Source organism: Chironomus tepperi, unplaced genomic scaffold (genome assembly GCF_022539635.2).
Source record: "Chironomus tepperi strain 1889 unplaced genomic scaffold, CSIRO-AGI_Ctep_v1 contig_373, whole genome shotgun sequence".
In the NCBI taxonomy this organism is placed as follows: domain Eukaryota; kingdom Metazoa; phylum Arthropoda; class Insecta; order Diptera; family Chironomidae; genus Chironomus; species Chironomus tepperi.
In genome coordinates, this window is record NW_027226495.1 from 10,987 (window position 1) to 69,578 (window position 58,592).

The 58,592-nt window shown below is 31.5% G+C and overlaps 2 protein-coding genes and 1 non-coding gene across 4 annotated transcripts; 1 reads left to right on the forward strand and 2 right to left on the reverse strand.

The window, feature by feature from the left end:
- Nucleotides 1-12,657: 12,657 nt before the first annotated feature.
- LOC139095671 (uncharacterized) lies at nucleotides 12,658-13,967 on the reverse strand (the record flags this gene model as incomplete). Its single annotated transcript, XM_070647108.1, has 1 exon — nucleotides 12,658-13,967. A coding segment is annotated over exon 1 (880 nt), but the record flags the coding sequence as incomplete, so codon positions are not given.
- Nucleotides 13,968-23,078: 9,111 nt separating this feature from the next.
- Nucleotides 23,079-53,775, forward strand: LOC139095675 (homeobox protein B-H1-like). Of its 2 annotated transcripts, XR_011544890.1 has the most exons (4): nucleotides 23,079-24,202; nucleotides 50,262-50,440; nucleotides 52,913-53,069; nucleotides 53,304-53,442. XR_011544890.1 is itself a non-coding variant. In XM_070647116.1 (3 exons), exons 1-3 carry the CDS (start codon nucleotides 23,368-23,370, stop codon nucleotides 53,487-53,489), a joined length of 1,200 nt encoding a protein of 399 aa, XP_070503217.1. In that variant the 5' UTR covers nucleotides 23,079-23,367; the 3' UTR covers nucleotides 53,490-53,775. The 2 variants fall into 2 exon arrangements, 1 of the variants encoding a protein (XP_070503217.1); XM_070647116.1 differs by lacking the exon at nucleotides 52,913-53,069 and having other exon boundaries at nucleotides 53,304-53,775.
- Nucleotides 49,135-49,207, reverse strand: TRNAA-AGC (transfer RNA alanine (anticodon AGC)). The gene has a single exon. It is a non-coding gene; the product is annotated as a tRNA-Ala (tRNA).
- Nucleotides 53,776-58,592: the final 4,817 nt, after the last annotated feature.

Consider the following 58,592-nt stretch of genomic DNA (forward strand, 5'->3'; position numbering starts at 1 on the left):
AAAAAATGATAGAGTTATTACAAATAACACATCCGACTTGATGGTATTATTTTCCAATTCTTTTCTGCTTCCTCCTCACTCTCACACTTTACCTTCTACCTTTTTTTTTATTCTTAATAATGCTCAATGTGTGTATGATCGCCCCTGTTATGCGTGCGTTTAAAATATTATAGAAACAACATTTTTTTTTTTGTGTGTGCTGCTGCTGATGGTGCCGCTGCTTCTCACTTTTCATGTTCTGTTTTTCGCACAACGGGTATTGTCGGATTGAAAATGAACAGGGAGAGAGAATGATTGTTACTGTTGCATAAAATTTAATTGTTTTTTTTTTTTTTTACATTTATTTTGTGGTTCTTGTATATTTGTTTTCATTGTGTTGTTCAGCTTTGCGAGACGAGAAATATTATTAAAAAATCTTGTAGAATTTTTTATCGACTGAATTATGGTTGAATTGTGATTATGGAATGATTCTATGTTAATTCGCAGAGCTCATGGTCGATTTAATTTAACTAGGTACCAATTAGGTTAATTAAGGGCAGAGATTGAAGTTGAATCGAGTTTGGTTAAGTTAACTTAAGTCGAGTCGATTCAAAATGAGTCAACTTGAGTAAAGTCAATTCAACTTGAGTCGAGCTAATTCAATTGAGTCGAGTTATTTGAGTCAGTTTAAGTCAATTTAAGCTCAACTTGAGTCGAATTAAGTCAATTTGAAGCGATCAGAGTCAAATTGAGTTGAGATAAGTCAACTTGAGTCAAGATAAGTCATCTTGAGTCGAGTTAAGTCAACTTGAGTCGAGGTAAGTCAACTTGAGTCGAGGTAAGTCAACTTGAGTCGAGTTAAGTCAACTTGAGTCGAGTTAAGTCAACTTGAGTCGAGTTAAGTCAACTTGAGTCGAGTTAAGTCAACTTGAGTCGAGTTAAGTCAACTTGAGTCGAGTTAAGTCAACTTGAGTCGAGTTAAGTCAACTTGAGTCGAGTTAATCAACTTGAGTCGAGTTAAGTCAACTTGAGTCGAGTTAAGTCAACTTGAGTACTAAGTCAACTTGAGTCGAACTAAGTCAACTTGAGTGGAGAACGATCAAATTGAGTCAACTTGAGCTAAGTTAATTTTAGTTGAGTTAAGTCAACTTGAATCGAGTTAAGTCAACTTGAGTCGAGTTAAGTCAACCTGAGTCGAGTTTAGTCAATTTGAATTAGAGTTAAGTCAACTTGAGTCGAATTAAGTCAACTTGAGTCGAGTCGAGTCAACTTGAGTCTTAACTTTGAACCTCAAATTTATAAAATTCAATTTTTTTGATTTTTAAAACCCCAAAAACCAGCAAAATCAGCAAACAAAAAAGGTACCAAAAAATACAGAAGTATTCACATTCTTCATTAAGAAGTTACAGCTCAGATATAAATACATTCTTAAAATCTCATATGGGATATATTTTGTCGGCGGTATCGTTTGAAATTCAATCCAATTAGCTTGATATACCGACACCTTAAGGTAAAAATTACTGTGTGCTCTTTCTTTTCCTTTCTCTCTCTCATTTTTACTTCACATTTCCACTTTAAACTTTTTTTACAATTCTTTGTTTTCGCACGCACATAAATGTACACGGTATGGTGTGTGTATGTGTGTACGGTGCGGTAGACACACACGTTGATCATTTCACAGGGCTTCTAAATTGAAAAATTTAATTCTCTTTTTTGTGTCTTGTGCGGCTTGTTTCTTGTGTCATATCCAAATCGACAGGATATTTTGTTAACAATTAAGATCATAATTAATAATATTTAAAGAACAAAAATTCAAATGAGACATGTTGGAGTGCTAGGAATTAACATATTAAGCCGATTCCGATTCTTTTTTGACGTTGACTTGTAATTAAAAAGGTCCTAAGCTACAACAACAACAAATAACATATGCTGCTTTGCGGTTATGCGGCAAATGATAAAAGAAATTGCGAACGATGTTGTTGTTAGACTTTTGCCTGACATTGTGAAATGAAATGAGCTTGGATTTCTCTTGTTACCATGTATGTTGAATTAATGTAGTCATTAATGTAGTTTTTGATTCCCCCCAGTGAAGCACAATTGGAATTGTGGGATGAATTGCTAATTTATTCATAAATTGGATTAATATATTTATTAAAGAGTTGATTTTTAAATTAATATTTGTGTTTCTGGAATCAGTGGTGGAGGTTTAAGGTAGAGTAGATTAAAATATGTTTAATACGGTTCTTAAAAGAGGTAAATCATAATGAAGACATAAAGCAGAGGTCTTAATGGCTTTTTTGATTAAAACTATTACTTGCAATGTTTGTCGGAATAAAGCCATTTAGTAAGCATTACTGATGCTTAAATAGTCGACCTTTGAGTTTAAGTTCTACTTAAATCTAGTTTGGTATAATATTGTGACTCTGAATTAGCATTTAAGTGGTTAAGTCCAAGATTCTTAAACTAATTGAAACACATTTCACTTAAATAGTTAACTAATAGAATAGAAAATAATGTAGGGTTTGCTTAAAGCAACGGCACTGCGATCGATGGTTTGATGTACCATCCCAAATTCTCTACAAAATGAAAAAATCTATGTCCTTGATAAAGTATAGTTAACTAACGTACATGGCACATTTCCTGACTTAGAACCGAAATGACTAAGTATGACTTGAGAAGCTCTGGTTCAGGAAATGTCTGAGCTGAGTTCTCAGTCGTACTCTAGTCAGAGTATCGTTCGTAGTCGAGAGTAGATTGCATGGGTAAAGCCGAGAATTTCATAAAGTTTCAACTGAAGAAGGCAAAAATCTTAGAAATTTGAATGTTTTTACAAGATTGGAGCGATTATTGCTTAATTATAGTAAGGATCCCGAGTAACATATGCCTTATTTGGAAACCACACGTAGTTTGTCCATTAGGACTCCATTAAGGTTGCATATCGAGTCATTCACATGGTTTTTGTTGCTCGAGCATTATTCTTTAAGTCACTAACCGAGCAGTACAATGGACATAAAAATGAGTCGAAATCAGCCGTCACGATTAGTTGCTGATTATCGCCCTGTCTGACCGTTAATACGACGAGTAAGGGTGTCCTAGCGAACACGTTGTACTGTTCGGAATAATCCTCAAACTATAGTGAAAATCAACTTTTTTTTTGCAGAAATTTCCGCCAACACAACTTCCTCTGGGTCACAAAACAACACAAAACTCCCAATTCATCATCGACAGCAGCTGAGGACAGCAAACGAACAAGAAGAAACAAAAGACCGAATGAAAGATACAAATTAAACGAGAAAACTTGTGAATAATCATAAAGAATGTTAATATGCTCATAACTAATGTGATTTCATTGAAAAACAACAAAGAGCCAACAACAGCGATATATTGAGAAGTGGTACATGCAGCCAATGATTTTGTGTGGTTGAGAATAAGAACTGGTGAGAAGAAATTTTTTTTAATATTTTTGTGTGTAAGCCGATAAATGAAATGCATTTAATAATTTTATAAACAGCTTAAGAAAAATATGTTAACACACAAATGGACATAAAGCGGCATTTGGTTGGTAAAAGCGACAGAATCACTCTCGCTTGGTCTAAAAAAAAGTAAGGAATAAAAGAAGAAAACCGGCTTGTTTTCATTATGGACAAATTATTTACATTTAACAGCTCGTCATAATCATCAGTGAGTATAAAAGACGGAAGAAATATTGACGGCAATACAGAGAGCCTATTGATCAATCTCATTGTGGCTACAATCATCTCGTTTGTCGATTCTTCTTCTCCTTAAGTCTTTCTTTTTTCTTTCTCTCTTTTCTTCTTCCTTTTCAACCTATTGATGTTGATGATTCGATTCAGTCAGTGTAAGGCTACATTATAACTTACTGTAACTAATATGCGTATGGATTCTCTTTTCTTTACTTCTGACTTTAGTTTTTTGCTTAGCAAATATTTGGTGATTGAGGAGGTTTGGTGTCTTTTTGTCTGGTGGATGGAAGGATTTGACTGGGAATTGACTGATTTGTTGTTAATGGAGATTTTTAAGGGATTGTCGATATGTTTCTGTAGTTGATGATTGTTGTGCTAATTAAGGTGCAATTTTCCATGCTTTTTGAGGATCTAAGGGCAATTTATAGGATTATATCCTTGATGTTGTCCCTGCAAAGCAGAGTTTCTTAAGAAATCTCTTAAATTGTAACATTTACGGAATTGCGTACCTCAAATGACTCTAAGACAGTGATGTACATCCTTATTGTAGCACTGTACGCTCCAGTCGTAGAACAATTTTCCAGATATACCACTGTGTCGAGGCACACAGGTTGCCCATTACTGACCTAAGTCATCAAAGCTACCTCATCTTCAATATCAGAAATTGGAGCAGACTTAACCTTATTCAGACATGTTTTGCATTAGGAGCGTAGCCAGACACTCTTTCCTTAAAACTCCATTGATGCAGACATCAAGCCTAGGGTTCGCCCAGATGCGTAGGCCCTATTTTGAAAAATTGTATTTTAACATTTTGTTAGAAAATCCTTGCAGGCCTGCCGTTTTTTTGCATCTATGCGCATCTGATTTTGGCAAACTCTACAAAATACCACAATTCATCAAAATCACAAAGAATTCCATTTATTTCCTCAAAATGCGCCTTATTCACCTCAACTCCACTACCAAAACTTTCAAACTTCCCATTATAATTTGTGTAGGACTTTCAGGAATTCGAATCATGAGCGTATATAATTGTTGGCATTGTTGAGTGTGATCATCATCATTGTTGAAAGATGGCATATCTAGTTAAGCATTTTACATTCTATTCTTTAAAAATAACTAACTAGATGCATGGAAATGACTTTTTTTGGGCTGTTCCTGATCACAATGTTCACAACAACAAAAAATTTTATATTGTTGAAATATCTTCTTACTATTCATGCGTAACAAATAAAAATAACGATCTTATTACGTCAATTCATCGACATCATCCTGCCCCGATGTCTGTGTATCATGATAGTAAGGTTGATTCGATCCGCTCCTTTTACAATCATTCCGCGCTCCTCAATTACCAATTACTGATCATCGTTAATATTAAAGACGATTAAAAATCAAAGAGAATCTTGTTATTTATTCATCAATTGATTGTGCGCTCTTTTTATTCATCTTTCTTTCGGCCTTTACCACGTCCACGTATAATATCCGCTCCTTTTGATATTCCGAAATTCAATTTTGTATACGTTTTGTGTGTGTCGATTCGAAAGATGAATAAAAACAGAAGTAATTTGAGGCAATAAAATATGAATATCATTCTCAAAATTGAGAGAATATCTGCAGACATTCATTAATATGCTGTTTGCTGCTGCTGATGCTGATGCTCCTTCATATCATTATTACACTCTTTTTCTTGTTTTTTTCCTCCATCGTTCCATCTCTATGAAGATGAATAAAATGTTGAAATTATATATCCGCTTCTTGATTTCTTGGGATATGTGCATTTTTGGATGATGATTCAATTGTTTTTTGTTGGAGATTTGATATTAACGATTTGATCTGGTTTGGGGAAGAATTAAAGTGTAACAGACAAAGAGAGGTCATTTATGATGGATTAGTAATTATTTTTGATGCACGAAGTTGAATTGAATTTGGTGTTCATTAGAATGAGCATTTAGATTTTTAAATTGCTGGGTTTGCATCTTTAAATGCTTTGTTTGAAACAATAGACATATAAAGTCATGACTCAGGTATACAGTCGTTTTAGACAGAAGAAGTCTCAAGCAGTATGTTTCAACCAACTCCAATAGGAACAACACGATGCGCCATTTAATTTTTCACGGTAAGCCAAATAATGCGATGAAGCTGCGTTTTGGCGACTTCCTTTGTTTCTCTGGATACGAATTAGAGCGTAGTTAGAAATTCTTTAAAATCTCAAAAATCCAGTAAATTGAAGAATTTTGTCACAATAAGGGTGGAATTTGACCACAAAATATCTACATAAATCAAAGATTTCTATGGATACGCCTCTGTCGTCAACATTATGACATAAATATGTATGCTCTAGCTATTGTCAGTAACATAAGCATATGCTCACTGATCATCTTACTCAGAACTCGGTGTTGATTCAGATTTTGTTGAAAAAGTCGATTCGACTCTATTCAAAATTCAACTTGTTTTCGAGTCTGATGTTACTATACTAATAAGAATGCACTTTATGGACCGTATTAGGGTGTGTTGTACATCTCAAAATCTATTTCCATATTATATTAAGGTTTCATCAACAGGAACTTCAAATCATGTAAAACGCACCCTTACTACTCAAATTCATCTAGTTTCACCATTTTAATAGGCTAAAATGCTGCCATTATTAGTCTATAACAAGTTTCTAACTCTTCTTTTCCGAAAACAAAACCGCGAACAATCATTCGCCATTTCTAAAACATTCCACACTCATGTTATACATCCACAATATTGTACAAATCGTTAACATTTTCTCAAAATATAAAAAAACATCATTTGAGTTAATTTTCTACAAAACAAATTGCGTCTGAAATATATATGTTCAGCTTCAATCATTCCTTCATACTCTACCGCAACCAGCAGCCCTTAAGCTACAAGCAAAAAAATATTTACCAGCTCAATTTAAATTCCATTTTAAACGTAATTGGACATCATTAACATTTAAACTCCCACTATGCGCATAAGATCACATAAAAACATGTAACTGTAGCTGGCTTCTTCTTGGTTCATCATTATCAATCTCATTATTATACTGTGAACTCTTAAATCATATTCCAAAAAGTACTGAATAAGAATGATGAATGGTCAAGGAAGTAAAGTGAAAAGAAATATAATAAAAAAAAAATTATGCCAAAAAAGGAAGAATATAAATTGATAAAAATCAATCATAAGTCAAAATGAGCAGACCCCGTTGCACACATGAAGTTGTATACATGCCGAAAAAAAGAGATATAATTTATTCATAAATTATGATAATTGAGCGGAGAGCTTCTGTTAGAAGTAGCATTAAATAAATTACATCTTTTTTTCGTTATTATTAACTTCGTTGTTGTTTTTGAACAATTCCGCGATATCAGCTCCGGACGTGCGAGAGGGCAATAAATAAAGGAGTGGTACTTGGCCCCAACAGAAATTAAAGTTCACGAAATGGACAGTGTAATGAGGATGGGAAGGGAAATTGGAATAATTTATGGTTTTTGATGGTTTTGGAGCGCTTTTGTCCATTTTATGAACAAAAAAAAAATTAAAAATTTTCAAATTTTTAAATTTTCTAAAATTTTCATTTTTTTAAAATATTTTAAATTTATTTGAATTTTTCAAATTTTTTGAAATTTTAAATTTTTACACAATGTTTTTTTTAATTTTCATTCAAATTTTTAAATTTTTCAAACTTTCGAATTTTTTCAATTTGCAAATTTTCGAATTTTTTTGATTTTTAAGTTCAAATTTTATCAAATTTTCAAACTTTCAAAATTTTTCAATTTTCTTTTTTTTAAATTTTCAAATTTTCAAATTTTTTTTTAAATTTTCAAATTTTTTCAAGTTTTTTGAATTTTTAAATTTTTTCAATTTTCTGAATTTTTAATCTTCAAATTTTGTTAATTTTTTAAATTTTTTGAATTTTCAAATTTTCAAATTTTTAGAATTTTCAAATTTTCAAATTTTTTAATTTTTAAGTTTTCAAATTTCAAATTTTTGAATTTTTAAATTTTCCAAAAATTTTCAAAATTTTTTAAACATTCAAATTTTTGAATTTTCAAATTTTCAAATTTTTTGAAAAATTTTCAAATTTTTTTAATTACATAATTTTTAAAAATTTTAAAAAGTTCAAATTCAATTTTTTTTTAAATTTTTACGATTTTTAAATTTGCAATTTTTGATTATAATTTAAGATTTTTAAACTATAATTGTAATTTGAATTTCAATTTTGAATTTGAATTTGAAAATTGAATAATTTTAAACCAGAGTTCGAAATCGACTCGGATTTTGTATAGAAAAGTTGCCTCAACTTGACTCGACTTCATATAAAATTCGTGTCGACTACGAGCTCTGCCTAAAACTTTTCACAAAAACTTAACAATTCCAAATTAAATAAAATTTGCAAGCTTGGACAAACTGCTCCCAAACCAACTCAACCCAACCTCAATATTCGTTATCAACTATCAACTTTATATGAAAACTGAAATAAAAAAAGTTATTCAAATATAGCGACATTGCAATGTGTTACGAATTTGATAGCTTCAATTAGCATCATTACGACTATCACCAGCCTCAGGCACTTCCTGATGACACCTCTTATTATGTCGCTTGTTCCTTCTCACCACAGAACACAGAAAATGTTTTCATCGTTACCGCAACTATATTTATACATGCTAACATAAAAGAACTATATTACGCCACACAGTGTCACTTGAAAAAAAAAACAGTCACAAAAATATCCACTCAACCTTAATTAGCACCTGTTTTTTTGTGCATATTTTCATTCCTCTGACAAATCGATAGTCGTCAAGTTGCATAAAAAAAGTTTTTCCTTTTTTTATCGATTTTTTTCAATACCATCATACTGCCAATTACGTCTAGTATAGCCTATCATCGCGACATTAGCTATTTTGCATGTCTTACTTCAATTGTATTTTAAATCAGTGCTAGTTTATGACGTGCAGGGAAGAAAAATGAGACGTTTTACATTGTATTGGACTTGATATTTGTGTGCTGTTATGTGAAATTTTTTATTTTATTTTATTTTAAATATATTTAAAATGTGCAACACGAATGCATTATTTTGATGTGCATGTATGTTGTACAGAAATGCTTTATTTTCATATTCTTATTTGAAGTAGAAATTGCTGTTATTTTTGAGAAAACAGGAGTTTTAGCGCATTTTTTTACGACTTAATCGTGAAGTTTGTTTAAGTTTTGGGTGATTATTTAAAATAAATTAATTAATAGAAAATGGTCGAGAAGAGTCACGCAGATGAATGAAAAATTAATTAAAATAGGGTTAATTTTCATATTAATTGCATTCACGAAGGCTTATTACACTACCGAAATGGCACATGGTGTAGAAAAATGGCGGATAACTATAAACGAGACCAGTGTGGCTCTGCCTCAATTGAATCATTGTCTAATTCGGATTATAGGTTCCGTGAATAGCACAATTCGGTTAACTGGTCAAAAATACAGCACAAGTTTTGCGTGACTTACATGATCTAAGATTGGAATCAAATCTGACTCTAATTCAGGTTCTCATCAGCCTGGGGTCGGATTTTTGATCAGTTAACTGACATGTGTTATTCAGGCTGACGATCAATTTTAGATAAATCGCGTATCCAAAGAGGAAGAACAGGGTTTTGGCCAACCCTCCATATTGACAAGTCTCTTAGATACACACCCGGAATGCAAACTGCGCATAAATGTTCGAAAACGAATTTTTGGTTTCAGGCTAGTGTCAAGTTAGCGTTTTGCCTAATATTCGATTTTTTTGCACCTTGTGCCTTCTGGGACTCCTGATGAGCGAGTCAACATCCTTTATTTCTTAAATGTTGTTTGTCTTTAAAATGAGTGATTTTTCTTGAAACTTAAATCTCGACCTGTTTCAACAAAACACCGTTCAAAGTGCAATTGTGAGCTCTGGGTAGCACTAAGGTAGAACCAGGAGTAGAACTTAGAAGATGGAATGAATTGCCAGTCTTCATATGAAACAATATTTGCTACAAATGGAAGATGCTTCATAGTATCTGAAAAATGCCAGAGTCACATCGACCAGGTACCAGATTTTGGATCGATTAACAAGCTTGTGCTGTTCGGGCAACTGCAAAATATTTAAAAATACCCAATTATCACAAAAGACATTTAAAATCCTCACAAACGAAAAATTTCTCTACACTCAACCCTCCTAACCCAAAATGAACATTCCAAAATTTGCACATTTATGCAAAAATTAAAATTTTAAATCATTTCATGTTATGCCGGCACATTTCAAAGCTATCCAAACCGCGCGCATTGATTGTTTTTTTCTTTCCTCTGATGTGATTATTGTTGTTGTTACTAAGGTGCAAGAAAAAAAAAATACATTCATAAGTCGCACACTCACACACAGTTCTGAATGCACTTTACGTCTCCTTCAACTTGGACGGAATAAATTTTTTTTGTTAGCAGAACGGAAAGAAGGAAAAGGTAGAAGAAAATTAATAGAAAAAAAAAAATATTTAGCACTCATAGTTGCGCACACCTTTAAACGCCAACTGACTGTAGAATGCGAGCAATACATCAATCATTTTGCAAATTTGCTTGCTCATTCAACATTTTTGTTAAACAAAAGGAGATTTTTTTTAATTAATTACTGTAGACTTGCTGTATAGTGATGATTAATTCTGGGGTAAATATTTCTAAATGCTCACCTTTAAGTCACATTCAGCATATTTTTAATAAACAGAAAAAATATGGATTATTGAAATTGAATTTAAATTGTTTTGTAGGGAAAGTTAATACTTCAAGTTAATTCATTCAGCCCTTTCTATTAATGACTGTAAAAAGCATGTATGTTTTTCGATATAAATAAGGAAATGTACATATTTGATTATGTTTACATGGAATTTAATTGCAATACAGAGATAATTTTATGTTGAGTGGAAGTAAGTGATGTTTTGAGAGGAAAAACATAGAAAAGGTTTATTTATGGTTGATTAGTTATGGAACTAAAATGAAAGCTTGACTCGGATTTTGTATAGAAAAGTCAACTTGAGTCGACTCGATTCCATGCAAAATTCAAGTCGATTTTGAGCTCTGAGTCAAAAATTTATTGTTCTTTTACATAAAAACAACGATTTACAACGATTTTTACATAAAAATGTGTAAAATCATTGTAAAAATGAGGAATTTACTGAAAAATTAAGAATTTTTAAAAGGTTGTTCAATGGTCATCCACCAACATGGATAATATATGTATGGCTCCAAAATGTGGCATGAAGAGAGCTTTGAGCTTCGGACTTTATTCGGAATTCAGTTCGGAATTCAGTTTAGTTTTAGATAGATTTTTATTTGACTAGCCATATGTCTTGTTCTAGGCATGCCTAATGCCAGATATTTTGGACTTAATTCAAACAAATTACAAATTTCAGTCAAAGTTTTCATTCTTGATACGAAAGGTGGCAGGTCTTTGGAAGAACAAGCTCCAAAAGACCATTTATTAGCATGAAGTTCCCACTAAGCATGATGCTGTTACTAAGGTAACTTCTAGATAGTTTAGATGCCATTGCATTCAAATCTTGGATCTAAATATCTGCTTTTAGTCAAAAAACTTACTTACTTCCGGACGAAGCGCAGGGCCCATTGCCGCATTTAGAATTAGTCGAAAGCTCGATCTGTCTTTAGATAACTTCTGCCAGTTTCTGCATCGTTGCTCACACAGCAATCCCATGAGTTTTTGGTCTACCTCGAGATCTCTTTCCATCCAGAAAGTTACCAGTTGTCAATTTAAGTATTGAAGCACTATTTGGCCAGCCCATTTTAAACGATTTATTCGCAGAACTGTAACAATATCGGTCTCCTGAAATAACTCATAAAGTTCATTATTATGTCTAGCTTCTGAATTCATCCCCATCTTTGATAGGCCATAAATCGTTCTCAATACACTCGAAAACACCAGATTGCATCTTCATCTGCCGCCGTTGTGTTCAGGTCTCAGATCCATATAATTACCAACTTTCAACGTTTTATAAATATTTTTTGGTGCCTCTCGATAAACTTCTGGAAGTTAACAGGTGCCTAAGAGACTTGTACGCACCAATCCCGACTGTATCCGCTTCCGCACTTCCAAACTCAGATCCGATGTCGAATTGATCAAGGATGATGCTCACCATTTCGAAACGCTTTCCATTCACGCATGCCAATAAGCTGCTTGGTTCTTGCTAAGCAGCAACCAGTAATATTTTGGTTTTTTCCTCGTTTACATGCAGTCCCAACTTAAGTGCTTTCGTTCTAGCTTGGAGTACGTTCTGTGATGGATCAAATATTCATCCGACAATATCGATGTCGTCTGCATGCTAGTAGTTGCGACGATTTGGAGTATATTGTGCCAGTTAATTGAATTTTAAAAAACTAACTTAAAAACTCAGTGGAACCAATTTACAATAATTGATCTATTTAAACCCAGCACAATTTAATCAAAAAATTGTCACTTTCCCAACAACAAAAATTTCTCTAATTTTCACTCAATAAACTCTAACTTTTACTACAACAACATAATAAATTCTCATCTCAACATCCACATAAATAAGTAACATCATCACTTTATGCATGAACATTAGTTTCATCTGAATGATTTGCATTTTATTGTAGGCATACAGCTTGCATTAAGCTAGCTCATACCGTCATTAAGACTTGAAAATCCCTTTCAAATGTACTATGAAAGAAGTATCAGAGCCGAACAAATAACTATTTAGTTACTCACTTTTATATATTTAATTGCATTAAAGTTGAACCGCTTTGTAATTATTACAAATTAGTGGATTTAAGTCTTAAGTAAGGAAATTATTTAATGAAATAATTGCAGGCTTTATACTCGCTTAACTATTGCAACATTGTAGAAACTTGCAGTCAATTTGATTTTTATATTTATTTTTAAAATAATCATTAATTGAGCATGTCTTAATTGAACTTAGTATTACAAAGTTCTTACCTTCCTCATTTGCCTCATCAAAATTTTTATTTGATAGCTGAAATAGCGCATCCAGCGGTGCACTTCCATTTGGCGATTTATTTCCATTTCTATTGACATTATTGTTATTATTCGAACTAGGATGTTGTTGACTTGGATGTGAACGTCCTGAAGTGTCTGATGATCGTCCAATATCTGGTGAACAGCAATCTCCACTTGCCACTGAACTTGATCGATCACTTCCACTTTCTGATGGAATTATATCGATATTCATATGCCTTAACAGCTGTGCCTGTGCATGAAAATGTTCTTGCAATTGCTGATGATATTCCATAGCAAGTCGTTGCTCATAATGAAGCAAGGCAGGCGGAAGAAGTGGACGAATTGAAATTGGATGTTGTAAATGATCCCATGGCCGTACAATTCTTGCCACTTGCTGATGATGATGCAAATGATTGAGACCATTGACAATTGTAGCAGCTGTGACTGCCGCTTGTGTTGCCTGTGTCGATGAGGAATTATTTTTATTGCTACTATCACGTCCTAAAATATCAGCTATGCTAAAACTCTTTACACCCTCAATACCCGTCGTTGTTGTTGTTGTTGTCGGTGCTGTTGATGATGGTGACTTTAAAGAGGAAGTACGACTAGCATCACTACTGCAATGATTATTATTATCTACATCATTTGTATGATCATTGATCATTTTGAGACGTTTTAATGGCTGAAAATATTCATTCGATCCAATTTTATTATTACGTCTTTCACATTCAGAGGGCGGTGGTGACGGTGAACCTACTGATATTTCAGAACCCACCGGACTCGGATCACGACTTCTACTACACATAATTGCCAACATTCTATTTTTATAATTAAATTTTGTACTTTTTTCAGGTCTCATAAAATTTTCATAATTTTTATTTTTTTGCAACACAAAAAATTTTTGCCGTCGCTAAATTGTATTAAAAATTTGCACATTAAATTTTAATATTTATATCCATTAGTCTATATATCCACTAAATAATTCATAATAACTAATTCATCATTCAAAAAATTAATTATTCCTTCATGTCACATTAATTAATGTAAAATATTCTTAATTCATATTGAGATTTATTTACTCGGTTTCTATGTCACTCAGTAACTTTCACGATTAAATTCTCAATATACACACAAAATAATATTTATCGTTGACAGTTTGATTGCTGTTAATTGGAATTGATTCTATTTTTGTGCCTCACATACTAAATTTTGTCATTCTGTCTCCCATGTTAAGCAATATACAATAATAAAAAAACACTTTTTTTACGTGGCAGCGACGAACCGCGCGATAAAACACAAACGTGAAGACTGAAAGCGTCGAATGGAAAAAAAAATTTTCTGTACGTCTGTATGATAGCGAACTACACAAACAGTTAAGTTAGTAGGAATAAAAAAGGGGTAACAAATACATACAAGGAACCGCCTCGTGATGTAAATTTATAAGCAAACAGCCATGAATAGCCAATGAGGGAATGCCGCAAAAGCTCCCTGACACTTAGTCAGCATAATGTCGGATATTTTATGAAAATTTTACTTCTTCTTCTTGCCTTTTGTCTTTACTCTCACAAAAAATTTGCTTTCTCACTCACTCAACACGCTAGTCAACGTTACTGTTCAGCTTACTCTATTCTAATGTAATAATATTATATATATTCACACATGTGTGAATGAAAAGAAGTTCATTGTTGCTGATGATGGCTATGAATAATAATAATTTAAGAGCATTATAGCACATTTGAGTGTAATGTCGTTTCTCATTTCTTAAATTAATTAATTCCGCTTCTTTCCATTTTTTTTTCTTTTTTCTTTACTCAACAGAAGATTGAAGATTCTTTTTTTTTTGGGTTTGAAAATGTACGGTTCTGGTATTTTCTAATTCTCTCTAAAATTATAAAATTTTAATTCATCAGTACGAATGTGTGATTCTTAATTTCTTTCATTCGTGATTGCTGGGTTGTAAAATGGGAAAAGATGATGAATTTTTGTTTTTGGACGTAGCGTGGATTATTGGATGTGGAAATATTTAGAATTTTGAAATTTAAATTTTTAAAATTTTAAAAATTTTTTCAATATTTTAAGAATCCTTTCAAATTTAAAAAATTCTTTCAAATTTCAATTTTTTTTTCAAATTTTAAAAATTCTTTCAAATTTTAAAAAATTCTTTCAAATTTTGAAAATTCTTTCAAATTTCTAAAGATTCTTTCAAATCTTAAAATTCTTTCAAGCTTTGAAAACTTCTTTCCAATTTTAAAGATTTTTTCAAATTTCAAAAAATCCTTCAAATATTAAAAATTGTTTCAAAATTTAAAAATTCTTTCAAATTTTAAAAATTCATTCAAAATTCAAAAATTCTTTCAAATTTCAAAAATTCTTTCAAATTTTAAAAATTCTTTCAAATTTAAAAAATTCTTTCAAATTTAAAAATTCTTTCAAATTTTAAAAAATTCTTTCAAATTTTGAAAATCTTTTAAAATTTTAAAAATTCTTTCAAATTCTTTCAAATTCTTTCAAATTTAAAAATTCTTTCAAATTTGAAAAATTTTTCCAAATTTTAAAAATTCTTCAAATTTCAAAAATTTTTTCAAATTTCAAAAATTCTTTCATTCTAAATTTTCTTCTAAATTTTAAAAATTCTCTCAAATTTTAAAATTCTTTCAAATTTAAAAAACCACAAACCATTTAAATGCGCTAAACATTTTCCTTTCAAATAATTTCAATTCTATTTTCCATGAATTTTCAACAAACTGTGCTGATACACTACAATAGACTCCAAATCGCACATCTCAAAATAGATTTCTATCAATCAATTAATCCATCCAAAGAAAAATATCTAACTGCTAAACGTGGTGAGTGAAGAAAATTTCGTGATTGAGTCAGAAATATTTAATTAGATTTTATTGTAATTTAATGGAATGATTTCTCTATATAAAGAATATTTTTATACGGAATAATTTGAAGGTAGCAGTTCTAGTAATCAATTAACGTGAAGCATGTTTGAAATTTACAGTTTCGCACAATTTTATTAATATTCTAGTAATAAAATTCAAAATTGGAAATTGAAATATAAAAAAAAAGTTTAATAGATTATGCAAATTACAGTTTGTACGAGGATCTCTTTTCGGGGCTTATTATTAGCAGCTGTAATTTTACGGATGACTGAACTATAAAATTTTTAAAAGTCATTTGTCTCTAAATACACATTTTAAGATGCTTCATTTCGTAGATTTCTAATACGTAATTCAAAAATTTTTACGACTTTAAGATGAATCTTAATAAATTTTATGCGACTTAACATTATCACTTCCTGAGGTTATAAAACTTTTTAGATTTGAAATTATATGGTTTTTGTATAAATTTTTTCAATTTATTTTCCTACACAAAAATTTATTTGGAATTTGGTTAAGGTTATGCTGAGGATTAGATGGTTGGAGTTGTTAAAATGGAGAATTTTTTAAAATTAAGCAACAGTGATGATTAGTCTAATGTCACGTGCATTGTGTGAATCCTTGGGTTATCAACAGTCAAAGTTGGCAGAACTTCAATGTAGAGGTGCCTCGACTGGAATTCAGACTAGACTAATACTTACTTACTTACTTAGGCGCACGGGGCGCATTGCTGCATTTAGAATTCGTCAAAAGCTGGATCTGTCTTTAGATAACTTCTGTCAGTTTCTAATTTCCAGCACTTTTGCATCGTTGCTCACACAGTAGTTCCATGACTAATATAGTAGATGAATTGAAATGTAAATGCACCCTACTCTCAGTTGAGATTCCTTAAAAGTGGAATCTATGCGCTTGTTGGATTGTTTGCAGTCATCACTCTCAAAAAGTCCTGTCAATTCTATCCACAACAATTCATAAAGTCATTGAGAGATCAGGTTTTGATAAGAATCGAACCTATGTCCTCACATAGAGAGAAGTTCGGTCTTTTAACTTACCTCACCTCTCGACTACATAGGCAAAAGTTTCATACTGGCAGAATCGTCTGTAAATGGTTTAGTACCCCCGGTTCCAATACGTTGCCTTCTTAGACATATTAACTGACCCAATCTAGCTGAATGTGTGATCTATTCTAACAAATTGCTGATTATTTGTTTGATTTGGTCACACAATCAGCTAGATTAGGTCAGTTAATATGTTGAAAATGTCACAGTTCATTTGATATTGGATATTTATTGATGGGAGCAAGCTATAGCGCTGGCTATATGTGATATATTTCAACATATTTAAAGGATTTTGAATATTAGACTCAAAATTTTGTAGTGAAGTTAATATACAGTTATGATGAAGTGTAGGTTAGGATTTAACACATAACACAGACCCTATTGACATAAATCATCTTCAGTTAGTCCTTATTTCCCAAATATTCTTATATATTCATTAATAAACAGATCATAAATTATATTAATTCTGATTAATTCATTCCAAAATGTCAGATCAAATAACTCACTTAATTATCATCAATTCATACCCCCCAACCCGATCAACTAATCGATATCATTCCACAAAACAAATTTTTTATCAATTAATTCCACCAAAAATAAACAAAAAAATTCTAAATTTTTCCACTCAAAACTTCGTTGACATTTAAACATTATAAATTATATTACGTAAAGTATGAAGATCACACAACGACTGTGAATATTTCAAATTATTTGGCTATCAAATTAGTAAATCTTGATAAATAGGCAAAACATGAACGCTGCTAACTTGACTAATGAACAGCTAAAAAAATAATTTACGGACAATTTGTTAAAAAACAGCAATTCATCACTTTAAAATCCTCACATGGTCACACGTGTGTCTGTATATGTGCATTTTATGAATATTTTAAAAATGACACATAATATTTGAATGAACCCCAGTCATAATAATTTTTCATACATAACAAAACTGAGAGAAATATGAAGAAAAATAAAAATAATATTTTTTACAACCTCATAAACATTTCAACAATTTGGTAAATATTTTATTTCATTTCTTTTTTTTTTCTTCATTTTCCATTCACTCGTCAATGACAATATAACATTTTTGTGTTTAATTGAGACATTTCGGTAAGTGAGAAAAGTTTACTTTTATTGATTTTTTGAATGGAGATTTAAGACGCAGATTTGGATTGGTTAGGGTTTATCCAAAACTGTAGACCTGCAGACTTAGACGAGCTTTAATGGACAGCCGAAAACTTCAGGTCTGAGCATCTAGAATGCAGGAATTGCAGGTTTGTGATTCTTGGTCGGACTATAAGACAAATGGTACATGGTTTTAGGTTTGAAAATTGTGTTTCAATGTTGTTTAGTTAGTGGAACAAGGAGTAGGTTGAAAAATGGTGCTAAGGCTTTGAATAAAGGGGTCGACCGAAGCACATGCTACATTGTTGTGAAAATATATGAAAAATACTATCGTAATAATTCTAATAATGGCAATTACAATCCAAATAATCGATCCAAAATCGAGCTCTAGGCCGACGTGAGTGACTGGCATCTGGAATTCGGTTTAAAGTTCTAGAGTTAAGCTAGACTGGGACCACATTTCTGATCAATTAATCGATGTTATTCTGGAAGTTTCCTAATTTCAAAAAATTAGTGCAATAGCAATTGTTATGAGTCTTAAAATTCAGACCCTGTCTCTACTCGATGTTAAAAACTCATGATTTGGCATGACACCGGATTCATTAGGCTCTGGCATCAAATCAGACCCACGTTTCTGAGCCTGGCTTTTTCCTTGAGGATTCCACCCAAGCGTGGAAGAATAAGTTTGTGTTTCCATCCCACTTAAAACAGCTTCCCTAGTGTTTCGCTTTCGTAGCGTATGACTTATCCAGCCATACTTTCGACTTATAGCTCAATATTATACAAGTGTTTAAAAATAACCAGTAAAAATGGCTCATCATACAAAGAATCACTCTATTAAATCAAAAATTTAATTTTTTTCTTTCATTTTCTACATACAAATGCGTCTCTTATTTTTTACTCAAAATCAGTCTTGTAACAAAAATAAAAATTTTTTTAAAGAAAAACTTTAAAATTTCAATGAAATTTTGTATTGAAATTTGTAATTTTGTACTTCATGAAAAATTACATTAATTCCCAAATCACCCACAGACCAAATTTTGTGGGTGATTTGAAACACACGTGATTTCAGAAACACCACGTACAAATGTATGTGGTGATTAAAATCACACGTGTGATTTTATCCACCACTTGGAAATACATGTGGTGTTTATGAAATTCACTACATTCCAGAACCACCACATACATTTTCAAGTGGTGTTTCTAGAAACCCGTGATTTTCATTTTCGGTGGTTATGGGAAAATTTGCGTGGGTGTTCTGGCCTGTGGGTGATTTAAAGCTTCATCCTCTAAGAACCGATTTTAGGTCTATTAATCGATTTCCTTATCAGGCAAAGAGACCGATTCTAAGGAGAATAGTGGTACTTCTGTACCATAAAATTATGCTTATTGTCTGTTAGGGTATGTGCAACGGAATTTATCTCATCTCTCTTCATTTTCTCAAAATTTTCCTCCTCAAAAATATTAAAATTTTTCAAAAAACAAAACTTCACTCATCACATCATGCACAGCACAGCTCACGAGAAATAAGAAAATTTTGTGTATATGTGGTGAAAACACATCGAGTGTTAATAGGGAAGTAAATACATATTATTTTTGGATTAATTTAATGCGTTAACAACCGTCATTATTTAAGTGACAATAATTTTTTTTCTTTCATTTTCTACATACAAATGCGTAAATAAATGTCAACTTTCTAATTTTTTTTGTGCTTTGTGATGCAATTGCGATGACAATTTAAATTTGCTTGGAGGAAATGTTATGGAAAACTGTTTTTGAATTGGAAAGGAAAAGTTTTAAATTGAATGTTTATTTGGTTAAGGTTGATGATTTTTTGGGGGTTTAGTTAAGATTTTGGGATGAATTGGATGATAAATTAGAAGAGATTCTTGATAGAGTGGAAGTTATAGAGCTGATAAAGGTAATTGGGTATAGAATTCATCTTTGATTCATGCCATTGTCCCTTATTGAAGATGACAACTTCCTTACTTACTCGCATGATAAGCTTACACTTGAATCTATGTCTACATTAATTTTGTTACGGAAGGAGGAAGAGAACAAAGACCCAAATTCTCTTTAAGACAAATTCCACCAGTATTTAATGTCAAGCACATTTACATAATCACAGTTAAAAAAATCCAAAAATTTATGAAATTCATTAACACATTAACACAAACCCCGGAAGACACATTGCTTAGAATAGAAGAAAAATCTGAAGCCATGAAGGCATAAGTCTCGATCTCAATGAATTTTCTTCTAGGTCAGAGTCATGTCGACCTGAAGTCAGATATTCAAGAATTCCTAGGCATGACTCTAGCCTAAAATCCGATTCGGAAAAATCCGTCCTCAAGCGGGAGCTGGCTTTGATTTTTTGCCGTTTATATGCCGTGTGCGAAGCTGGCCTACCCGCTGGAACTTCCAGATGCTAAGGTTTGCAGACAAAATATAGATTCTGGTCACTAATAATTCTAAGACATGCCTATATTTCTACTTCTTAGATTAAATAAGCTATTATTGACAAAGAAAAACGAAGAGCGTTGAATATTGTTGTAAAATGTTCACTAACTCCTAACTCATCTGTAAAGTCCGCTAAGTTAAGCATTATAATTTGAGTATTAACCAATGACAAATCACCTAACAAAAATCCCAAAAAACAATCTAAAAATAAATTACAAATCCACCACGAAAAAAATAAAACATATTTCCAATTATATTCAGAGTGTTAATTCCCCATCCCCAGGTGTATATTATATCAACCTCAATCACATGGATTGACGCACCAAACAACTTAGCAATTTTTATTCCATCATTTTCATTGCAAACCAGACATGCTAATGATGGCACAAAATATAAAATAAATATACAATATACAAAAAAAAGTATAAAGAGTATCGACTGAGATAATGATATAGACAATGGCAATAAGGTGATACAGAAAAATTAGGTGTCGTTGTGGTCTTTGTTGTTTTGCCGATGGAAAGAACAATGGGTGCTTGATATTTATGTAATACAGACATATAATTTATGAATTTTTATATATATATGTTGTTCCTAACTTCAACATCGTGTGTGACAATCAATATGGATGTGCTTTGATATTTTGGAGTCAGTAATTGATATGGCATGTGTATAAGGTTGACGAGATTCATCGTTGATCCCAAAAATGGTAATCTTGACTCGTTTGTTCAAACCATAATGAGACATAAATCTACTCAAGAATATATATAAATTATTTATGTGTCGAATAACAACAATCATAAAAAAAATTGCTTGCCATTCCTTATTCTCGTCATTTTTTTTGGCTGCAACAATGTGCAGCGACTCATTTTCAATTAATCATGGTTTTTGTGGCATTTTTATGTGCATGAGCATTGAACAGTATATTTATGTGCCAGTGCCTATGTTTAACAAAGTGTGAAGAGACGAGTTATTTCTTTTTTTTTGAAGCAATGGATGTACGACAGTGAATGAAAGGCATCGAGAACAATAAAGAAAATTTATATATATATTTGAATGTTGTCAATAAATAATGTCACATGTGTGTATGCACAGTGTTGACAATTTATTTATTTTGTAATATGTTATGTGTCATCGTGGAGCTGTTTCATGCTGGTCTTTAAATGGTGTGGAATATATTTATCAAATTTTTTTTTGATGTTTTAATGATGAGAACAGTTTAATTATTTGTTTTGGTTGTTGTGGAAGGATTATGTGTAGTTAAATGACTGGGAATGTGATGGAAATACTTAAAATTATAAGATAAATTGAGAAGAATATTGAAAATGAGCTTGAATTTGAATACAATTTGAATGAAGTCAAATCGACTTTAGCAGATTTTTCCATCTTAAGTACTAGTAGACTTCAATTTCTTGTGCATTGCAACCAGTTAAAATGAACAAGCTTTCTTACTTATTTAGCTGGTTTTACAAATAAATTGATATCCAAGGCTTAAATTAGATGTCAGGTTGAGGCTAACTTTAACATCAGCAATCGAAATATCAGAGTAGACTCAAATCTTATGTGGAGTCAGATTTTATATCGACTTTTCATACAAAATCTGAATATTAAAATTTGAGTAGACTATTCAAATTAAGAATAACATTATATGCACAATTTCAAAAAAGGTCTAGTTCATCCACTCGGGATCAGATCAACAATTAGTCGACCATATGGGCAATTTAATATTTGACATTTGTGGAACTTGACATAAATCATCTAGTTTGATCCTAGACATGCTATAGATTAATAACAGCTTGTAAAACTCGAGACAATTTTGAAAAAATGTTGAAAAATTATCTAAAAAATGACAAAATTCAAATTTTTCAATACAATTCTCTAGTCACACTCTCAAAAGCCTCAAAAATTACTAATCCGATTCTAGTTTGATAAACAATATAATAAAAATATAACAAATTAATCATTTTCTAATGAAAAGAACCTTTAAAGCTATTGAAAATTCACATATTCACAGAATTCATAAAACTAAACCAAAATCACTCGAAAATTAATTTTTTAGACCTGATTTACATAATTCTCGTTATCTTGTTTCACAAAAGATGTTATAATCCTCCCGGCAGCAAACTGCGAAAAGTTCGTTAATTTTACAACCAAATATCTCTCAAACATCTGAACACCATCCATCAATCCTCAAAAAAAAAAAAAGAATTACAACAATACAAATAATTTCCTAAAAAAATGAGCAACAAACTCCATTTAGCAAAAGTTAAGAACAAGAAGACAAGCTGAAAAAAAAAAAATTATTAATGTTGATGTACGCACAACAAAATACATCGAAGCAAATGAGCACAGATAGACATGAATATGAATAATGTTAATAATAGTCTAATAATGTATCTAGATGAGAAATGAGAAATAATTACATTACTAAACAAACGAATATCATGGCAGGTAATTTGTAAAAGCAATAAAAATAAATGACGGGAAAGGAGTGAGCGAGTCGAGTTGAGTCGAGTGAGATGGATAGACGAACAAAAAAAATTAATTAATTATAAAATGAAAAATAATGTTATAAAAAACCTTAAGTAGTTTCTGCTTATAATGCCCAAGCAAGTCGTTCATTACATTCACACAACTACACATTCACATCTACAGTCATCAACACCAACAATGCTTAATAAAATTTTTATCCGACATTATGTTTTCATGTCAGCGAGCTTTTTCTGTACGCATGCTGATTGGCTGTTGATTTTGTAGTGTCTGTGATGTATAATGATAGGCGTTAACCTTATTTTCTGCTTTATTTCTCTTGTTTCTCACTTTACACATTCTTTCCTCGTTGAAACGAGATTTAGTCTTCTTGACTGTGTGATAACATTCGGTTCGATGACTTTGTGTTGATTTCGGGACATGGATTTTTGGTTCATATAGTGTCGATATTAGTTTTTTTGGTGTTTTAAATGCAATTATTGCAAATTGTGAATAATTAAAAAATTGACCACATTAAAGTGACTGATAAGGAAAATAGAGAAAAATGTGAAAAAAAAGAAACAAAAAAAAAGTTCATTATTAAGCACGGAGTTTATTGTCAATTAAAATAAAATTACTTATTTGTTTAGTGAAATAAAAAAAAAAAATATTTAAAAATAATAAAATAGAAAATCATGCAGACAAGAACATTTTCAAGTCGTGATCCGAGTCCGGTGGGTTCTGAAATATCAGTAGGTTCACCGTCACCACCGCCCTCTGAATGTGAAAGACGTAATAATAAAATTGGATCGAATGAATATTTTCAGCCATTAAAACGTCTCAAAATGATCAATGATCATACAAATGATGTAGATAATAATAATCATTGCAGTAGTGATGCTAGTCGTACTTCCTCTTTAAAGTCACCATCATCAACAGCACCGACAACAACAACAACAACAACGACGGGTATTGAGGGTGTAAAGAGTTTTAGCATAGCTGATATTTTAGGACGTGATAGTAGCAATAAAAATAATTCCTCATCGACACAGGCAACACAAGCGGCAGTCACAGCTGCTACAATTGTCAATGGTCTCAATCATTTGCATCATCATCAGCAAGTGGCAAGAATTGTACGGCCATGGGATCATTTACAACATCCAATTTCAATTCGTCCACTTCTTCCGCCTGCCTTGCTTCATTATGAGCAACGACTTGCTATGGAATATCATCAGCAATTGCAAGAACATTTTCATGCACAGGCACAGCTATTAAGGCATATGAATATTGATATAATTCCATCAGAAAGTGGAAGTGATCGATCAAGTTCTGTGGCAAGTGGAGATTGCTGTTCACCCGACATTGGACGATCATCAGACACTTCAGGACGTTCACATCCAAGTCAACAACATCCTAGTTCGAATAATAACAATAATGTCAATAGAAATGGAAATAAATCGCCAAATGGAAGTGCACCACTTGATGCGCTATTTCAGCTATCAAATAAAAATTTTGATGAGGCAACTGGAGGTGAGTGTGATTAGCAATTCCATAGAATTATAATAAATTGCAACCATAATCGGTACCGATCCTATTTATGCATGTCATAATGTCATAAATTCTTAGTATAAAAATGTGAAAGAAAAGTGCAGCAAAAATGTCGAAAAAAACTACAAATAAGTGGAAATGAATCAGAGTGCTTAGTGCTGCGGCTGTTTAGCATGAAAAATAATAAAATCATTTTAGCGTCGTTGCAAGGCTCACCTCATTAAAATCGAATACCGTCTATAATATTTTGCCACATTTTACGGCATTAATTATCAATTTTTGCAGTCACACTGACAGACATCTCTACTTCTCGCTCATCGGTTCCAATTATATTGAAACACAGGCTTGGATTTTTTTTCATATTTTTTTTTGTCTCTCTCGTCCGCTCTCGAACTTAATAAAAATTCAATAACTGTGACGCTCTTACAAGCTTGTTTATGTGATGAGGAATAAAATCATTGAGACCATAGGATCGATAAATCATAACAGAAATTAACAGAATGAGCGAGAACGGTGCTCATAATTTTCAATAAATAATTTTTGCTTTGCATAATGTTTCGCTATTTAACATATATATATTTTTTTATATTTCATTCCTTAATTTATGCACGAGAGCAGTAAATTATTCATTAATGGGCATTCAACCTACCCAACTATCTTCTACCTACCAAGCTCATATTACGTTAATTAAATATTCAATATCTCGACAGTTTTCGTTATGTTATTACACGTATAATAATAATAATAATGCTGTATGCAACTACATGTGACTTGCATGTAGTGAGCGAATTTGGATGGAAAGTGAGGATGTAGATTTTAAGTAGATTGGGTATGGTGCTGGAACGGCAAAGATTAAGACGTGTTTAACTATAAAAATTGTTGGATTTTGGGTCTTGGTTCAATACAACAGTAAAGCTATGCAATGAGCATTGAATAGAATATAAGGTTTAAGGTAGCATTATGCGACGCACTCTAGCAGCCCTCGGTAGCTCAGTTAGTAAGAGCACTTGACATGTAAATAAGAGGTCGTGGGTTTTTGCGAAATTGACATTAAGTTATGAGCTGGGAAGTAGCTAGAAGAGATTTTTAATCCAAATATAAAATTCAGGACCGAACCAGGGTTGTTGACTCCAAAAAACTAATTTTGGGAAAATTTCACGCTAAATTCGTCCATTTCAAGTCCTACTTGGGCTATTTTAAAGGCAAATGTACTTTTTCCTTTGAAAACCGCATACTTCTTACTAACTTCCATGGCTAGGGTGCATGTGGACCTGTTGCCATGCAGAGAGAATGTCCCCGACTCTATTCGTCGAGAACTTCTGCCAGTTCTTGATGTTGAGTGAGAAATTGCTTAATTTATCAAAAATTCGGCTCCTAACAGCCGTGACTCTGACTTGATGCCTAATTCTGTGTAAATCCGGTACCACACTATGATCACACTTGCCAAAACATCCACAAAACCCCTCAAAACCCAGAAAATTCATCCAAAAATGCGCCTTATCCCCTCATCACCTCCAAACCACCTCAAATCTCATCAACCAGCTTTTATTACGCCTTTATTTAGAGTGTGCGCAACTTAAGTCTTTTACGAGACCTATGAAAACTATCATAATATTTCATGACAACACTGCTTGCTACCTCACAATGTTTGAATTATTTTGCAGCTCATAATTTTTTCATTAACTTTCCATTTTGCTTCTCATTTTGCTGTGCTGTTTGCATTTCTCATATTTCTTTTACCCATTTTATTTTATTATTGCCGTAATTGGAAATTAAACATTTTTAGTGTAAATAAATTGAATTAAATTATTTTTTTTTTTATAAATAAAATTGTGTTCATACAAATTGGATGTAGACATGAATGGATGTAGAAACAAGTTTATGGATAAAATTGGAATTAAGAAGATTTTGATTACTTGTTCAGTTGGGTAATTTGTAGTTGAATTACATAATGAAATAATTGGAAACAGATTTTTGAGTTTTTGAGTTCAGCAGCAGAAATTACTTAAAAAGTGATGTTGCAAAAAATGGCTGGTAAAAATTAAGTTTTTTTTATGAGATTCTGTAATACAGTTTTAATGAAAATTTATGATAATGAGGCTCAGTAAATTGAATGGAATTGTCATCGGTGACTTTTGAATTGTTTTGAGTTTCTTGTGTCCAAAAATTTACAAATGTTAATTTTAAGGAAGCTTATAGCATGTTGAATTTGATTTCACAAGATTTGACTTAATTTCATTGATTTTTGTTCCTTGGGATTCATAACTATACATGCATAAATAGATTTATTAAGGAAGATTTTCAGAATTTTGCGAAAACGACATTCAGTTAGGGGTTTGAAGGAAGCCAGGACGAGGTATAAAGGATATGTCTCTGGTTAAGGATCTATCTGTTTGTTTATCGACCCAAAATCAGTCTCATTTACAGCCAACATGCTACATAATATTTGTTTTGAAAATATGCAAGCTGAAGTACTGAAGTATTTTTGCAAGCTGAAGTATTTTTGACAAAAATTGGACATGTTGTAACTCGGCAAGGAAGCCTTGACGAAATTCGGGAATGGGTTGACGAAACTTGACGATATTATGACTAAATTATAGACAACTTTTTATTTCGATTTGCGATATCATGCCGACGTAATTCAGCCACACATTAACCAATCTGGACATTCTAGAGTTTAATGATCATTTTAATATTGAGGCTACAAAAGAGGGACTCATGATCCAATTATGAGATGCTTCCCTAGATGCTTCCTTGTTCCATTCGATTCTGTAAAATATCATGTATTACTTGGAAGCAAGCTGTCGATAGAGATAGTATTGCGTTTTGTATCGGAGGTTGTTGATGACATACCAAAACTACGCTATTTGGACATTGTGGGCTATATCAAGGACATAGGCATTTGTAGAGAATTTGGGATGTTTAACATCGTAGTTATGCAAACCCTAAATTATATTCTATTATTGGCATCAGAAATAGGCAAGTGTAAGCCAACGATAGAGCCAGCTTCAGGCGACTCCTGTGGTAGATCATGAATCACAACTTATCGAATTAAGTATGTAAGTAATAGATACATACATCATGCCTTAAACAATAATTCAGCAACATTTGAATGATATTTGCAACATTTTAAGCACAATGCTTGTATAAATTACTCTATCCAGCAATTCCAGCAATTCCATCGTTATGCCATATCCACAAATTGCATACTACAACGTGCAACTTCAATTATGAGTAGAGAGAAGCTACAAAGTAGCAAAAAAATGCCACTTATGCTACTGGATATAATTCAGCAAGAAAAGTCTATCCATCTAATGTTCAGATAGCAATCAAGTGTATATGAAAAGATCACAAGATTCATCTTATTGTCTTCTTTTATATAAAAGAGCGTATTGAATGTCTAAATGTTTTTGCTACTCCTTCCACTTCTTTCCATTCCTCATTGTACTCATAATTTTCTGTTCCATCTTCTTCATTCTGACTGTTTATTCAATTATTATTATTACTATATACTTTTTTATTCATAACTTTACAATAAATGATGATACTTGAAATTGTACATTGCGTCCCATCTGAACAACAGATGGCTATTCAATAATAAACAACTTAACAAAATAATAAGTAATTGTTTGGAATGTCACAAGCATACACAATTGCCTGATTGCTAAGTGGGTGTTCCTTTTTAACACCATTTGAATGGAATTTGAAAGATGCATTTGCACATCTCGCATTCCTAAATAAAAATGCATCAAAAATTAAATTCCAAACCGAAAAACAATCTCTACAAGATGGAATAATAAGAATAAGAAGAAGAAATTCCACATAAAAAAGAAATCAACTAAAATCACTCGTTTTTATTATGAAAAAATACAGAATAAGTTTCATCATCATATGAGAGTGTATTATTGGAAGATGTGAGTGTAAAAGGAATCTCGAGACAACAAAGAATGCCGCTCATGGCCTTAAGGTGTCGGTATATCAAGCTAATTGGAAGACCATTCAAAAGAAACCGACTCATCCATAACAAGAAATTAAGAATGTATTTATATCTCTTACATGTAACTTCTTTAAAGAAGAAGAAACTTCTGTATTTTTTTTTTCTTCTTTTCTTTTCTTCTTCTGTGTCTTGCTTTTTCACCTTTTTGGATGGTGTATATAGCGAGATATCGAACGAGTGAGAGATTGGATTAATTTTGATGTTTTGACACGTTATTAGGATTGATTTTGGAAGTTGGTTGATTATTGGAGATTGTTGCAGAAATTTCAATGTTTTTGGACTATTTTGAAGCAAATGTTGCGAATTAATTTTGCAATTTTGATTTTCTGACGTTTTATTTCATTATTGAAAATTGAGACAGGACACTACTCAGGGAGATTTTTGCGTGTCATATTCATTATAAGGCAATTTTCATTTTCAACATTTTTTGGACTTAAATCTGAAAATATTCCCTAAATTTTCACTAAAAGGATTCAAAAATGGTTAGGACACCACTAAAAGGTGTGGTCAAACTACGTCGACATGATGTTACCAAGAAAATTGAAGAGTTTACAATAGTTAAGTGTCCTTAAATTAAACCCAAATTTTGCCATTTCTTCTTTATCAAGTTACAAAAAATCCAAAGTTAGGCTAGAATAAAATTGAATATAATCAAGAATCCGACGGAACTCGATGCCAGGTCCTACGATTTTCGATCACTTGAACCTACCCTCAAGCTAACGGTTTTTTTTTTTTAAATTTATGGCAAATTGCCCTTTAAAGTGCCAAATTATACATTCTTTATATCCCCTATGCTACTGCACTAACAATGGTATTCCGTTGATTGGCGATTCCACGAGTTCCATTCCATCAGACACTGTATGATCGATCACCATGTTAACAATAATGTCTGATTCTGGAATATAGCAAAGAGTTGAATTGATATTGAAATAGATGATCTATTGCATCATCTCAAATCTTCTATAAAATGTCATATTCAATTTATGAAGTCAATGAATGTTCAAAAATGCTAAATATACAAGGTCCTAACTAGCACAAGCTTTTGTTCGAAATCCGACAAAAATCGAAAAGACTCTGGCATGTCAGTTTTCAAACCAAATCGAGTACCAAGCCAGAGTCATGTCGTCCTGGGATCGGATTTTTGATTGATTAACGATTTTATGCTATTCAATGGTTTTAGAGCACTAGGAGCTGCATTAATAAATTAATAAAAATCAATTTCCCACTAAAACATCAATCAAATTCCAAAATTTTAAACAATCAAAAATTTGCACACTTTTTTTTTTCAAAAAAGTAACAATCCAATGACAACAAGCCCATATAGTCCCCCCATTTGATCTATAATAAAAAAAATCACACACAACAAAAAAAAAAATCAACATTTTTATTGAATAGAGAAAGAAAAAGATCGAAAGGTAACAAGCAACATGAACATAAGTTATTTAATTCTTTAAATTTTCAACGCACGTATAAAAATTCCAGAGCTGTGTTATTTGTAATATCTCTATCACTGCGGATCAATTGTGTTGTTACCTGATGCTGCTTGTTTGGCAGGTTATTTCATTCCTTTCAGTCTCTTCATTCTCACATTTATATATTTTATTGTATCACAGCATATAGTTGAGTGATTGAGGTGATTTTTATGATACTGTATATAATATATCGAATTGAATCGAAGCAATCTGGGAGGCCGTAAGCGTTCGTATCTAATCATCAATATATACACTGCGTTGAACAATTAAGGCAGGTCTCATTTAAAAAAAAATTTTGTGTATAATTTTGTGGTGTAAAAAAAAAATATTTTTTAATCTCTCCTTTTGTGAGAGGAAGACGGGAAAGAAGAAGAAGAATTTTCGGCATTTTTTGATTCATCTGTTAATTTGTTCCTAATGTTCTTAACCGGAGAGTACGGAGAGAGGATTTTCTCATTCACATTATTTAATATTTTATTATATCATTTTCATAATAAAAGTTTTTGGATAATTTGTGATGTAATTTATGCAAAATGGAATGAGATTAAATATTTTTTTATGTACATATTAACTCACATACGCGTATGTGATGAGAATATACAAATGAGAATCATAACTAAAAAAAAATTTTTAATTCGGCAATTTAAATATAATTTATGGTTGTGTTTTTGGCTTTTGTAGATCTTCACGGTGAATATTAAGTGAGAATATAAAAGAATTATCAAGATTTTTTTTTTGCTTGCCGTTGTGCTAAATATCAGGATTTCTCGAGAATTTTTTTCTTGATTATTGTTTGAAATACATTGATGTTAATTAGTTTGTTAATTAAAAGTCGGCTGAGGCTTTGGGATGCAGTGGGAAAGTTTTTGAATTGAGTTGAAATTTGAATTCTTAATTTTGTTGAAATTGAATTGGAGTTTTGAGGAATTTTGAATTTTTAAATGTCTACAAACATCTTTTACTCACTCTTGAGAATTTCGCAACTCAAAAAGGTGAAAAATCCGGTATTTAGCTGGTTCAGTTTCAGGTTAGCTTTAGCTTAATTTTGCTTCAGATTATACCTTTTTGGTTTTTCTAAGCCGTGTCTTTTTCGAGACTGCTAGTCTTAACCATAAAAAGGTCACAACAAATCGTTGTATAAATTGTTCACTTTTCCAGACTTTTTGGAACGAATCCCAAAATCTTATAAAAAGTCATCAAAAAGTTTACTCAAATTATCATAAGTCTCTTATCAACAATTGAATTTGCCAAAATATGCTTTGCAACATATTACAGAAGTGACTCTGGTTAAAATGGTTCAATTGTCTGGATTTGATCAAAATGACCATTTGGGAACCTTTTGAAATAGAGTATCGGTAATAGATCAGGTTGTTGCAGACTTAGCAAACTCAAACCAAGTGGGCCGGATTTTGTCAAATTTACTAAGCCAGAACTTTGTCAAACTGGTTTTAGATTCTGGGATAACCTGGCCGTTACCGTTGGAGAGACGAAATTGTCTTTCCCAGAGCTCAAAATTGATTGGATTTAAATCGATGCATGTCGACTCGAATCGTTTTAAATCGATTTTTTATTGATATCGGCACTGTAGTTGAGTCTAATCATTTTTCAAAATTAAGATCACTCGATTTCAAGATCTGATCTTAACACAAAACATAAGTGACCTCTTTAACTCCCCAAATGCCTCAGGCTCCATTTTACTAGCTCCAAAACTCTCTCAAAATCTCAAAATCAATTACCTTATCAAAAATCAGTTTCATACCCACTTCAATCTTCATTCTCTTTACAATAACCCAAAAAAACTCTCAAAATTTACTCAGTAAAACAACCTCCGTTACCTTAATTAAAAACTCATTCATCACCCTCTTTTCACCTATTCTAATATCCTAAAAAACGATGAGATAAAAGAATGGAAAAATTGAATCAAAAAAACGTCAAATGATGCCCGTGAGAAAAATATGAATGAATAATTTTTGTTTCAATTTTAATAATTATTATTTTTTTTTTTTTCGGTGAGTTAGAATCAATTTCACAAGAAATGATTGTAAGAAGGCACATAAAGAAGACCCTGGCGCGATGAAGATTAAAGATGAAAAGATACAATTGTAACAAGACAATTAATTTCTTTTCAAAATTCAATTAACAGGTCTCTACGGTGTAAGGTTAAAGAATAAGCAACTCAACATAAAAATAGAGCAGTGGTGGACAACCTGTGTGGTGCGGAACAGACGTGTTCCGACAAAATGCCATAAACTGAATGGAGTGTGCTGTTTCATTCGATGCTAGCCAGGAAGGTGTACCACAAGCTGCAAAAGGTTGTCCATCCCTGAAATAGACACTCTTTTTTGGGAGAAAGATGAAGAAGACGGAACGAGAAAAAAAAAATTATTAAAATTGAAACAGAAGTCAAAGTCAATTGTAATAATAAGCCATTATTTTCTAATTCTTATCTTCATCGCATTTGGCGCTTTTCATAAACCTCGAGAGACTCTTTTCATCTATTCCACAAAAGACGAAATTCGTTCATGAAATAAATCTCGTTAGATTTTAAAGAGAATGAAGAAAGAAACTAAAGGAGATACCAATTAGATAGTATTAAACTCACTCGTTAGTCATAACGTTGAAGGTCCATAGTTTAGGCTTTTTATTAATTTTTAATAAGCTGTCGGCATCATTTCGTTTGATTACCATTGCAAGCCTTTTTTTTTATTGTTTTGTGCCGCTTTATAAAGCAACTTATACTTTTTTTTTTGGCTTTTATTTCGTGTGTCTTGTATGAGGTGTTAGGGGATTTAGTGAGAGTTTTTGTCGACATTTGTCGGAATTGGCGTGTTTTTGAGGTGTTGGGTGAGAGTTGAGTGAGGAATTGTTCATTTTAAGTTGTTTTTATGGAAGTTGAAGGATGGGGTTAATGTGATTCTTTCAATTTTGATAGCCTTGACACATTTTTACAGGAAAATGTCAGGAAAAATGGAAGTTGTTACAAAAAATTACATAAAATTCGCTAAAAAGTATTATTTACACCCAAAATTGTAGCAGACCTTAACAGGCAATGAGCATGCTATCAAGAATTTAATCAAGAGCTTAATTAAGAGATAGAGCTGAGCATGCAAGCGAACGAACTCTCAGCTTAATTTGCTGTTAAGAGCATATTCTTTGCCTGTTTGGGGACAGCGGGGAAGGGCTGGTAGGACTAGGGAGGTTGGACTCCACTGGACTCAAAATGGCTTCTTAAGTCCAACTTCACATTTTTTCTAAAATGGAGTTCTGTCGACTCTAAACCAAGTTTATTCGTACATTGCTGGCTTTATCAGGGTTTATTGGGACAATTGGGACAATGGGTTGGTTCAACAGATCATCATTTGCTGTGTCTTTATATTAGAATTCGACTAAGAACTCTGCATTTTAAATACGCAGTCCTGCAGGTTTCGACTATACCGTATAGTTCGTCTAAGACTTCAGGTATGCAATTTTGGACAGAACCTGTTTTATATTGATCAACCAACTTACTTACTTACATGTTTCCTTGTCAAGGGCGCAGGTGGGTCCATTGCCGCGCGGAAGGAACGTCTAGAGTCGGCTCTATCCTTCGAGAATCCTAATTTGTCATCAACAAACTGTTATCTATTTTCCAGACTTCGAACTCGACTCTATTCAAAACTCGAGTATCCTCCGAACTCTTCAATATTCTATTCCATTCACAAAATAGTCATTGAACCTAATTAACTCAATCAAAAACATCCAACAGCCTCTCCTTTCCTATTCCGACCGAAAACAAAAATTCACCAATACCCCTAACCCAAATATTCGCATTAACTCACCAACAATAATACCAACATGCACAGAACTGTTTTTAAAAAATGATTATTATTAAGAGTCAGCACTCTCTTGAGTGTGTTAAATTTTTCGCAATTGTAACTCAAAGAGAAGATTACAATACAAGACTCAATAATTACAACACTCTAGCCTGTCATTTTCAAAATCATCGGCAAAACATCAATATTTTCATTTTTTTTATAATTTATTTCGACACTTTAAGAGTTGTACGAGCTGAAATGAGAGGGAAATTTTTTTCAATTATGTGAAATGAGATCGGAAGAAGAAGTTAGGTTGTGGATGTGGATGAATAGAGAGGAAATTCTTAAAGATTGTGATTAAGAGTGAGGATTGTTGGCAATTTTTTGATAAATATTTGCCATTGTGATGTGATTGAGAGCGGATGTAAGGAGAATTGTAAAGGAAATTTGGTGTCGGATGGAGTCAGAGGATGGATTTGATGGTGTACTCAAGGGTATGGAGATGATCAAATGGTCAAAGGCGGTTTTGTGTTCAATACTGTGTCATCAAATCGTACCCTTTGTCTGGTATTTTAATTATATCAGATAAACCTGTTCTAAAGGAGTTCAGGTCCTTGTGCTTAGACCAGGGACATATTGATTAAACCCCCAAACCCTCTTACCTACTCGTTCTATCCCTCTCAATTTCTGGATACGTCCCTAGATCCTAGCCTAGACATGCATAGGTACATGCACAATTGTCTGTCCAATCTGTTGCTTTTGATAGTATATCGATAGGCAACAACTCAGGTAGAAGGATCAGACCCCTACCTGGACCCCATCCTAAATTAAAAATTGTCTTCAATTGTCTAAAGACAGAGACTTTTGAGCTTCACAAAATGTGTCTATCCACAAAAAAATCCTAATCACCAAAAACATCAAATTATTCCCACAAAGAATCATCAAAAGGAATTCCTTTCCCCTCTTTTGTTGTCTACTTCACACAAACAAACAATAATCAGAATCCTAGGAATGATGACTAATAAGAAAATTGTTAAGCGGCAAAGTTCCTTTCAGAATGAGAAAAAATATAATATATGAAATAAAAAAAATAAGAGACAGCCGTCCACAGAAGGTAATAATTACTGTGAAAGATTGCTTCTTTTTGATTTCTTTTTTTTTCTGGTTTTCTCGATATTTGGATATATGATGAGATCGGTGCGGTTAATATTTTTTATGTGTGAATCATTCTTGACTTGATACAAAGTTGATTCAACTAAGTCTGTCGGTGGGCATCTTTTAGTCGAGTTAGGGGGACGTTTGGGAGTTATGGAACGGTTAGTGATGGAACGGGTTGATGGGGGCCAAGGAGGAGGAGGTGATAGAGGAGTTCATGATTTTTCTACAAATCATTATGGTAGGATCAGGGGTAGGTGGGTTAAAAAAGTCATTTTTAGCACTACTCGACCGTCACAAATGATTTATGACAGCCAATTGGTAGCCATATGTCGTCAATGTGGCAATTTATATGGTAATTCCAATAAAAATTGACATTTGGATGCCATGTGTCCACCATTTTGCTGCCTTGAATAACTTGTGCCGATCGGGTTACTACCAGAGAAGGAACCTGTTGACAGATACAGTATTGGATATAATTACTTACTTACTTCCTTGGCTGGTTTGCACGTCGGTCCATTGCCATGCGGAGAGAACGACTTAATCTGGCTCAATCCATTGAGAAATTCTGCCAGTTCGAAATTTTAAGGACTTAGGCGTCTTTTTCATCCATAAATTAAATCTTGAAATTCTTTGGAAGTATTGGAAATTTTAAAATAAGACAATGCGGATGCCAGTCTTAGAATCAGTTTCAGATGGCATCTGAGCAAAGCCATTGATCTGTACGCCAGCTTAGAAGTAAGGAAGTTACTTAGTTAGCGTTACATAACTCCTAAACGTTCCCATTAATGGTTATTTTCCTTTTCCTTGTTTTCGTGTTCCTCCAAACTTTTTTTTTCATATTTTATGACAAAATATAATTCACAAAACCAGCTTCAGCCTAACGTGGCTCATAAAAATCAGTCAAATTGAATTTTATCGCTTTTTGATTTGATTTATTAGACACAATTTTTTGAGTAAATGAGCTTTTTTTATATTTTTGGCGATATGGTGCTGGTTACAATGTCTGAATTGCCATGCCGTCTCTATTGTGTACTCTTTCATTTCTTTATGCTTCTACATTATTTTCTCAAAAAAACTGCGAATAAACATTAATTAATTTACGTGAGTTTGTGTGAGTGAATATTGGATGTTTTGTGGTAATTATTCAACACAGCAATTGAACCCGCGGCAATAGTAAATTGGTTTTAACCATTTAACGCACATGCAATTTCGTAATTAGACCAATGTTCAATTACCGAATATAATGTTGCTTACTTCTTGTAATTAATTAGTGCTTACATTTTGATGGACACTAATTTGACTTTGTGTGGCTGATTCTTATCGACAACAAAATAATAAAATCAAGATCAACTTAATCAGTAAATTGGAAATTGCTATGAGATGTGTTCAACCCTTGACAAATTTCCTACCAATTCCTCTTCTCATTCTTCACAGTTAATTTTTTATTAATACAAAAAAAAAGAGCAAATCACTCATTTGGAAAAATACTCGTTAACCATCCGCAAGAACCATTCGCAGTTAGGCACTTCTCTTTTTTTTTTGTTGTTGTTGTTGTATTACACATATTGTAATCAACATCCTTTTGATCAAATGGAAACAAAAAATTAATTAAATTCAATTCGTTGCGGACACTTGGCAGTTATCGTGTATTTTTTTTGTTAATTTTAAAGTTTGGCAGCGGTCTTTAATTAATGTGCATTGATGGATGTGTCATTGATCATGGTTAATTATATGAAGAGTATTGCGGTAAATGTTTGAAGAATTTGACAAGAATTTGATGATTTCAGGTGTTTGTGGGAAGTTTTGTAGACCATTGACCCGAGTGACATAGGATTTCATGATTTTAAATTTTTGTAACACGCTTGTAGAGCATTTACCCGAGTAACATACGTACAGTAAATTTTGTTGCGGATATTTTCAGACTTTTGTCACGGATAAATTTATTAACAACCTACACATCAAGGCAGCTTGCATTTGATGTAAATAAATGGAATGTAATTGTCTTATAGAATCTGTAACGGATTCTTGGGTATTCAGTAGTTCGGGTAATATGTGTCGCTTGGGTTGTTTTTGTCATTCGGGTATAAGATATCAAATAAGGTTTTTTACAGCGAAGGACCTAATTAGAACTAAATATCTAGCGCCTGGCAGTAGCAACCATTTGGGAACCACATGGTTCTATGAGGGGCCGCTAACTTATTACGTACGTGTTGTCAACTGCCATAGAGGAGGTGGAAGATGGTTGCGGACTTTGTATTCCATTGAGTTGCCAGCAATAGTGTTTATTCACAATTAGTCACCCCGAGTAGCACAATAAAGTCCCTAATGCACAGCTAAGTCATCGCCCGAGCGACACAAATAAAGAAGACTCCGCCACAGAGCATTTAAGATACAGTTACATCTGTTTTATTACCAATAGGCAGTCATATGGACGCCAAATTGAGGCTTCTTTCATTTGATGTTATTAAAAGAGAGTTTAGCGGAACCATTAAGGCCATATAGAAGCTTCTTCATTTTTGTCGCTCGGGTCTCATTAATGACAATATCTTGTCACATTTAATGGCACATTGACAACTATTTCTGGCTATTTTTAAGTGCAAAGAATCAAATTTGCCACATCTTGTCGCTCGGCTACAATTCAAAAGATCAAACAACTTAAAACTACACATTCAAAAGTATTAATGCCTTAATAAATTCAAAAAACCATGACCAGCAAAAATGACCACAACCTGCTCAACACATCAATCGCCAAAAAAACACCTGAAATAATTTAATTCCAAATAATCTAAATGATCTTTGACTTTCTAAATACATCATCCCCAAAAAAATAAGTTCTTCCTTGATTACCCATGTCGAATTGCACAAAAACATTAGCTTAATTCCACACATATTCAGTTCACCTGCCCAACTTCTGAAATGTGAAACTACAACAACAAAAAAAAAATGGTGTGAGCCAATTTTTCACGGTGGATTTTTCAAGAAATGCATTTTTAATTAAAAAGAGTCAATGAATTGTAGTCATTGAATCATAAAAAAAATGTAATTTACCGCCTACATTGGTAGCACAAAACTCTTTTTTTGCTTCTCAATCAACATTTTATTCAATTTTTTTTTTTTTTGTGATTTTTACACTTCAGAGATAATATTATTATTGAATTTGAGTCGTGGATGTGCAGTAAAATGAGAAGAGAACGTCATAAAAAAAGATACTGCGCTTTGAACGGGAGATGCAATGAAATATTTATGGCTGTTTCTCTTTATTATTTTTACCTAAACACAAATCGCTCATAAAATGTATTAAAATGAAATTATGTTTATTTATATATTCACACACATTCAACATTTATAATGGCTTGTAATAATAAAATATGAGATGATATAAAGTTTGAAATGTGCCGCTGTTTTTGTGACTTCTTTATATAGTTTGAGATGTGGTGGATGGAGAGACTGTACTGGATATTATTTTATTGGAACAGTTTATTGGGAATTTTTGGGGATTTAATACGGAACAATGTTCAAATGTTTTTATACTTTTTTTTTTAAATTCAAAAACTCTAAAATTTTAATTTATTTCCTAATATTTGAAAAGTTTTAAATTGAAAATTTCAAAAATTTGAATCCGAAAAAAAAAAATTTTAAATTAGAAATTTTTAAAAATTTTTGAATTTTGAAATTTTTGAAATTTTTTTCAAATTTTTGAATTTTTTTCAAATTTTTGAAAAAAGTTGTGAATTTCTTTCAAATTTTTTAATTTCTTTCAAATTTTCTAAATTTCTTTCAATTTTTCAATTTTTTCAAAATTTTTCAAATTTTGCAATTTCTTTTAAATTTTTGATTTTCTTTAAAATTTTTAAATTTCTTTCAAATTTTTGAATTTCTTTTAAATTTTTAAATTTTTTTCAAATTTTTAAATTTCTTTCAAATTTTTCAATTTTTTTCAAATTTTTGAATTTCTTTCAAATTTTTGAATTTCTTTAAAATTTTTGAATTTCTTTCAAATTTTTGAATTTCTTTCAAAATTTTGAATTTTTTTCAAATTTTAGAATTTCTTTTCAAATTTTGAATTTTTTCATATATTTGAAATTTTTTTCAAATTTTTGAATTTCTTACAAATTTGTGAATTTCTTTCAAATTTGTGAATTTCTTTCAAATTTGTCAATTTCTTTCAAATTTGTCAATTTCTTTCAAATTTGTCAATTTCAAATTTTTGAATTTTTTTTCAAATTTTTGAAATTTTTTCAAATTATTAAATTTCTTTCAAATTTTCGATTTTTTTTCTTCAAATTTTTGAATTTTTTTTAACTTTTGAATTTCTTTAAAATTTTTGAATTTCTTTAAAATTCTTTCAAATTCTTTCAAATTTTTGAATTTGTTTCAAAAATTTCTTTCATTTTTCAATTTCTTTCAAATTTTTCAATTTCTTTCAAAGTTTTGAATTTCTTTCTAATTTTTGATTCGTTTTCAAATTTTTCAAATTTTGCTTTTAAATTTTTTTTTGAAATTCTTCAAATATTTCAATTTAAAACTTACACTTCCTAAAGCGCTTTGAATGTTTTCCTTAAAAATAACCATCCAAACTCGTTTCAAACTCAACTCAACTTTGATTCAACATAAAAGAAAGATTATTACAACAAAATATATGTGCTGTTGCTTGCTCCTGCTCATTTTTTTTGCAAACATGATTTGTGTGATTTTAAATTTGACTCAAGGCAAAACAACACAAAATATCTCTCCCCTCCTCACACCATTTTAATAGACTGTAATTTATTTTTAAATGTGCTGTTAAATTTTTTAATATGTTCATAAATATTTCCACTACTTCCAGCAAGTGAAAGATGAAATTAAAAATTATTTGAAATTTGATTTGTTTTGACAGATTATTAAGACAAGAAGGAAGAAATTTTTTTATGTTTATTTTTAGTATGTTTAATTACATTAAATGAAGTAAAAAAATATATATGATGAAATAATGACGGTGAGAAATTATGAGGCAAAAGGAAGTCAGAACATGTTTCTCATGCGTGATAAAATGTTATAAATATTGAACTTTTTTTTTATATATTTATATTTATAATCTCAACGAGCAGAAACAAGCAGAAAAGCTCATGTCGTTGAGTGAATTATAATTTGATGTCAAAATATTGCGGAGAATTATTTTATGTATGTTAAATTATGACTCAGTGCAAATAATATAATTAAATATTTTTTATTTTGTAACAAACGAGAATGACCTATAGTCATGGAGACTTTGGCTTGGCTTGTAAATAAGGGTTATTATAGGAAATTGTGATTGAATGTAATAAAAATTTATGATTTTAAAAAGTTTTGTCGCACATAATTTTTGTGGTTTTTTGCTTTGGTTTTTCCTAAGCAGCATACAATGTCGAGTGCCTGAAGCATAATATCGAGTGACTAAAGTACACTGTTGAGTGACTAAATATCACAATCGAGTACACTATTGAGTGAATGAAGTACAATATTGAGTAACTGAAGGACAATGTTGAGTGAATGAAGAATAATATTAACTGCCTGACAAATCCTTAAAGCACCTCATTATATGATAACTACTCTGATAGACATAGAGCATGTTCTTGGGCAACTGTCACTTTAAATAAAGCAGATGAGCATGCTCATGAGAGTTGCTTTCAGCTTACTCTGCTCTTGATTGCAAGCTTTTTGGCCAGTAGGGCTAGTGACAGACAAGGATATTATCAAAGGGCCAAATAACTCATCCCTTCCACTTTTGGACAAAATTATTTAATTTGATAGGGTGTTTAGAATCATATTCATTGAAAAGACGCGATTCACAACCTCCTCTGTAGGCTACAGGCAGTAATTCATCAAAGAGTGTTTAGATCCCACTATAAACTGTTGGTCTAATTTTGAGTGCGAAGACTTAAAGAACACCCACTCATTAAACTGTCAATTGCCCTATGACTCTTATAAACCGAAGCACTGAATCTTCCGTTCGGAATATATTTTTATATTTTTCCGGCAACTACCGGTATAAGGGTATGTATTTTTGAGAACCTCCCTTTTCCTCTCTCTCTACCAAAGTATATCTGGCTTTGTCCCTGATAACCGTTATACAAGACACTAGATGGTGATTAGTTCCTATGGATCCAATGTGAATCGTTAATAAAGCGGTTGAACAGGTCCTTGCTCCTGACCAAAACGATGAGACTAAATAATGGGACCTTAACCTCCACCTGTAGCCTTCAATCCCCATAAATCAATCATGATCCTCAAAATTCATACAATTCTCAAACAGCTTCATCAAATTTTCTTCAAATTCACACACAAAATCTAGCGCAACAAACCGCTTTGAACATTGAGCAGTCACACAAAAAAAAAACCCCGATCACTTTAAAGAAGCTAGAAAACAAATTAAATGGTTAATAGAAAGCAGTTTAACTGTGCAAATCTAATGGACTTTTAATATAAAATTTCTCATCTATCTTCATTTCACAAATACAATACAATGTGGCAGCACAACATATTAAATCATGTAACATCACGTACAGCGCAAGAGAGAAAGAGAGGATTGAACAAAAAAAGCATGCGGAAACATGCAAATCATGCGAATCAAATCAATTTAAAAAAGATCTAAATCATAAAAAAATTGTAGAAAAAAGTCCATAATAAGCGGCACAAATAAAGCCGTGCAAGTCAATTCAATTAGTTTACCAATGTAAACATATCTTGTACTCTCTTTTTCTACCTTTTACCGATTCCGAACAAGCACAACATAATTATTAATTAATTCGACGAATGAATGTGAACATGCGTACGTACAACAAATTATCTTTTTAAAAAAAATCAGACTTTGCCTTTTAATAAAAACACAATTTATTGATTTTATGTCAGCTTTGTTCATGATTAACACGACTGTATAATTACAAATGATGTTAAAATTAAACTACTTGCTTATAATTGCATGTCAATAAATTTTTCTTTCTCACTTTTTTTCTATCTCCCTTGTTTTGCATTCGACGCATGATAGTAGATGTGTAGAGGGAACATTTATGCTGTGTATTTGTAAATTTTTAATCCCATTTTCTGATGAAATTTACTTTTTTTATTGTTTTGTATTCACGCCATTAAATTTGTAATTTTATATTGTGTGACATTTTTGTATCTTTTCGGTGAATCAAAGCAACTTATAGCTATTTTGTCGACTGAGCAACTAATTGATTAAGGAATTAAGCAATTAAAGTAGCGCTTTAGTAGAACTGAGCAACTAAAACTTTTGGAATAGAGCAACTAAAGTGATACTTTGAGAATTGAGTAATTGAAATGATGCTTTTAAACTGCCCAATTACAGCATTTATTATGTAAATGAGTAACTTAAGTAATGCTTTGTAAACTGAGCAAATAAAGCAATCGAATTAGAAATTGAGCAACTAAAGCAATCGAATTAGAAATTGAGCAACTAAAGCAACACTTAAAGAACTGAACAAAAGATACTTTTAAACTGAGCAATTAAAGCAATAATTTTGGAATTGAGCTACTAAAGTACTGCTTTAGAAAATGAGCAATTGAAGCAATTCTTTGTAGATAGAGCAACTAAAACATCTCCTTTTAATAAGATTGAGCAATTAAATGACGCTTTAAGAACTAAGCAACCTGAGCGATGCCTTTGAAAATGAACGAATTTTACAAGCGCTTTAGAAATTGAGCAATTTGAACAACTCTCAGAATTGAGCAATTTGAGCAACTCTAAAAATTGAGCGATTTGAGCAATTTGAACAACGCTCAAAAATGAGGAACTTGAGCAACTCTCAGAATTTAGCAATTTGAGCAAATATCAAAATTGAGCAACTAAGTAAGAATTTAAATAGAAGTGAGCAATTAAAGCAATAATTTTGGAACTGATCAACTAATGGAATCTCTACAAGAATTGAAAATTAAAGCAAGACTTCTAGAACTGTAGCGATGCTTTTTAAAGTGAGCAATAAGTGTGAAATTTTTTAAACTAAAGGAACGGTTGTTTAAACTGAGCAAATAAAGCTGAACTTTTCCATATTTCAAGATAGTCCAACAGATTATAACATAGAATAACTAAGCAGTTCAACCACGGTGTCAATATTCCAACACAAAACCTACTCCTTAACTGCACCAGTTTCATTTTTTCCCATTTTAAATTTTTAAAAGCGAGAAAACTTTTTTTTCCTCTTTAAATACGATTGTCATCGTCTACGCTGCATTGCGTGTCTCACATTTCTATTTCGCATGTTTGAGTTAAATATTGTGAATGAATATAGGAGAAACGTATATCCAACTTCAATCGGTGAGGTCAAAAGCGTGTTACGTTAATTTGATATGGTCATAAAAAATGTATGTCCAACAATACGCAACTACTCTAATTTAGTCAATGAATTAATTAAAATCAAAAGCTAAGGAGACATTTTAATGACAGTCTGTAAATTTTTATTGCAAGGCATTATTATCTGAATTTTAAAGCCGATTTGTTATGAAAAACTACATTTTTTTATAATCCGCCATTCTCAATTGATCGAGGAAGAAAAGCTGATCATTTATTTATTGAGAAATGGCGACTCACAGTCAAAAAGTCTGTAGGTGTTTACTTCAAACAACAAAAAATATGTATGAACATGATGCAGCTGACGCTTTTCATTATTAATAATAATTTTACTTCTTTTCATTTCTCCGTGAGCTAGGCTTAATTGCATCTAATGAAAATTTAAGCAGCGAAGCACCTTATTTGTGTGTCTTTAAATATTCACATCTGCCATTCAAATTTACTACAATTTTTTAAAATAGGAATTATGGGATTGCAGGGTTGGGATTAGCCCATCTATCTATAGAGGCTTTTGGAAGCTTGATAAATTTTTAATGTCATTTGATAAAATCGAGAGAAATATTAAGCATTAAATGCCAATTTTTGAAACTGATAACGACTTATGATGCGATTAGCTGGAGGCTCTTCAAATCTGATCATTAATAGAATATATTGGAGAATTATTGAGCTCAATAGTCCTTTGAATCAGAGCAGACAGGACTCCATTGTAAAGACGTTCATATTAGACTCTATTATGGCTTCTTTATGAATTCTTGAAGTCCAGACATTCAAAGTCCTACCAACTCTGCTGTGAATAGTTTATTAGGAGCTTGAACGTTCAGTACGATCTAATTATGAGCTACAGTTAGGGGTCCGAATGACGGATATCCGTACCGTCCGTTACCGGTAATTACCGGTAATATCCATTACCGTTACCGTTCATTTATATGGATTATCCAGCGGTAACAGATTTTTAACGAATTTTTTAAAAATTCAAATATTAAGACCGCAGTTTATTTTTATGTTCGTTATTTTTAGACATTTTTCAATTTTGAAAACTTTTAATGTGGATATTTCCAAAAGAATTTTTAGACTTGCCAGTTCCAAGATATATAAATTTCAAAGTCAAATGTTAATTTTGGTCAAAAAAATGTTCGGCCTGTTTCACTAAAGTGGAATATCCTCGATTTCGGATTATCCACTTCAGTTTTTTGAAAATATCTTCAACATTTTAAGAGTTGAATTCTTTTTGATTTCAGTTTATAATAATGTGACCCGGCCATGATAATTCTATATATCCAGATTTTTGTTGGTCCTTAAGATGTATTAATTATTCAATTTCTCAGTCAAATCTACTAATCAAAAATCGAGGATAATCCACTTTAGTATTTTCATATTTTTTCACAGTGAGCATTGGATATATTTTAAAACTTGTGTTTACTTACTGTTGAAAAAAATTACCAAAAATTACATCTGAAAATCAGTCATTTTGTATGATGAATCCTGAAGAATGATAGAGAGATGAGAAAGGTAACTTTTCAGTCATTTTTCAAATTTTTTCTTTTGGAAATTTTAAACTGCTGCAAAAGTTCTTACTTTTGGATATTGTACAACTCTTCTATACAAGCCATTTTAAAAATGGCTTTTTTTATAAATGACCAAAAAAAGTGAACCCTAAACATTCGGATAATATAGTCGGAATATACGGATATTACCGGTGTCACCGGTAATTACCGGTAAATATCCGTTACCGTTAAATCCCGATTACCGGTAATTTGGACCCCTAGCTACAGTAGGCCAAAACTAGTGCAGAAAAATACAAATCATCCTCAGATCCTTATTTTTCACAATATCAAGTACTAACAAGATACAGAAGTAAAATTGGATGAGTTGGGAACTGGTTTAGAAGTTAGAATCTTATATATTTAAGATTACTTTAATACCAGGGTAAACGGATAGTGTCCTGCTTTTGGCATATAAATTTTAGGGTAATCAAACTCATGATCAATCAAGAAGAGCAACACAGTTATTCAGTATTTTGCTTAACCACTCGGCTATAGATGCCTTAGTCTAGCTTTGACAGAATCGGCTATATATGTCTCAATACCCACAGATTCCACTCTGCTAAGACACCAAATATCCCAAATTCTACCCATTCTTATTCAATCTATGTTCAACAATCCCAAAATACCATCAAATTTTGTTATACATACACCAGTAGTACCTCATTCCCAATCTAACTCATCCCAAAACCCCAATAACCACAACTCTGCCAAAAAAATTAAATTTCTTTCATATTTCCAACTAAGAATAAACGATTTTGTGGTTTTCATTCGTTTAGAATAATTTTCGGTTGTATATCCAAAAAATAAATCTCTGGCATTCATTATCATGAATATAATTTTATATACATATTATATTCCGTACATATGCACATCTCCCTATCTATTTTTCACAACATCAAATAATAATAATAATAGCAAGAAAAACAATTATCGTCAGTTGTGAAGCCACAAAAAAAGAAAAGAGCCGAATATCGTAGATGATGATACTTCTTAAAATGTATAAGAAGCATGGGGCATGTATTTAGAAGGGGGAAATAAACAAATAACAAATAAAAGAAATGAATGGAATATAAAGAGCCCGCATTTCAATGAAAACGAGGCATTCCAGTCTTGATTGGTCGATTAAACATATTATTAATAACATAAAAAATAAAGCAGGCCCAACAACAATAAGAATATAGAAATGAGGAGGAAGAATGATATTATAAAAAAAAAACAGAGAAGTAAGAAGCAACAAAAAGGGAAACGGAGAGAATAAAACACACAAATGTCACTTTAGATTAAGAAAAATAAATAAAGAAGAATTCCATTTTATAGACGATTTTTTTGTTGGTTTTGTCGACTCTTGTGTGTGTTTTTACAAGCAGATTAAGGTGACATTTAAAGTAAATTTAAGCAAAAACTGGAATGGAACTAACTTAGTATGGGAAAAAATAAGATTTTTGTATTTTTGATGTTGCTTAAAAATTGCAGCCTGTATACATTTTAAAATGTAGATTTTTATCGATAATTACAACAAATTATTGTATTTAATTAATGTCCACGCGATGTTTTACTTTTAAAAATGCAATTTTGACATTGAAGTTTTGATGTGGATGGGAAGATAGTCTACATGAAATCGGGAATTGGGTTTTGTGACTCTAGTCATGTGGAAATGTGGAAAAATATTGAGGTAGTGATGTGTGACTTTGTGACCTTATTTATTCAATCATCTTCTTGTAATTGGGAATGGAATGTTGTGCAGTACGTTATGAATGTTGTGCAAGAAATTGGGAATGCAGTGGCGTGTAATTGGGAATTTTGAATATTTTTAGACAGGATTGATAAAGGATGTATTCATTTATGATGTCCAGTTTAATGAGATAATGAAATCTGCTGGCAGTTTCATAAATATTGCCATATTTTCTAGCTCATCATACTAAATATTAGTAGATTCTCAAATGAAGCTATAGAATTGGAACCTCGAGTTATAAGACATCATAATTCTATATGGAACATCGTGTCGAAATGACAAAAAAATGTGATCTCATGCTGGCAAATCTCTGTCTTGCTCCAAAATCTAAGTATTTTAGATATCGAGACCAAGACTTCTCGGTTTCAGTCACAAGATTTATGGAGATCGAGATTTCGGGAAATTTCCTTGTACTCTCGGTCCCTGTTTCCATCTCGGTCCTTGCTTCGATCTCGGTCCTGGCTTTGTTCTTAGTCCTGGCATTGGTCTTTGTCCTGGCTTTGGTCTTGGTCTTGGCTTTGGTCTCGGTCTCTCGATCCTGATTCTGGTCCCGTTCTCGAGAATTGGCCGAAAACGGTAGATAACGGCACTAGTTTAAGCTCTCCTAAGGTCATGTTGACCCGAAGCCACATTTTGTTCTTTTTTAAGCCATTTTCCCTTCCAGAAATGAATGATGAAAATCATCAAAAGAGGTCAATCCATGCTGTAACTTCCCAAAAATAATCATCACCTTCCATCTTAATTTAACTAAATAGTTGTCAACATCCAACCAAAACTCGAAATCTTCTTATCTCAATAACCAAAAATTTCATGTCACATAAACAAAGATTTCCCTTAAGATTTTCACCAGAAAATTAAACAGTTATTTACGACCACAGAAAAAAAAAATCATCTTAAGTCCAATTTTCATGACATTTTATTATCAACAAGTTGAGATTATCAAAAATGAGTTGTCAGATTTACCAATTTAATATTTTTTCAGGCACAGATTTTTAAACTGCTGAATATTCATGAAACTTCTTTTTTTGTTGTTCGGTGAAAGATGTAGTCATGCTCGTTTAGGTTGAGATTTCTCTTTATAATTCAGTAAATTTTGTGTATAATCGCATCCATTTAGGATTATAATTTTTTTAATAATCTTCTACTAATCTTTTGTGTCTGAATGAGGATTAAAAGTCATTTTTTTTGTGGTTGATTGGCTGATGAAACTAAGTTGAATTTGGGCTTGTTTTTGTGAATTTTGAAAAGGTTTTGACTTTTAGATAGGGTTAGGGCCATGTTTGGATTAATGTGTGGTTCAAGAATTGTTCATTGTACCCTATAATGAAGCTAGTGACTCTGGTATATTTTAGACAATTTTTGAAAAATTGTAGAGCTTTCCTAAAGGTGCACATGCTTACTTACTTACTACGCTGACCTAAAATATTAATTGAGATATATGACCATCTTCAGAAGGCACCAAAAACTGGCACTATCGCTGTCTTCCGTCTGGCAACTTCCAATATCAAGTGCCCATAATGTCCCTATCGACAACTTCCTTGTAAGAATTCTTTGGTTGTCCAATCTTTCCAATAACTCTAAAATTCAGCATGATTCGAGCTTGAGTTGACTTTTACCGAATCTGACTTGAAATTAGAGTCACTGCGTCTTAAGTCTTTGGGTTTAGTTTAGTGTCACTAGTCATTAGACCAACTCAATCAATTTTCGCCTACTTCCTTAATTGTTACAATATCTATAAAACAGCCTCATTTGCCCTCACACCATCAAATTCCCCTTTTATACTTCCAAAACTCAGCATCCAAAACCTTAAAACAAAAACATAAAGCTACAATTCCATAACATCACATATCGAATATTGTCTCATATCTCATAAAGATCTTTTTTTTATATTTCAATTTTAATTGGAAATGAAAAATAATATTTGATGATGAGCGATTAAAAAGCGTTTCGGCGAATAACACAAAAAAAAATTGAGTCTGAAAATATAAAATAAAGAAACAAGATATTAAGAAGAAGAAGAACAGCCATAAAATTAGAAGAGAAATTCGTTAATGAAAATTAAGTTTTGATCAATTCCCGAACGAGATCTAAAGAGGTGAGGCTGAGCGCAAAAGATCTAAAGGAAGCATGCGCGACTACAGCATATGCTGATGTTGAATTATTCAAATCATATTTTATGTCCAATCATCACATCAAATAGATTATGATAGTTATAAATTTCTATCTTATAAAATAAAAAAAAAGACTTGAATATTTGCCGCGGTATGATGAAGCCGAAGATGCTCAGCATATATGAGTGTTGGATATAACAAAAAAAGGCCAAAATGCGAATGCCGAAAAAAGAGAAATGAGAAAGAAAAAAGATTCAATTTTGTTTTATGATCAGCGCTTGCTGTTTAGTCGCCTTTTATAAGGCATAAAACGGCGCTACCGGCATAAAATTATGAAAATTATTTTACATCTCTTTTTTCATCTCTTCGGGAGATTATCAGGGTTGGGAGGTGGTAGTTGATTGAATCTGTGACTTGGTATTGATAGGAAAGTTGGGAAATGATGGATTTTGGGAATATTGGTCTGTAAATTGATCCTGACGTAGCTTTAAATTGAATTTTGTGGTCTATTTTAACGATTTAGTCTTGAGGCTAGGCACAAGTGCCTGACTATGAATTTTAGATCCCTGGATTCAATTATATTAGATACCGAAACTCAGAACCTTTTAATCCCGAGATTGACAATCTTTTGGGTGTTTATCTGCTTTTTAATACTTACATACTTATATCGCTGAATATTGACAAAAGAAAGAGACACAACACTGAGCTAGATCCTTTAAAATCCATCATCAAACCAAAATCAATTCATTTCTAAAATAAAAAAAGAAAGATCTAAAAAAAGATTGGATCTGCCGGGTATCGATCCCGGTACCTCTCACATGCTAAGCGAGCGCTCTACCATCTGAGCTACAAACCCGATTACTTTTACATATTTGAAGTTCAAATCACGGCAAATTTAAAGCATTGATTAAATTTTCTAATCATTCCGTGCGTAGCTTACGTCAGAGATCAAAAGGTTACTTATGATTATCAAAATTGTTTATTTTTGGATTTGAAAATTAGACTTGTCTTTTTATTGGGGCGGTCATTTGCTGTATTTTTGCCGGGACGCTGTTTTACTTTACTACTTTGCTGCTGTGTTCTGACAAAGCCTCAAAATGTCCCGATTTTTGCAAGTTTCTAACGTAATTCAACTAATTCTCTGAATATCAAGACTCAAAATAGGAATAAAAAAACCTCAATAGTGCCAAACTTAGAAATGTCCCGATTTTTTCCAAAAGTGTCCCGATATTTTGCGAAAATCCACTGGCCACCCTACTTTTTATGGGATTTTGAATGTTTATCAATTATCATACAAAAAAGAGAAAGATGCCACTTGAAGCAGGCTCTATTGATGGCTCTTACTTGCTGATTCTAGATTCCAATTACAACACTCCCGAGCAGCACAGTTTGTTCGCTAGGTAACTGCTAAATCACCTTAATAATGAAGAGACAAGTAGTTGCCCTAACGGCATCTTAACAGCTGATTTCGACCATTTTTGTCGAATTATCCTGTACGCTGCATGGGACTGATTTTCTTTATCATGTTTAAGTGGCAAAAATGGGTCAAAATCAGCCGTCATAAATCAGTCAATCAAGTGTAAGTACAACTTCGCATTTACTATTAATATGGTGATGTAGCGATGCTCTAGCAAAGACGTTGTGCTGTTCGGGATTTATTCAAAATAATCGGCATTATGAAAGTCACAGTCTAAAGATTCAAAATACCAAAACAGCCCGCACATTAAGATTCCAACTCTGAACTTTATATTCCCCTTAATTTTATAAAGGAGCTCCAAAAAAACAGAATATTTTGTGTCATTTATTGATCTTATTTATCATTTAACTTCATCGCCAACATGAAACAGAATTTGTGAAAATAATAAAAAATCATTAACATTTATTCCCCCCCTTGTCTTGTTCCTTTACAGAGAATTCACATTTAAATTTATTTGCAACACGACCGCAACCAAAGAAGAAACGAAAATCGCGAACAGCATTCACAAATCATCAAATTTTTGAGCTCGAAAAGCGATTTCTTTATCAAAAATATCTCTCACCTGCTGATCGTGATGAAATTGCTGCCGCCTTAGGTCTATCAAATGCACAGGTAAGACATAAGAATTCATATGAATAAAGATTATTTTGTGATGTGTTAATCGATGACCGATACGAAATGAAAAATTATCAATTCAAGGAATATTCAATAGCCTCTAAACAAATTTTTTTTAATTTCTTTTGATTTTTTATGGACAAAAAGGACGTAAAAGAGAAGAGAAAATTGAAAATTCAGTTGAATTTATCTTTTTTATAAATTTGAATCATGTCGACTTGTACAGTGTGTGCCATAACATATAATGCTGAAAAAATGACAGAAATTAGTAAGGAAGTTGTGTTGCACATGGTTGGGTTAAGTATTACGAATTAAGCTCGTTAGCTGTAATTGGGTTTGAGGCAGGTTGAATAAGAAATTATGCTCCTTTTCAATATTTTGCCTTGAGGCTGTTTGGATGCAAACTACATCTTTGCAAATTAGATGAACAAAAGCCTTAAAATGAAAATGATTTGAAAGCTAATTAATAATTTTTTTTAACAAGTCATTTAATTTGCTAATAATTTGATTGATTGACTGACAGATTGGTGCCAATAAAATTAATTTAGTCAATTAATAAGCTTGTGCGCAATCAAAGTTTTAATTTATGTATAAATATTTTCACTAATTAATTTTAGATATTTGACTCATATTTTAAGATTTGAAGCTTTTTTGAAGATTATCTTGTAAAATTAGAGAATTTTGTATATAGATCGAGTGACTTAAGGTAGGAGGGTTCCTATTGAAATTTGAATTCTGTGCGACATAATCGAATGGCACAAGTTGGTTAGTCGATCAGAATATATGATATGAAGTTTACCGAAGTGTCGGTATTGACGAATTTTCGAGTCCGAGAGCCAGATCGGGACTGAAACCGGGATCAAGACTGAGATCGAAACCAAGGCTGAGACTAGAATCGACAATAAACCTTGACCCAGAACGACATTACAAAAGAATTCTTCGACAAAATCGACAAATCTAATAATTGAAATTGAGGAGTCTTGGTATCGGCCTCGAGAATTTTTAAGCCTTTATCAATCTAGCGTGACTTTGAAATGGTGTCGGTTTTGAACAGAATCTGGCACCAGGTCAGAGTCACAGGTGCCTACGAACGGATTACCGATCAATTAACAGATTTGTGCTAAACCGGAAATAAATTAATAGAAAATGGAGCCATATTTCAGCTAAATAAATGGAAATATTCTAAAATTTTGTGAGGTTCGGAGGTTTAAGGACCAAATTTCCTGAAAAGAGCATGTAAAAAGCTGGATAAAATGGATCCAGAGCAGGATTATTCTGAACTAATTCCGAATCATGCCGAATCCAACTTTAAAGCCATCGTCACGCCCAGTCACGCCAGCCTTAGTTTAAAATAAAGCATTCATTTATTTAGAAAAAAAAAAAGATAATTAAATGCAAGTTATTAAAGAAAATTACCAGAGTCTCACGATTGATATGAGAATAGTAACGACATGGTCAGGGAGTTGGTTAGTTAGTTAAAAGGAAAATTTTTATGTTTTTAGGATTTTTATTTGTTAACTGCACGAAATTAATAAACTTGTAAATTATTTTTTACAGTAGCTTTTTCAAGGAAAATTGTTTGACTTTGTTTAAACTAATTAAGAGCTTCAAAATGGCTGCACAAAAAAAAAAGTAAAAATAAAAATGGCAAAAAGGTTGAAATGAAATTTTGAGTTTGGCAAATTTTGAGGGATTAAGATGGTTTTTTAGGGGATTTAGGAGGGTAATGAGTTAATTATAAGATGTAATTTAACGGAAGTATGAAGGATTTAATTAAAAATTGAATTTTAATCGAAAATCTCAAAAACAAAAATGGATTTTATGTCAAATAATACTCAATACGGCAATATTAAGCATCTAAATTGAAAATATGGCAATATGGCTGAAGGCGCTTTGGTGTACGAACTCTCAAAGTCCTTTCAACTCTGTGTGGGACCTAAATTTATCACATCATTAATTTTATTAAATTTTAAAATCCTTGCAAATTCCTGTAAATCTTGCAATACTGAATTAAAGCGGTACTAGCTTGAATATACTCAAATATGAAGCACAAATCGGTTAATCGATCCAAAATTCTGCATCAGAATGAGTCTGACTTGAATTAAGATTTCTATCGAGGCCTGGACCAAATGGGCATGATGCAAGATTTAAATCGAATCCTGTGCCAAATCAGTGTCACGTCGGCCTGGTGCCGGATTAAGAATCGATTAACCAATAAGTTCTATTTAGCATTTTTCCTTGAATTGTTCAGCACCGTTCAGCATCACCTAAATAACCATCAAAAGTCGGCATGATTCACATTATAATGCACAATATTACCAAAAAACAAAAAAATTAATCGTAACAAATAATTTTTCTCTCTCTTTTCATATTTTTCATCCTCTTCTTCTTCTCATCCATCTCAATTTCTCCAAAAAACAAAAAAACACAAAAAAATACACTCGAAAAAAAAAATCATCAAAAATAAAGGTGATCACATGGTTCCAAAATAAAAGAGCAAAAACGAAAAAGAGTGCCTATTGAATGTTTCTCCTTCAGTAACATTTCATAGTCTCTTGTCGATGTATCATCCTACTACCTTTTATCTCAACAAAAAAAAAACAATCACCATTCAAAATGAATTAATGTAATTATAGTCCTTATTATTATCCTTAATAACTTTAACACATAATATCTCAATGTGTATATGCTTTATAATTGTGTACATATATATTTAAGATAGTGATCATAATGCATTTTTTTTAGTCCTTAACTAACACCTTTGAATTAGGGTATTAAAGCCATTAATCTATAATTATTGATGCTATAAAGGAACAAAGGATTACGCTTTGCCTAATGTCTACCTTTTTTATCTTTACAGGTAATAACTTGGTTCCAGAATCGAAGGGCAAAATTAAAACGCGATATTGAAGAACTTAAAAAGGATGTTCAAAGTGTAAATACATTATCGGGACAGGAGAGCTTCCTTAAAAATATTACCGACATGAATCTACTGAAAAAGAAGCCGATTTCATCGCATGATGATAGTTTGAGTCCACAAAAATGATTTTACTTCTTTTTCTTACTTTTTTTGTTGTTAATTCTTGAAAATAAATTAATGTATTATATATATTTTAAGTATATTGAGACTGATGATTTATTTATTCGTATATCTTTAATGTAGTTTTCATGTCCATTTCGTTTATCGTTGAGATCTGTTTTATGAGATATGAGCAAAATTTGATGAAAAATATTTGTGTGAATTTTTAATTTATATAATTAAACAAGTAGTTGATGAAATGAGGGAAGGAATATTCACAAGAATGGGGAAATAAAGAAGATATTATCATGTTTTGGAAGAAATCTTGATTTTTGAGGGTTTATTCAGTTATGACGGCCTTTTGTGAGATCAACTCGAATTTCACAAATCAGTTAATCGATCAAAAATCCAGTTTAAAGTCGGCAAGACTCTGCTTTGGTGACGGATTCGGTTCAAATTAATTTAAACTTTTATTTTATTTAATTTATTCGATTTGAATTTATTTAATTTATTGGATTTAAAACCGAATCCAGCACCAAGCTGGCGTGATACTGGCTTAGATCGATTAACCGATTTGTTCTATTCAGCCAACATTTCGTCAAAAATGCGGAACTGATAAATTCACATTTTGAATTTAATTTCAATAATTTTTGACAATTTTTTAGTAATTTTTCATCATTTTTTGATTTTTATATTCACATCGTTTTCATTCTTGTTCAATTGTGATCTTTATTGAGCAGTTTTCATTATTTTATTCAGTTCCACACCTTTTAGTAATTGTCGTATTAGTTTATATTGCAAAAAAAGGTGTCTGGAATGGCAAATTACAGTCAAAGACCCAAATAAACGAATAACATTCTCATATAAATGAGCATCCTGAACTATACTAATTGCTAGAACTCGAAGTCAACTCTAATTTTGTATGAATTCCGCAATTCTAAATTCCTAAATTTTTAATGGATTCGATTGAATTTAAGTCGACTTTTTAGTACAAAATCCGAGTCAACTTTCAGTTCTGATATTGCAGTTAATCTTGATTAAGCTCATTTATATGATTTTGTTCTCTGTCTCTTAAAAGAGTTGAACCCCCTAAAACTCCACAACTCTATAAGTACTCACTTGTGAATCAACCCCCCTTCCCAATTGCAATATGTTTTTTTTTTTTTAAATTTATTTTCTCAAGGCTTAAACTCTTCATGAATTGGAATGGAAAAATACTTGTAAGTAATTGAAATTGATAAAGAAGTACATTGACAGTTTTAATTATTTTTTGCTGACACTTTTCAATTTTTATTTAAAATAATGAAAGGAAAAATAAATTGGCTGCAAGAAAGTTAATGAATTTGAAAGGATTTTAAATTGAAATGTTGGAAATTGTAGGCTGACTTTGTGGTTAGGTGTTCCACGTCAATGCGATTAGTTAGCATCAATTTTATAGTAAATTTTGGGACATCTTATTAGAAAAGCACAAGTTGATTAAGCGATCCAAAATCTGGTGACGGATTCAAATCAAATTCGGCACTTTGTTAGAGTCAAGTCGGTCTCTGGTCATTTTTTGAGCGATTAACCGATTTGTGCTGTTCGGGTTTGTTATATAATGGTCAATTGGATTGAAATAAGAAGTTTTCTAAATTTTTTCAAATACTTTGAGGCTCTATTCGTACTCAAAAGTCACATGGCATGAAAAAATCGGAAAATTGTGTCTTAAGGCTTGCGCGACCTGGCAATAAATCGGATTCAGCACAATTCAGGACTTAACTAAAATTGCGCAAGCATTTAGCAAGCCTAGCTGTAAGCTAGCTTTTAATTGTTATTTTAACAATTTATGTCACTGAAGTTTGTGGAACAATCTGTAAAAATCCAACAAAATCCATAAAAATCAATATAAATTTTTTAATTACCCCATACATTTAAAGCAAGCAATTTACCCCAACAATGTCTCTGAATAATTGCTCTAGAAAAAATGTCTTTAATGAATTTTATGTCCAAGAATGTCAGTCCTTTTAAAAATAAAAAACTAATCAACTTTTGCAATAATTTCCTTTAATTACATTGTAAGCTATTAATAATTAAAAAACAAAACAAACAAATCCAACTCGTGTCGAGTGATAAAGCCTTGAGGATATAAATATATATATTTTTATGTGTACATAAAATAAAATAAAATAAATAAAATATTAAAAAAATTTATTACAAATCAGCATTCAAAATCAATATAAATGTGAAATTAATGGATAACAATAAAAAAAAACAAGCTAAGATGTACAAAAGTATGTAAATAAATGCGGAGCAGCAGAAAAAAAATAATATAATAATTTAATTGATTGTGTTTTATTTTCAACCGACGGTAATAAAATTCACACTTTTATTGCAGCTTACGATTCTTGCTTTTTTTTTTTTGCAATGTTCTGACTGAAAACTGTTATATTTGCAGTTTGAATTGCAGTTGAGCTTACGAGTGCAATAATAATTTTTTTTAGGGCTTTTTTGACAAAGCTTTAAAGCTTTTTTTCAGTTACTAACACAGCGAGACATAATCCACGCCCTGAAACTGCAACACAAATGAATGTAATCTAGAACATTGTAACAATGAATTGGATTTAATGTGCAACTGACCAATAAGTAAGTTTCCTTGACTGCTGCAATAATTTATGATGTTCTTAGAGTCATTTTGTGTGATTTTTTTGTGCAAAGTCATGCAAATTTATAGAAAATTAAATCACACACTAACCTTCATGAAAAAATAATTAAAATGCATTAATTCGACCCTAGTTCTCATCATACATTGCACAGCAATTATTTATGGTCTTCAATCATACTCAATAGTCATCTTTCTTTCTATTGCCAATCAATTGAATATTCATTAACCGTATCGAATTGGCAATTAGGGCATATGCAGTTGATATTGGGAAAGTATCGGTTCCAACGATGTCACATACATAAGCTGCAATAACAAAAGGAATTAAATATTTTTTTAATATTATATGTGAGACCTTCGTTAAATAGAGTCGAAAAAAGATGAAGTGTGAAGTGGCATAATATGACATTTTACAGACATGATATTGTAAATTGAGAGAGACAATTCCTGACTTTCTACTTTTATTTCTATTGTGTGAAATAGGGAGCTGTAAAATGGTAATGTCAATGGATGAGGCTTCACACATGTTTATTGGGTATTTTGAAGTTTTATGACAATTTTTTTGAAATTTTTTCAGATTTCTTAATTTCCAAATTCAAAATTCAAATTTCTCAAATTTATTTCAATTCTTCAAATTTTTTTTTGTTTGAATTTCTCAAATTTCTTTGAATTTCTCAAATTTGTTTGAATTTTTCGAATTTGTTTGAAATTCTCACATTTGTTTAAATTTCTCAAATTTGTTTGAATTTCTCAAATTTATTTGAAATTCTCAGATTTATTTGAATTTCTCAAATTTAATTGAATTTCTAAAATTCATTCAAATTCAAATTCAATTTCTTAAATTCCTCAAATTCGTCTGAATTTCTCAAATTTGTTTGAATTTTAAAAATTTAAATGAATTTTCAATTTTTTTTTGAACTTTTAACCCGTTAATTACGGAGTTTTTTTAGGACTTTGGAGTATATTTAATTGATAAATTATAGTAAATAAATAAGGTTTACGAAGAAATTGGAGCGATTAAGTGTACCAATTTCGTATAATTAACAAAAATTTAGTGTAACATATATGTTACGCTAGTATTTGACCGACACTTTTTTTCCTCCATAGAAAATTTTAATTCACCAATTTTGTCCTTTCCCTAGCATTTAAAGTCAAAAATGCATATATACTGTTATCTTTATGTCATTTACTGCTGTATTAGTTAAACTTTAATGTTTCATTACGCATAGAAATATAAAATCCTGAAAAAAATTCACTGTCACATTGCACGTCATATTTCTTGAACTATGCATTGACGTGCTTTCAAACTTTAATTATTAAAACATTATGAGAAGTCAACAATTATTTTAAAATAGCTTAAATCAACTTCCAAATTTTCTCCTCATATTTTTACACCAAAAAATTTATTTCATTAAAAATTCTACGAAAAACTGATAATACATCTTGATTATATTTTTAAAACTTCTATTTCATAATAGTTAACTATCCAGAAAAAAACTACAGCTCAAATCATAGCTGAATCACTTTAAATTATTAATTAAATATTTTCAAAATTTTTCACTCAAGAGTCTTCAAAATACTAGCGTAACATATATGTAACAGGCAAATTGTCGTCAAAATCCTGGCGTAACATTTATGTTACATTTTTTATCAGACAAAAATTAATGTATTTAATTAAAGTTTCTATATGTTAATTTGTTAAATTTGATAACATTTAATGATGAACTTTATATATCTTTCGGTTTCATGTTTAAAATATGACTTGAAACCCAAAAATTTTGAGTTTAAAAATCACTCATTTTACGACTCAAAACTAAAATTTAATTAACTTCACTAATTTACATAATTGCAAATTGTAAGTTAGTAAATAAGCAAGTTTAGTCATTAATGGATGATAACATTTGATAAAATAGCCAATTAAATTGATATTTAAAGAGAATTCAGAGAAAATATTAGCGTTACATATAAGTTACGCTAGTAAAGAACAGGTTAAAATTTCTTTCAATTTTAGGAAACTTCTTTAAATTTCTCAAATTTATTTGAATTTTTCAAAATAATTTCAATTCTTCAAAATTTGTTTGAATTTCTCAAACTTGCCTCAATTTCTCAAATTTGTTTGAATTTCTCAAATTTGTTTGAATTTCTCAAATTTATTTGAATTTTTCAAATTTGTTTGAAATTCTCAAATTTCCTTTCATTTTAAGAAATTTATTTAAACTTTATTTTTTAACTAGTTTTAAATTTAAATAACCTTAAAAATGACAAAAAATTCAAAAAAAAAACCCTCAAAAAATAAAACCATTTAAAAACATATTTTCATAATAAATGTGTCTTTAATTGACTTCTCTGCCTATCTCGTGACATTTCATACCTACTCAAAAACTAAAAAAAATAAATTAATTTCGACTACATTCATTTCCATCTCAAATGGACGATCACAAATTGATTAAATCTGGAGCAGATGCAAATTTTTCATAAATTTTTCTTTCTTC

Coding starts and splice junctions, on each gene's coding strand:
- LOC139095675 (XM_070647116.1), top strand. CDS start 23,368: ATGCAGACAAGAACATTTTCAAGTCGTGATCCGAGTCCGGTGGGTTCT. Junction 24,203..50,261: donor TTTTGATGAGGCAACTGGAG/GTGAGTGTGATT, acceptor GTTCCTTTACAG/AGAATTCACATTTAAATTTA. Junction 50,441..53,303: donor TAGGTCTATCAAATGCACAG/GTAAGACATAAG, acceptor TTATCTTTACAG/GTAATAACTTGGTTCCAGAA.